At 38.8% G+C, this 71,446-nt stretch overlaps 4 protein-coding genes and 1 non-coding gene across 5 annotated transcripts; 1 reads left to right on the forward strand and 4 right to left on the reverse strand.

Moving 5' to 3' along the window:
* Positions 1-1,072: 1,072 nt before the first annotated feature.
* LOC119793123 lies at positions 1,073-20,423 on the reverse strand. The gene is made up of 6 exons (XM_038300105.1): positions 20,359-20,423; positions 19,782-20,234; positions 11,695-11,864; positions 11,181-11,514; positions 5,787-11,096; positions 1,073-1,101 (listed from the first exon to the last, which is right to left on the reverse strand). Exons 2-6 carry the CDS (start codon positions 20,203-20,205, stop codon positions 1,073-1,075), a joined length of 6,267 nt encoding a protein of 2,088 aa, XP_038156033.1. The 5' UTR covers positions 20,206-20,234; positions 20,359-20,423.
* Positions 20,424-20,699: 276 nt separating this feature from the next.
* Positions 20,700-28,201, reverse strand: sgcb (sarcoglycan, beta (dystrophin-associated glycoprotein)). Its single transcript, XM_038300137.1, has 6 exons — positions 28,141-28,201; positions 27,320-27,529; positions 25,091-25,276; positions 24,804-24,995; positions 24,142-24,273; positions 20,700-23,512 (listed from the first exon to the last, which is right to left on the reverse strand). The coding sequence occupies exons 1-6, from the start codon at positions 28,153-28,155 to the stop codon at positions 23,315-23,317; spliced, it is 933 nt and encodes a 310-aa protein (XP_038156065.1). The 5' UTR covers positions 28,156-28,201; the 3' UTR covers positions 20,700-23,314.
* A 1,612-nt stretch (positions 28,202-29,813) lies between these two features.
* spata18 (spermatogenesis associated 18) lies at positions 29,814-38,613 on the forward strand. Its single transcript, XM_038300114.1, has 12 exons — positions 29,814-30,152; positions 31,453-31,558; positions 31,645-31,760; positions 31,858-31,976; positions 32,077-32,172; positions 32,248-32,382; positions 34,723-34,954; positions 35,123-35,278; positions 36,303-36,478; positions 36,698-36,821; positions 36,910-36,978; positions 37,217-38,613. Exons 1-12 carry the CDS (start codon positions 30,066-30,068, stop codon positions 37,271-37,273), a joined length of 1,473 nt encoding a protein of 490 aa, XP_038156042.1. The 5' UTR covers positions 29,814-30,065; the 3' UTR covers positions 37,274-38,613.
* A 147-nt stretch (positions 38,614-38,760) lies between these two features.
* trnar-ccu lies at positions 38,761-38,833 on the reverse strand. Its single transcript has one exon. It is a non-coding gene; the product is annotated as a tRNA-Arg (tRNA).
* Positions 38,834-53,487: 14,654 nt separating this feature from the next.
* Positions 53,488-67,196, reverse strand: usp46 (ubiquitin specific peptidase 46). Its single transcript, XM_038300139.1, has 9 exons — positions 66,846-67,196; positions 63,156-63,236; positions 59,612-59,825; positions 57,902-58,131; positions 57,447-57,523; positions 57,285-57,368; positions 56,679-56,876; positions 56,484-56,562; positions 53,488-56,379 (listed from the first exon to the last, which is right to left on the reverse strand). The coding sequence occupies exons 1-9, from the start codon at positions 66,879-66,881 to the stop codon at positions 56,278-56,280; spliced, it is 1,101 nt and encodes a 366-aa protein (XP_038156067.1). The 5' UTR covers positions 66,882-67,196; the 3' UTR covers positions 53,488-56,277.
* Positions 67,197-71,446: the final 4,250 nt, after the last annotated feature.

Here is a 71,446-nt window from a genome sequence, read left to right on the forward strand (position 1 = left end):
ATGTGTTCTGTGCTTATTTTGACAAACAGTCATGTTAGTCTATTTTTCCTATGAAAAAAACAAAACAGAATTGTGTCCACCACAACCTGGAACACACCTGTAACCTCATGGTGGACCAGGAGTTCCCTCCTGCATTTATCCCATCCTACTAATAATTATGTATAGTAATGACAGCAAACCAGTGTGAGGAAATCTTTATTATTTTGAAGTGCATACAATATTGGTTTTGTAACTTCTGTAATTGAGGTCATGATGTACATGGAAAGGTTTTCACAGAAGCTTCAATTTTTTGGCGAAAACTGGATTTAACTGTTTTGTTGTATGCTACACACTATGTAAAGATGAAAATGTCTTTAGTATAATCCAATGAAAATGCAGGAGGATGAACAGCTTGTCCCGACTGTAAATATGTTTGCAAACAATCTGAGTGTCTGTTTTCACTATAACCAATGTCTATACACATAAATAAAAAGGTTTATTAACTTACTGGCTTATGCATGGATTCTTCCAGTATATTGTATATAAAAAACATGACCGACACATTAATCACAATCCTACTATTTTTTGCAAATAATCAGGCTTTACTTTATAACATCAAGATGAGTTTGAGTATTAAGGATCTGTTCTCTTTGAAGCATCTCTTGGTGAACATGAAGAGTTAAAGGTAATTTGAACACTTTAAAGGACTGAAAAAAAACATTTGGAACCATAAACATGGAGGATTTAGATGAAAATATGAATAAAAAATTACTTTCATAGCTTATATGTATAAAGCACTTTAAAATGTACTGTGAAAAATAAATTGCTGAAGTGCATGTTTGATAATCTATTAACAATATACAAGTAGGAAATAAAATCACAACTGGCTCAGTTTTTTCTGATTTCAATTAGAACGGCTCATATTTTTTTCTTTTTCTACCTATCTTAGCCAAGGGTATCTAGGCTTTCTCATTCATCTGGCTTAGGTGTGGCTGGATCAGGAAGCAAGATGTCTGTTGATGACTCCCCAATGCTGTGGCTTTGATAGCGGGGAACTCCATACAACAACAACAAATCTAGGTCTTTTTTTGTCTCACTTGCAGAAGGAGAATTTATTTGAGACTGTTGAGAAAAGACGTCAGTATATTTTTCAGAATGGCTTTGACTATAAGGGCCACCATCCTGTGTGTCAAATAAGGGACCTGAGTCTTTATCTAAAGCTTCCCAGTGTCTCCTCTCATGTGACATGGCTTTTAAGGCACTGAGGCCTTTCCTCCCCTTTGCCCCTAATGAAACTGTCAATGTCTCATTTGTCTTTTGAGGTGAATTTCCAAGAATATTACTAGACAACGGAGCTGACATGTCTCGTTCGGTCTTGGATCTAGATTGTCTCAGTTTCATCTGTATGATGTCTTCAAAGCTTGTATTTGAAGCAGCTTTTGGAGTAAGAGATCCGTCGATGTCATTTGACCCATCTTGTGAAAGATTGGATCTAAGATCATAGATTTGACTCTCGCCACTTGTGAAGGAACTTTTTGGTACTGATGATTTGAAAATGGAACGTTTATAGCTAATAATTGATTCCTCTGTTGGCCCTACAGTTGTCGATACCTGTCTGTTTTGCACCATGTTTTGTTTTGTCAGGTTTTCATTCTGGCTGAAGAAAGGTGGGGTATTGCCTAGCTCTGGAGATGGTGCCTTAATATCCAAACGCCTCTTGATGCGTGGAATCCCACTACCCAAGTCAGTAATGCTGTGGACTTTTGTCTCGTCCTCGCCGCTTGAAGAGGATTCAGAAGTCTCTTTCGGTGGTGTAGTTAAATCCTTGTTCTCATTAAAACTGTGTTTCTCATTTATTCTCTGTAGAATTACATCTGAGAAGGTAAACCTGTCATTTGTCTCCTTCAGAGGAGGAGAAGGATTAACTTGATAGGTTTCCTGTACTGGCGATGCGCCTCTATGCATTATTTCCTGGATCCGACCAACCCTTTTCTTTATTCTTTGTCTTCTTCCTGAGCCACTTTCACTACTGGTAGAGATAGGGGAGTCAGGTGGGGGTGGGGACTTCGGATCAGATGCTTCTGTTGATGTAATTTCGAGATGCTTTCGGAAGCGGGAAACACCAAGATTCATTGTGGCCCATCTTAACTGAAGCTCTGGGTCTATCTCTACTGTTGCTCTGCTGTTGTCACTTGTTGGCATGTTCTTGCGGTCATCTGAAATAACAGTATATTTTTCTAATGTAATTTTTCTGTCTGGTTTTGGACTATAAGACATGTTTTTCCAAGGAAGTGTCTGTGGCCTTATTGTCTTCTTCTCTGAGACTGCCGATATAAAAGATATATCATTTCCAAATTTGGCCTTATTGTTTGTTTTATCCTCATCACTTTCACTACTGGATGACTGTGACTCAGATTTGTTTAGACCCAAAGATGAGCTACGGTTGGGTCCCATAGGTAACAATAAGGATGGAGCTTTACTATCTACATGCCTGTTGAAGGATTGATTGACTCCTTCATGTCTTCGGTCTCTGTCAGCTTTTAGTGAAGGGTCTGCAGTCAAACCAACACTTTTAATACTGCCAGAGGATGATAGAGGAGGAACATAAGCTTTGACATCAAGATGTTTTTTTATTCTTGATGTTTGGCTAAGATCAAGGACAGGCCATGTATTTTCTGGTTTAGAGCTAACTGTTAGAGGTACTTCAGGTGGAGGTTTTGAGGTAAGCAATTCCTCCTGCTTTTGTTTAATCACATGCCCCTTTGTTTCACTCTCACTGTCACTACTAGAGGATGAACCAGAATTAGGAGATGGTGCTTTAATGTCAAGACGCCTCTTGATGCGAGGAAGATTGAAAATGTTGATAGCTGGCCACTGTCCATCTGGATCAAACCCTTTTGTAGTTGTGTCTTGAAAAGAGAGATGGGGAGGATGGAATAATACTGGCTTCCTGATTTCTTTTGTTTCATTTGCACTGTAACTTGCAGATGATGAATCTAATTGTGCTGTAGGTGCTTTGATATCTAAACGCTTTTTAAATCGTGTTACTCTCCAAAGATCAAGGGAAGGCCATTGGTTTTCCAGCTTTTGGCTTGGTGTTTGGCTTGTTTGAAGTGGATTTCTTGAAATATGAATCTCCTCTTGTTTCTGTTTTATATGGTCCTCTTTGTCATCACCACTGTCACTACTAGAAGATGAATCTGAATCTGTAGATGGTCGCTTAATATCTGAGGTTCTTTTGTGTTCTGTTGTTTTTCCAAGATCAGGCGGAGGTCCAAGCTTTTCTGGTTTAGAGTGTACTGTTGGAGAAGCTTGAATTGAAAGCACATTTTCTCTCTTTTGTTTTGTCTCATGGCTTCTTAAATCATCTTCACTATCACTGTTGGATGATGCATCTGAATAGGCTAAAGCAGGTTTGATATCCAGCTGCCTTTTTATCGTGATTTTCCCAGGATCCATTACAGGCCCCCGGTTTGCTGGCTGTTGAATTGCTGAAGTTATGCTAACTGGAACTTTTGATATAGGAAACTCTTTTTGACTCTTTTTTGTCATATGGCCTTTTGTTTCATTTTTACTGTCACTGGCAGATGAATCTAGATCTGCTGCAGGTGCTTTGATATCCAGACGTTTTTTAAATCGTGTTACTTTCCAAAGATCAAGGGAAGGCCATTGGTTTCCTTGATGTTGACTAGGCATTTGGTTTGTTTTTAGTAGATTCTGTGAAAAATGCAACTCTTCTTGTTTTGGCTGTGCCATATGGTGTTTTGTTTCACTATCACTACTAGAAGAGGAATCTGAATCTGTTGAGGTTGCTTTGATATCTACAGGTTTGTTGAATTCTGTATTTTTTTCCAGATCTGGGGGAGGCCAACGATTTTCTGGTTTAGGTATTATAGTTGGGGAAACTTTAGTTGGAAGGTTTGACATTACCAGTTCTTGCTTTTGTTTCATCATGTGGCTTCTTGTTTCATCCTCACTGTCACTAGACGATGATTCTGATTGTGTTTTGGGCGTTTTGATATCCAGACGTGGTCTTATCTGTGTTGCTTTCCCAAAATCCAGTACAGGCCACTGGTTTCCTGGTTTTTGACTTGCTGTGGTTATGTTAACTGGAACCTTTGATATAAGAGATTCTTCTTGGTTTTGTTTTGTCATATAGTCTATTGTTTCCTTATGACTGCCATTAGCAAAGGATACATCTGAATCTGCTGTAGGTGCTTTGATATCCAGACGCTTTTTAAATCGCGTTACACTCCAAAGATCAAGTGAAGGCCATTGGTTTCCTTGATGTTGACTAGGCTTTTGGCTTGTTTTAAATGTATTTCTTGATGAATGTAACTTCTCCTGGTTTTCTTTGACCGTATGGGCTTGCCTGTCATCATCGCTGTCACTACTAGAAGATGAATCTGTTGCATGCTTTGACATCACCAATTCCCCTTGCTTTTGTTTCATTACTTGTCCTCTTGTTTCATTCTCACTGTAAATACTAGATGATGAATCTGGATCTGGTGTGGGGACTTTGATATTCAGGTGTCTTTTTGTTGGAGTTATTTTCCTAAGATCCAGTGCAGGCCACTGGTTTTCTGGATTTTGACTTGCTGTAGTTCTATTGGCCAAGACATTTACTATTGGTAACTCCTCTTGCTTCTGCTCTGTCAGATGTTTTTTTGTTTCACTATCACTAGAAGAAGATGTATCAGAGTCTGTGGATTGTCCCTTGACATCTAGAGGTTTCTTGAACTGTGTTTTTACAAGATCAGATGGAGGCCAACGGTTTTCGGGTTTAGGTCTTACTGTTGGGGAAACTTTAGTTGGAAACTTGTACATCAACATCTCTTCTTGCTTTTGTTTCAACACATAGCCTCTTGTTTCATTCTCACTGTCATTACTAGAGGATGAATCTGAATGTGCCCTGGGTGCTTTGATATCCAGGCGTCTTTTTATTTTTGCTACTTTCCCAAAATCAAGTGCAGGCCATTGGTTTACTGGATTTTGACTTGCTCCAGTTATGTTCAATGGAACTTTCAATATGGCTAGTTCCTCATGCCTCTGTTTCCTTATATGCTCTTGGCTTTCATTGTCGCTGTCACTAGAAGAAGATGAATCACCCTCCGATGATGGCTCCATGATATCTTGAGGTTTCTTGAATTCTTCAATTAGTTCAAGATCCGGTGGTGGCCAACGCTTTTCTGGCTTAGGTCTTACTTGTGGGGAAACTTTAGTTGACATAATCAACTCTTTTTGCTTAATATCAATCATGTGTCCTCTTGTTTCATCCTCACTGTCACTACTAGATGATGAATCTGAATGTGCTCTTGGTGCTTTGAAATCCAGGCGCCTTTTTATCTTTGTTACTTTCCCAAAATCAAGTGCCGGCCAATGATTTGCTTGCTTTTGACTTGCTGTGGATCTGTTGGCCAAAACATTTAATATTGGTAACTCCTCTTGCTTCTGCTTTATCATTTGGTATTTTGTTTCATCATCACTGTCACTGGCAGAAGATGAATCAGAGTCTGTTAATGGTGACTTAGTATCTAGAGGTTTCTTGAATTCTGTTTCTGTGAGATCAGGTGGTGGCCAACGGTTTTCTGGCTTAGGTCGCATTGTTGGGGAAACTTTAGTTGGAAGCTTTGACATAACCGGTTCCTCTTGCTTTTGTGTCATCACATATCGTCTTGTTTCATCTTCGCTGTCACTACTTGATGACGAATCTGATTCTGCTCTAGATGCTTTGATATCCAGGCGCGTTTTTATCTTTGTTACTTTCCCAAAATCAAGAGCCGGCCACTGGTTTTCTGGATTCTGACTTGCTGTAGATCTGTTGGCTGAAACATTTACTATATTAGGCTCCACTTGCTTCTGCTTTGTCATATGGTATTGTGTTTCATCATCACTGTCACTGGCAGAAGATGAATCTGAGTCTGTTAATGGTGCTTTAGTATCTAGAGGTTTCTTGAGTTCTTTTATTTCCAGATCAGGTGGAGGCCAACGGTTTTCTGGTTTAGGTCTCATTGTTGGAGAAACTTTAGTTGGAAGCTTGGACATAACCAGTTCCTCTTGCTTTTGTGTCATCACATAGGCTCTTGTTTCATCCTCGCTGTCACTACTTGATGATGAATCTGAATGTGCTCTTGGTGCTTTGATATGCAGGCGCCTTTTTATCTTTGTTACTTTCCCTAAATCAAGTGCTGGCCAGTGATTTGCTTGCTTTTGACTTTCTGTGGATCTGTTGGCCAAAACATTTAATATGGGTAACTCCTCTTGCTTCTGTTTTGTCATATGGTATTTTGTTTCATCATTACTGTCACTGGCAGAAGATGAATCAGAGTCTGTTAATGGTGCCTTAGTATTTAGAGGTTTCTTAAGTTCTGTTTTTGCGAGATCAGGTGGTGGCCAACGGTTTTCTGGTTTAGGTCTCATTGTTGAGGAAACTTTAGTTGGAATCTTTGACATAACCAGTTCCTCTTGCTTTTGTGTCTTTACATATCGTCTTGTTTCATCTTCACTGTCACTACTTGATGATGAATCTGAATGTGCTTTTGGTGCTTTGATATCCAGGCGCCTTTTTATCTTTGTTACTTTCCCAAAATCAAGTGCTGGCCAAAGATTTGCTTGCTTTTGACTTGCTGTAGATCTGTTGGCCAAAACATTTAATATGGGTAACTCCTCTTGCTTCTGTTTTGTCATATTGTATTTTGTTTCATCATCACTGTCACTGGCAGAAGATGAATCTGAGTCTGTTAATGGTGCCTTAGTATCTAGAGGTTTCTTGAGTTCTGTTTTTGCGAGATCAGGGTAAGGCCAACGGTTTTCAGGTTTAGGTCTCATTGTTGGGGAAACTTTAGTTGGAAGCTTTGACATAACCAGTTCCTCTTGCTTTTGTGTCATCACATATCGTCTTGTTTCATCTTCACTGTCACTACTCGATGATGAATCTGAATATGCTCTTGGTGCTTTGAAATCCAGGCGCCGTTTTATCTTTGTTACTTTCCCAAAATCAAGTGTCGGCCAATGATTTGCTTGCTTTTGACTTTCTGTGGATCTGTTGGCCAAAACATTTAATATGGGTAACTCCTCTTGCTTCTGTTTTGTCATATAGTGTTTTGTTTCATCATCACTGTCACTGGCAGAAGATGAATCAGAGTCTGTTGATGGTGCCTTAATATCTAGAGGTTTCTTGAGTTCTGTTTTTGTGAGATCAGGGTAAGGCAAGTGGTTTTCTGGTTTAGGTCTCATTGATGGGGAAACTTTCGTTGGAAGCTTTGACATAACCAGTTCATCTTGCTTTTGTGTCATCACATATTTTCTAGTTTCATCTTCACTGTCACTACTCGATGATGAATCTGAATGTGCTCTTGGTGCTTTGAAATCCAGGCGCCGTTTTATCTTTGTTACTCTCCCAAAATCAAGTGCCGGCCAATGATTTGCTTGCTTTTGACTTTCTGTGGATCTGTTGGCCAAAACATTTAATATTGGTAACTCCTCTTGCTTCTGTTTTGTCATATGGTGTTTTGTTTCATCATCACTGTCACTGGCAGAAGATGAATCTGAGTCTGTTAATGGTGCCTTAGTATGTAGAGGTTTCTTGAGTTCTGTTTTTGTGAGATCAGGTGGTGGCCAACGGTTTTCTGGCTTAGGTCTCCATGTTGGGGAAACTTTAGTTGGAAGCTTTGAGATAACCAGTTCCTCTTGCTTTTGTGTCATCACATATCGTCTTGTTTCATCTTCACTGTCACTACTTGATGACGAATCTGAATGTGCTCTTGTTGCTTTGATATCCAGGCGCCTTTTTATCTTTGTTACTTTCCCAAAATCAAGTGCCGGCCAATGATTTGCTTGCTTTTGACTTTCTGTGGATCTGTTGGCCAAAACATTTAATATGGGTAACTCCTCTTGCTTCTGTTTTGTCATATGGTGTTTTGTTTCATCATCACTGTCACTGGCAGAAGATGAATCTGAGTCTGTTAATGGTGCCTTAGTATCTAGAGGTTTCTTGAGTTCTGTTTTTGTGAGATCAGGTGGTGGCCAACGGTTTTCTGGTTTAGGTCTCATTGTTGGGGAAACTTTTGTTGGAAGCTTTGACATAACCAGTTCCTCTTGCTTTTGTGTCTTTACATATTGTCTTGTTTCATCTTCACTCTCACTACTCGATGATGAATCTGAATGTGCTCTTGGTGCTTTGATATCCAGGTGCCGTTTTATCTTTGTTACTTTCCCAAAATCAAGTGCCGGCCACTGGTTATCTGGATTCTGACTTGCTGTGGATCTGTTGGCTGAAACATTTACTATAGGTAACTCCTCTTGCTTCTGCTTTATCATGTGGTATTTTGTTTTATCATCACTGTCACTGGCAGAAGATGAATCAGAGTCTGTTAATGGTGCCTTGGTATCTAGAGGTTTCTTGAATTCTGTTCTGGCAAGATCAGGTGGTGGCCAACGGTTTTCTGGCTTAGGTCTCCATGTTGGAGAAACTTTAGTTGGAAGCTTTGACATAACCAGTTCCTCTTGCTTTTGTGTCATCACATATTGTCTTGTTTCATCTTCACTGTCACTACTTGATGACGAATCTGAATGTGCTCTTGGTGCTTTGATATCCAGGCGCCTTTTTATCTTTGTTACTTTCCCAAAATCAAGTGCCGGCCAATGATTTGCTTGCTTTTGACTTTCTGTGGATCTGTTGGCCAAAACATTTAATATGGGTAACTCCTCTTGCTTCTGTTTTGTCATATGGTGTTTTGTTTCATCATCACTGTCACTGGCAGAAGATGAATCTGAGTCTGTTAATGGTGCCTTAGTATCTAGAGGTTTCTTGAGTTCTGTTTTTGTGAGATCAGGTGGTGGCCAACGGTTTTCTGGTTTAGGTCTCATTGTTGGGGAAACTTTTGTTGGAAGCTTTGACATAACCAGTTCCTCTTGCTTTTGTGTCTTTACATATTGTCTTGTTTCATCTTCACTGTCACTACTCGATGATGAATCTGAATGTGCTCTTCGTGCTTTGATATCCAGGTGCCGTTTTATCTTTGTTACTTTCCCAAAATCAAGTGCCGGCCACTGGTTATCTGGATTCTGACTTGCTGTGGATCTGTTGGCTGAAACATTTACTATAGGTAACTCCTCTTGCTTCTGCTTTATCATGTGGTATTTTGTTTTATCATCACTGTCACTGGCAGAAGATGAATCAGAGTCTGTTAATGGTGCCTTGGTATCTAGAGGTTTCTTGAATTTAGGTCTCAATGTTGGGGAATCTTTAGCTGGAAGCTTTGACATAACCATTTCATGTTGTTTCATCACATAGCCTCTTGTTTCGTCCTCGCTGTCACTACTTGATGATGACTCTGATTCTGCTCTAGGTGCTTTGATATCCAGGCGCCTTTTTATCCGTATTACTTTTCCAAAATCCAGTTTAGGCCAATGCTTTGCTTGCTTTTGGCTTGCTTTGGATCTGTGTGCCAAAACATTTAATATAGGTAATTCATTTTCCTTCTGTTTTGCCATTTGGTATTTCCTTTTATCATCACTGTCACTGGCAGAAGATGAATTGGAGTCTGTTGATGGTGTCATGATATCTAGAGGTTTCTGGAATGATGTTTTTCTAAGATCAGGTGGAGGCCAATGGCTTTCTCGTTCAGAACTTACTTTAGGAGAAACTTCAACTGGAAGCTCTGACATCGCCTCTTGCTTTTGTTTTATCATGTGTCCTCTTATTTTGTACTCACTGTCACTACTAGAAGATGAACCAGAACTTTTTAATAGTGCTTTGATATCAAGACGCCTCTTGAGAGAAGGAATGTGCTCAAGATCTACAGCAGGCCAAGTTCCATCTGAATTATAAACTTGTGTTGTAGATGTTTGGAATGAATGTTGTTGAGTATTGGTTCTGCTTTTAACATTGACATAAGAGATATTTTCCCCGCTTTCACTGTCTGAAGAAGATGAATGAGTTGCAGGTTTTGATTTTAGTGCAAATTTTCTTCTCTTCTTGTCTGTTCTTTGTTTGATTTTAGTCTGTGTTGCATCCTTGTTACTGTAGCTGGAATCAGATGAGAGAGAATTATCTTGTGTTTCCTCTGGTCTTTTTGAATCATAGCTGTTCTTGACTTGATGCACATTTGAAGAAAAAGAAACGGGTACACTGCCTATATTACTGGATGGACTTTGAGCAACATCGCTGAATTCAAATTGTTCCTCATCACCCTGAGAGTCTTCAGAGCTTGCTTGGTGTGTCTTATTTGTTTGAGGGGAAGATGATCTGTTGAGTTGGGTTTTTGTTTTTGTGGTTTTAGAAAAATCTGCTCTCTTCAGTGACTCTTCTACCAGCTGAAGAGACTTTGGCTTTGTGTGGTCTCTGGTCCTTTGGTCTGCTTCTGATGCATTTTGAGAGGAATTTGAGGATGATGAGGATGAACTGCTTCTTCTCTCCTCTAGCTCATCTGGATCTGGAATGTGTTCAAACTTCATGTTGCGGAGGCGTTCTGCAGCCATTTCTGCTGAGCTGCTGTCATCACTTTGTTTGTCCTTGCGATACTTATGCATGTCAACCCCTTCTTGATACTCAGACAACTCACTGCTTCTAAAGCTCTCCTGATTTCCATGTGCAACAGTATCATAATATTGCACGTTGCTTTCCTCTGTAAATTCTACACTGCTAAATGTGACTCTTCTTTCCCTGTGATGTTCTGCCTCTCGCTCCTCTGCATTGGAAAACGCATGGTTTTCGTACTGTCCCCGTTGAACTGAAGTGGCTGTATGAGTTTCACGGCGAGCTTCCTTTTTCGAGACCCTTCTCCAAAGCCTATCAATACAAGGTCTGGCCAGGACTCCGAGAATAAACGCTAACAGAAATGTGAATAAAATTGATAGACACACTCCCAGAGCTAAGTCTCCCGGTGTAAAGGTTTGAGCTGTTTTGCTGCTAGTGTTTTGGGCCCTGGGTAAACTTCTTACTTTTCTGGCCTCCCTTGTTTCACTGATTTGGAGATTAAAAACAGACAGAACTTGGTCTTCTTCAGAAACACACACATAAAGTCCTGCATCTCCCTCTGAAAACTCTCTGATATGAAGACGAGCTTCATGCTGGTCCACAGATGCTAGACCACTTGGAGTCCACCATGCTGACTCTAAAGAAAATACAAAACAGTAGTGTTAGAACAAATGGCCATTGTTAAGTATCTAGCTCCTGATATTAATATTTATTGTGTGACCTTGTTCTGAGCAGAAGAGTAAGATCTCAGCTCCACTGTAGACTGTCAGATCTTGGTGAAGATTTGGTTTGTTTTCACTACTTAAACATTTTAGGTCCTCCTCATTCAGCTGTAGAAGATCTTTGCCCGAGACGGTGGAAGGAAAAGCACATATGATGTTCCAGGCCTGCAGGCCTCTGGTACTGTCATAGGTCATCTGCCTTTTTAGATTTCGAGCGTTGCAATCACAGCGCCACCTGTTTCCACTCAACTTAACATCTGCTCCAATATTGCGCAGAGTGAGGTATGTCAATTGCTGCATGTTTGTCAACATGTTGAAGCTCAGGTCAAGGACCTTTGGGGGGGATTAAATATAGGTAATTAGCTTTTATTTATTTATCACTTATCACAGCAGGTTTTAACTAGAAGCATTTCTGCAGAAAATGTCACATGCACAAAGCAAAAATAAACAGCGAGTCAATATTTGGTTTAAAAGCAACATTTATTCTATTATAGAAAATAAAAACAGGCTTACCTTGAGTTGATCCAAATTGTGGAACAGTTTTGGATGGAGATGTGTAATAAAGTTGTGCTGTAAATGAAGCTCTTGGAGTTGATGAAGGTCACTGAGGATTCCCGGTTTAAGGTTTGAAATCCTGTTGAAGGACAGCTGTACAATCTGCAAAGATTTGATAGTGTCCAGCCCTATAAAAAAAAAAGAAAATAAACTAAATAATTAAAATTCACCATCATGATGGAGTGATTTAAAAAAAAAAAGGAAAAAATGTACATGAATATAATTTTGCCCCCTTTATGAGCATCAAATTTTCTTATGTTGGAACCAAAAACTTGAATGCGTTTTAAACAGCATTTTTTTTTACAGCAACTGAAAAAAATTGTGCATAATTTTAGTGAAACCAAAAAAATAAATTTGTTATATTTTACAAATAAAATGTAAAAAGTTATGTGTATTAAAGCCACTCTACTCATCTCATTTTGAATCTCACATCAGAATTTCAGACATTTTATTCAGCTGTTGCCACATTTAAGGCAGCGACAGACATGAACTGTTTTGTCTTCAAGTTCACATTCGAGTCTAATAATGACCATAACATACTACCATAACATTTTAGTCAAGGAATAGTAATGTGTTAGAATTAGAGAAGCAGGCAAGGGGCTTTATGGTTCTGTTTGAGCTAAGGGGTCCACAGCCCATTTGGGATTTCTGTCTCGAAAACTTTGTGCATTCCATAAACCTGTCCTGTAAGAAAGACCAAGAAAGACCGAAAGAACAATGAAAGCCAAAGGAAATCCTGTTTGATGTTTGCCACAAACCAGGTAGAAGAAACAGGAAGTATAGGTCTGAAACCCAGTTCAGAGAAAACTATAAATTTCCTTTTTGTCCTGCATGCAAAACATCATGCCAACACTATTGCTACCAGGAAACATGGTGGTGGCTGCATTATGGGTTGGACTTCCTGAAGAGGGAAATAAATTCTGGTCAGAGTTTATGGAAACAAATGGATATAGCCAAATACAGTAAAGTCCAGGAAGAACACTTGCTATAGGTTATAAAAGACCAGATATTGAGAAGAACAACAGCCCTAAATGAACAACAAAAGCTGGGATCATTAAGATCAAAATGTCCCCACATGTTAAAAAGTCAAAACTTAAATGCAATTTCGAAGCTGTGGCAAGACTGGAAACTGATGCTCTCACATGTTCTCCATCTGGTCTGACTGAGCTCAGGCTTCTCTTCCTGATATGCAAAAATGGTGGAGCCATAACCCAAATGATTGGAGTTCTTAAAATGATTCACACAGGAGGGCTGAAAAGAAACCCATCTTACACATTCCTTTTTTATGTCAAAATGAAAGCTGTCTTTGGTCTTTTCTTTCAACTAACTAGAACTGGCACTCCAGGACTCTCAGAACAGCTCTTGCAAATTAAATTTGATGAGCCATCTGCAACCGTTGTCACAAAAAAAGCTAAAGAAATACTTTTCTATGAAAAAAGAACAGATTCAGGCTACCACCAGGAGGTATGTTATATGACAATATCATAATTATTTTACTGCACACTCACACCTTTTTCAAGCCACTGGAATGTCAATATAAATTGTGAAAGCAGTGTTATCTTGGGAGGTTCACTAATTTGTGCATGGAGCAGAGTTCTAAAGATAATGGATATGACCAGAATGGGTTTGTTATTTGTGTGGAATGCAAAGGCAGACAGACGAATCCGAAGAGCTGGAGAAAGTAAACACACCTTGAACCCAGAGTATAGGCTTCCTTTTTAGGAAGTTTTTTATAATGATGTTTGCTATTCAATGTCTGATTAATGTGACCAGTTTTAGTGACTCAAAGACACATTTATGCCAGTTGTTCCAGAAGGCAAATAAAGGTGCAACTACAGAACTTATCAGATGGATTTTCGTCAGCCACTCCTAAATAGGGATTTATTTCTGGGAACTTTTTCATTCTGTTTGCCTGTTTCAATTTCCCAAAAACATTTAGCTTAACAAAGTATTACTTTATCAGACAATAATTTTGTTAATAATTGTATCACTCATAGTCCAGTTCTGTCAGTTTATCTACCTCTGTATCTACCACAAAACTGCTACGATGTGTTCACTCCAGATAAGAACCAGTACACTGTAGCTGACATGTCAGGTACAGTTTAGCCCAAAAATGAAATGAGAAAATCTCTCTAAAAAGACAATACAACAAAAGAAAAGTGAGAATTAGTTTTGAAACATAATAAATGATCCTTTTCGTTATTATCAAAATTATTGTTTCTCTTTTAAATAGTGAAAAAATGCAAAGGGGCATTAGAACATATTTTTATTGTTGTTTATATAATTTTTGTCTGGTAATAACGTAGTTTCAGATTTAGAACAGGAATCTTATAACGTCAGTATTACTTCAGTAGGAAGGGGCATACTGATAAGATTAAAAGCTTTAAATCTAAATCTGCCAGGAGTTTGATTGATTTTGGGTTTACCTGTCAACTTCCGAACTTTACTGGTTTGGTTTGGAGTTGTACCATCTTTAACTGTTGGGATTTTTATTAAAGTTCAAAGGTGATAATATCAGTAAACAACTCTGTTCTTTAAGGTTGTTGCACCTTTCAATAACAAAAATGAAACTAACTTGACAAAAGGTGTGATATCTGCATTTCTGTCTGCAGATAAATCATATTTCTATGTTTTACCTCTTTATGCGGGTCGTGTATATGAGTTAGTTATTAATCGTTAATTAATGTGCTATAAAATAAAACGTAAAAGGCCTCTCATAATCGACTTGTGTCTTAATCTTTATTTATAATCTTTGAAATGACAACCAATCAACTATTATTTAACAATCCTGTTTTTCAGCTGCCTTGGAAAAGTGTTTAGTCCATATTAGCTCTCATTGTGTCATCTAATAAATGTCTAAAACTTCAACTCATAAGGAACTTTTTAGGATACTGCATAAAACTAATTGTGCTGATTCCAGTTCTTTAATACTTTTGTCCCTTCAATGATTGTTATTATAGAGATCTATTCATGGATCAATTGGTTCTTCTTGAACAGGATACTAAAGGTGCTGATAAAATGTGTAGCAAGTCTTTATTAATTAATTTCATATTAGCAAAAATTCTTTAATAAATTTCTAATATCAGGGGCAAGTAGGAAAAAAATCTGTTTTCTAGTTTCTGTCTTGCTTTTTTCTTTTCGGATCATGGCTTAGGTTTTCTAGAAGATTGCTGCTGAAATAATCAGCTTTTCTTTTTCCTGGTAAAGCCTATCTGATTTTTTTGTTGTTGTTGTTTTGTTGTAACGCTATTATTTCAAATATTCAGTGATTTTATGCACTCTAACAAGTTTATGACCTTCAGCATCAATCCATCAAACACAACGGCTGCAGTGAAGAACATCTGACTGAAGCACTCACTTCAAATCAAAGTCCGAGCACAGTTTAAGTCAATCCAACATGTTTCATTTTCTTTTTTAATTCATAATGAATTGGACTTCTGGTTTACATGTTTACAATATGTCATAAAAGATTAATTCAGATTTCCTGGGATCCCAAAATTCTAGTCTCTACTGCACAGTGAGCCATTAAAAGAGTCCATATATATATATATATATATATATATATATATATATATATATATATATATGTATATGTGTGTGAATATTGTGTGAATATTGTGGCACCAAGGCCAAATAAAACTGAACAGATGGCTCTTAAAGTTCTCTCATATAACTGCCGTGGCCTGCGCTTGGGCCATAGTGCAGAGGACAAAGCTCGCCGGGTTGTTGTAGACCAACTTCTGAGTCAATGTGATGTGCTGTGTCTACAAGAGACTTTTCTGACAAAGCAGGATTTAGAAGGACTGAACTCTATAAATGAGCGTTTCCACGGGGCTGGGGAGTCCAGTGTTGATATTGGGGATAGAATAATACGAGGACGGATTGCCGGTGGTGTGGCAACATTATGGGATAAGAGACTAGATCCTTGTGTTAAAATAATCCGACTGGAAGTGGACTGGTGCATAGCAATACACCTGACACAACATGACAGGGAATGTGTTATCCTGAATGTGTACACCCCATATGAGTGCATTGCTAATGAAACTGAGTATCTTAACAAGCTTGCTTTTATTAACTCTTTTATACAAGATAACAAATTTTTTAATGTGTTTGTTATTGGTGACATGAACTCTGATATCACTGACAGAAAATCTATCTTTGGTACTCATTTAAAGCAGTTTTGTGAGGATAGTGGGTTAATTCTCTCAACGAAAGTTCTGCTGCCTACAGATAGTTTTACATATATTAGTGAGGCATGGCATACAACCTCATGGTTGGATCACTGTGTAACCACAGCAGATGCACATGCCTCATTGACCGACATGAAAATCCTGTATGAATTCTCTACTGCCGATCATATTCCATTTGGGATGCAGATAAATTTACAGTGGTTACCAATGACAGAAAAGTACTCTGAAAGCAACAAATTACACTTAGACTGGAGCTCACTGTCAAAGGAGGATCTGCTATCTTATTCGATGTGCACAGATAACTCACTCAGGAATATCTACTTGCCCAGAGAAGCAGTTAGCTGTAGAGATGCTAATTGTAAAAATTCTGAGCACATAAGATCCATTTGTTCTGTGTATAATGAAATAGTTAATGTTTTGATTGCATCAACTAAACACTTTCATAAACAAATAAAAAAGAAAAATAAGATCAGGCCAGGTTGGAATACCCATGTGGTTGAATTTTTTAATAGAGCTAGAGAGGCTTCTAAGGAATGGATTGAGGCAGGTAGACCAAGATCAGGGCCTGTCTTTGAACATAAAAAGTATACCAATGCCCAATATAAGTATGCTGTGCGTTATATTGGTAAAAATGAAAGAGCAATGAGGTCTGACTCAATGGCCAGAAAACTCTTCTGTAACAATACCCAAGGCTTCTGGAAAGAAGTTAGAGGTATGACATCCTACAAAACATCCCTCCCATGTTCGGTTGATGGCATATCAGACACTGCTAACATTGTGGAGCTGTGGCGCCAACATTACAGCAGATTATTTAATTGCATCCATAGTGAACCATGCACTGCAAACAATGTTGACCATATAGATGAAATCCTGCCTTATGAGGTTCATAAAGCTATTTCCAAATTATCTAACAATAAAGCCACTGGGCTGGATGGAGTCTCAGCTGAACATTTAAAGTATGCAAATGCAAGGCTAGCTCCTCTACTTTCCATTTGTTTCACATCGTTTTTTATTCATGGGCTTTTACCTGACTCTATTTTAAGTGTCCTGTTAGTACCCGTCATTAAAGACAAAACTGGAAACATTGGCAATTCTGATAATTACCGTCCGATAGCGCTGGCCAGCATAGTTTCAAAAATTATTGAATCAATCCTGCTGGACAGGATTTTAGAGGTTATCAAGTCTACAGATAACCAGTTTGGTTTTAAGGCTAGGCTGGGCACAGATATGTGTATATATGCTCTAAAAGAGATTACTTATAAATATAATAAGCAGAACTCTTCAGTGTTTATGTGTTTCCTGGATGCATCAAAAGCATTTGATAGGGTAAACCACAGAAAACTATTCACAAAACTGACACAAAAAGGAGTACCAGAGTATATTGTTCGTATTTTGAAGTACTGGTATACTCAGCAAACACTGCAGATTAAATGGGGGGAATGTGTCTCTGCTCCATTCAAAGTTAGTAATGGGGTGAGGCAGGGCGGGATTTTGTCCCCAGTTCTCTTTAACTTGTATCTGGATGAACTGTCACACAAGTTGAGAGCTTGTCACACTGGTTGTGTGGCTGGTGACTCGGTACTTAATCACCTGATGTATGCAGATGATTTAGTAATATTTAGCCCTAGTACTGCTGGGTTACAGCAACTACTAAACATCTGCTCTGAGTATGGTCTGGAACACGACATAAAGTACAATCCATCTAAAAGTGTGATCATGATCTGTAGGAGTAAGGAAGATAAATCTACTGAGTTTCCAGATTTTTTGCTGTCAAATACTGTGCTGGGCGTAACAAATAAAACCAAGTATCTTGGGCACATCATCACAGAAAATCTGTCAGACGATGAAGATATTTGCAGACAGCGTAGATTGTTGTATGCTCAAGCTAATACCCTTGCACGTAAATTCGGTTCATGTACTGATAAAGTCAAAGTGGAACTGTTTAATGCATATTGTACCTCTCTGTACACTGCTCACCTGTGGACTACCTATAGAAAAGTCAACCTGCAAAGGCTGCAGGTGGCCTATAATGATGCTATGCGGTTACTTTTGAAACGTCCAAGATGGTCCAGTGCAAGTGAGATGTTTGTCACAGCAAGAGTTAATACCCTACAAGCTGTTCTACGAAAGTTAATGTATAAGTTTATTTGTAGGTTAAATGCATCTGAAAACGATATTATTTTGTCACTCACTGATACCACACGTAGTGCAATCCGATATCAGTCTAAGCTGTGGAGACACTGGTATTCCTGTCTTCTTAAAGATCCTATTTAATCGATAATGGTACTTGTATTGTGTTTTTATCATTAACAATTTTTTATTTTATTTTTATGTATGTATTTATTGGACCATGAGTCCGGAATAAAGTTTATCTATCTATCTATCTATCTATCTATCTATCTATCTATCTATCTATCTATCTATCTATCTATCTATCTATCTATCTATCTATCTATCTATCTATCTATCTATCTATCTATCTATCTATCTATCTATCTATCTATCTATCTATCTATCTATCTATCTATCTATCTATCTATCTATCTATCTATCTATCTATCTATCTATCTATATATACATATATATATATATATATACATACACACACACAGTACAGAGCAACAGTTTGGACAAACCTTCTCATTCCAAAAATTGTCTCTTTTTTCATTACTATGTAAAATTTAAATTCACACCGAAGGCATTAAAACTATTAATCACCACGTGTAGAATTACATACTTAACAAGAAAGTGTGAAACAACTGAGAATATGTCGTACATTCTAGGTCCTTCAAAGTAGCCACCTTGTTGTTTTTATTACTGCTTCACATACTCTTGGCATTCTCTTGATGAGCTTCTAGAGGTCGTCACCTGCAATTGTTTTCACTTGAAAGGTGTCCCCCTGTCAGGTTTAATAAGTGGGATTTCTTGCCTTATAGTCCCAAAAAATTGGCAAAACTTTAAAAGTGCAGTCGTAAAAACCATCAAGCACTACAAAGAAACTGGCTCATATGAGGACCGTCCCAGGGAAAGAAGACCAAGAGTCACCTCTGCTGCGGAGAATAAGTTAATCCGAGTCACCAGCCTCAGAAATCGCAGGTTAACCGAAGCTCAGATAAGAGACCAGGTCAATGCCACACAGAGTTCTAGCAGCTGACATATCTCTAGAACACCTGTTAAGAGGAGACTGTGTGAATCAGGCCTTCATGGTAAAATAGCTGCTAGGAAACAACTGCCAAGGACAGGCAACAACCAGAAGAGACTTGCTTGGTCTAAGGAACACAAGGAATGGACATTAGACCAGTGGAAATCTGTGCTTTGGTCTGATGAGTCCAAATTTGAGATCTTTGGTTCCAACCATTGTGTCTTTGTGCAACGCAGAAAAGGTGAACTGATGGACTCTACATGCCTGGTTCCCACCGTGAAGCATGGAGGAGGAGGTGTGATGGTGTGGGGGTGCTTTGCTGGTGACACTGTTCTGGTCTTCCACTGTTTTTATTCATTATTCTATCTATCTATCTATCTATCTATCTATCTATCTATCTATCTATCTATCTATCTATCTATCTATCTATCTATCTATCTATCTATCTATCTATCTATCCACTTATTACTATTGATTGAATTCCATCCTAATAATCAAATAAATACTTCGAAGAGTGACTGAATAAAAAGTTCAGCTTTCAAAGGAATGGATTTAGATTCTAAGATTAAACCCTTGATGCAATAAAAAAGTCTCATAATGCAGTCATATATGAAATCAGCAATACTTTCAGGTTAAAAAGTTAACTTTTCTCAGGATTTAAAGTATTGCTTACAATAGGCTTTATGGTATGTGATTATATTACACCAACTCACCCTCTGGCAGCTGCTCTAGCAGATTCCTCTCAGCTGACAGCAGCTGCAGGGCGGGGGCCCAGGTCTGACATCCCGATCCGCTCCCAGTTTCCGACTGAAACCTGCGATGTCGACCCCTAACATGTGTTTCTATGCAGAGAGACAAATATGGGATGCTGTTGTTTCCCAGCCACAGGCTCCTGAGGCTGGGATGAGGTTGATCAAAAGTCGCAGAGCTGAGGAGGTTGTGAGACAAGTCCAGCTCGGTGATCGAGTCCTGGATGAACTGGGGCACCGATGACAGGCCAGAGGAGGAGCAGTTCAGCAGCGAGGCTCTTTGACAGGTGCAGGATTTAGGACAGGGAGGTGAAGAAGAGGAGCACCAGAGATCCAAGGAAGCCAGAAGCAGCACAACTGCTAAAAAGGACGGGCGGTGTACCGCCATCACCACCCAGCCTTTAAACACCCAATAAACTGAAAATTAAAAAACAAAAACCGTCTCATGAAGTGACTTCATCCCGTTCCGTATCATCACTGAACTTTAAAGATCATTACTCTTTAAATTTACCCTGTGATGAGCAGGATTAAAGAAACCTACCTGTGTATAAGCTCTCACATGAACCTTGTGACTCAAACCATACTGTCCGCAATGTTCTGATCAAAGTCTGAAGATGAATGTTGCTGTTTCAAGCTTAACAAGCCCCAACCCAAAGATGTCACAGTGATTTATTCAATCATTTACACGTCTGGTTAATGTCTTACTGTCATTGTTTTCCTGTCGAAGCATACCAGATAAGCAATCCTGAAAGTTTATGACTAAGAGAACCATGCCCTGGGTGCATATTCTGTCAGATGATAGTGCTGGATAACAATCACAGGTATTTTTTTATGATTTTAAAGGACTATGTGAACATATGAGACACAGGGAAGAAACGATAAGAAGTTTCACATAGCAACAAGTTTCTTTATTCAAAAAACAAGCCAGTGAAATGTTAGGGGATTTTCTTTCAACGTGATAGGCTGCAATGTTGGCACAAGTAGGTAAAAGGAAAAGTTTCTTAACTAAAGGCATTACATCTGAGAACTGCTCCAGTTTCTGCATCAATCCAAGCAAAACAAAACAAAAAAAATCAAACAACAATCCTTTTATAATATATTGCACAAAACTCAAACAACTCTATACAGATTCCACTTTCATCACTTAGCTTGTCAAGAGGTTAGCATTTATATTTCCGTGCAAAAGTATTCCTGCCTACAGGACCTTCCACATGTTGTCAGGTTCAAACAAACTTCAACATATTTTACTGGGATTTTATTTAATACACCTAGCTAGAGAAACAGAGGCACATTGTTACAAAGTGGAAACAGAAAAACAATAAATGATGTTGATTTTACAAATAAAAATCCATTGCAAGCAGTCGGCTTCAGATCCCACTGAAAATTTTACTCATGCAATTGGCAAGTGTGACGTTTATGGAATAAATCCTGCAGATTCCCATAAGCAGAGAGTTAATCATTTGAAAAGAAGGTGCTCTGATCAGATGACAGCTGAAATGGAGCTTCTGGCCTGCATGTGAAACGCAGCGTGGAGCAGAAAACTAACACTAGACATCGCTGTAAAAGCACCTTCCCTTACTGTGACCCATGATGGTGGCAGTATTATGCAGCTGGGATTAATACAGCAGCCTAAGGTTACCGGTAGTTACAAACTGGCCAGGTCAAGATCCACAATTGCAATCATATCAAACAAGATCAAAAAAGAACGTCTAGAAGTTCCGGTTTATTAAAGTCAAATAGGGTAACGACTGATCTTTACTTTAAAATTGGGACATTCTTTTCATATATTCCCCAAAATTGGATGCAAACTACAGTACTGGTACTTCAACCTACAAGGAATCAGAATTTTCATCTTGATAAAAATATTTATTTTATGCAGTTTAATTAAATCCACTTGCAAAAACTTCCAATAGCCCACCTCACAACTTCAAGAGCAACTTCTTAAAAGAGGCATGGATGAAGAGATGCAGATTTTGGATGTAGAGAACAAGCAAAGTTTGTAAGATCCTGGGTGTCCTTAATTTCAAAGAAACATTACAAAAAGAAAAGGTTTTTACGCAGTCATTACCTCGTATTGTGCTCCTATGAAATAACTACGGTAATTTTCGGACTATAAGCCGCGACTTTTCCCCCATTTTTCGACCTTTGCGGCTTATATAACAATGCGGCTTATCTATGGACTTTTACAGCTAACGGCCACTAGGGTAATACCTAAATCTATGGATTTTACCAACCACCATATTGACGTCACATTTACTTCAACACACAAGTACAATAGCCGCGCGCGGGAATGTGAAGGTCCTCCTGAAGCAGACTTCTACCGCGAGTGGTACGTGACCGAACGACAGCGAGAAAGACGGACATTATGAGCGCAAGACAGTTTGTGTTAAACATAAAAAACCTGCGGCTTATAATCCGGTGCGGCTTGTATATGTACAAATCATGCAATTTAGCTTCTGTGGCTTATATTCCGGTGCGGCAAATAGTCAGAAAATTACGGTAATAATATCGCGCTTGCTCTACTGAAGCTCCAAGGAACTCATAGCGGAGCAAAACAGGAGGAACTGCAGCGGCTGTAGGCGTTGCTTAGAGGAGGTGGCCTGGAATGGAGCACAGCGGGGCATTGCGGATGATGTGGGGTAAAATGGATGGTGTATTACTGAAAAATCTGCAGGAAGCTACAAAAGAGTTTAAATCTACAAATTGTTTCACTCTCTGACATTATACAATCAGAGCTACAATGTCTTACTTTAGATCAAAACATATCCAAGTGATAGAATAACCAAGGTAAAGTCTAGAACTATAACCAATAGATTCTTCCTCCAACCTGACTGAGATTTAGCTGTCATCCAAAAAAGAACAGGCACAAAAATGTTTGATCTAAATATATGCAAAGCTGCTAGAAACATACCACATAAAGACCTGCAGCTATAACTGGTTCAAAGTATTACTAATAGTAAGGTGTTACATTATAATATGTAAAATCCTAATAAAATACACAGAAGTTTGCAGTTGGACTTTGATTAAAAACTTCCTCTTAGGAATACTTTTGTAGGAGAAGTTTTCCGTAGCATAACGTTATTGCACACCCTTTCAAATTTGGCATTGTTTGCATTACAAACATTTTGCAGTACAGGTAAAATATAAATTACAGTTCATCCCTTTAAATCCATCTTCAGGTGCATCATAAAAGTTACTGGAGAGCATCGCAGAGAGGAACAAATATCGTTCTTATTTACTAAAGGTCAGCTCAAGTTCTGCAGATTTTTATGCATTTTATTTTACGATTATTATGTAGTGACTTAATTAAAAACACAACCCTTTTGTGAATCAACCTGAGTTGACAGACGCAGAAAAAAAAAATACTGGAGTTTCTGACCATGTTTCTATGAATTTAAGTCAGAGGTTAAACAGGTTCAACTGAGGTCAGATCAAATGCAGAGAACTGTAAGAGGTTTGTTTGATTTGAACGACTGCAGGTAGATGGAACGGTGATGCTAATGAGCTTTTCCACACGGATTGTCTGAGATCTGGCAGCCCATGTTTGGAAACTTCACCAGTACGCGGAACAAAGTCCCATCTTCGCACATGCAGAGCTTGTACCTCTCCAGGCCATCGTTGAACCTCAGGTCTGTGGAGCTGGGGATGCGTGTAGCATTGAACATGACCGACCCGTTGAGAATGATACTGTTCTCCTGCAAAGAAAAACAGTATTAGGGGTCAATTTTTCACAGACTCTACTTTAAGAGGCATTTACATGCGCTTATTAAGGCCATACGTATCAATTAAAGGCTTTGAATTTGCTTTTTAAACTAATTTTGAAAACATTTTGTAACCGTAGACAGATTTTAGTCTATTTTCTGGAACCTTTTTTATAGTTTGTACAGTTGATTTCAATTAATAGATGCTTCAAAATGCTAATGTTACCAAAAATGCATAAAACTGGTGATAAAATGTGGAAATCAGGCGGATGTCAGGCTAATGGACTTCAACTATACTATATACATGGCGATTAAGCTTAAAAAGGGTCTATGGCCAAAGGAACCAACAACTTAAGTGATCTTCAACATTTCTGATAAGAGGTTAGGTTTGCTAGAAGCTTAATGGGGGTAGATGTCTTTATTTGGGCTTATCTGCATAATTATTATGTTCACTCTCAACAAAATCAAGGTTGAGTAGTTTTTCTTTTAAATAAAATAAAGACATCTGCTGTAAAATCCTCCCACTCTGAAAAAAAGCCCAAAATGGATGCAACGGTCATGGCAATGAAGAGTATATTTAAACCTCCTATACGTATATCCATATTATCATGATTCATACTTACAGCCCGGAGCTCGATGTCCCCGCCCATTTTAAACTCTACAGTGCGGCCCATGATGTTCACTCCCTCGTTACCGCGAATGATGGCCTTGCCGTCTCCCCTGATGTTCAGATCAGATGATGCGCTGCTGGTGATCTGGAAATAAAAAAATCTGAATATCTGACTGACTGACATGTTGTTTGCTAATGTTAAAGTGAGAATGAACGAGCTCTGCATGTGAAACAAAAAATTTAAAAATCTGGATGAAAATTACATAAACTTTTTTTGCTCATTTAATACTTCTTCATGCATTCATTGTTTTCACCATTTACTGCATTAAAACACACAATTTTTGCAAGAAACTTAATTAATCCTATCAGCAACTGCATTACTTAACATGTTTAATATTTTGAGCTTCTCTTTCGATAATAACAATAAAAGGTTATAGTAAATGTTGTAAGACACCATGTTTCCTCGCTTTCTTTCCTGCTTGAAGCTCAAATCTAATTTATTTTACGTCGATGACCCTGCGATGGCGATGATTCTTTCTGAGAACAATGTTTCTCTTTATTGTGATGGAAAGCAATAACAACAGCACGTCTTGCGCAGGTTCTAATCCCCCCCATATAATTAATGAATCACTTCATTTACAGTGCCACTATAACAGGGGATGGCAGCCTACACACCCTTTCAGTAGACGCCTTTTTAACACTCAGGACTTTGACTCCTTTGGGAAGATGAAACTCATGGTTTTCAAAGTCTGTGCTGAAGAAGGTTGTCTGCGTCCGAGGGTCTGTGAAGGATATGCCGACGTCACTGGTCACAGAGGTTTTGTCCTTTTCCACGCTAAGCTTAGTGTTGCCTTGCTGGAAAACCACCTGTTAACAACACATCGATGGGAAAGAAGAAGAAGCTCTAGCAGGGTTTTATTTTAGATTATAGGTGTAATTTCATTTTTTTCTCATTTTCTTACCGGATTATTGTTGCCCACAATAACCAGGTCCTGGTCTTTACGGCCTCCCACTGTGCTCTTGTGCAAAGGATGGACGATTCCCATGTCGGCTTTCTGTTTGAAGCGTAGCAGGCCGCTCTGATGGAACTCCATGCTGTCGCAGCCATTGGGCCCGATCCGGATAACCGTCCATATTACCAGTGTGATCTGAGGGCCAGCAGAGTTGCATCAGACTTCCTATATATTTACATTATCTACGCCAATGTTGGGCAGACAGATATAGAGCCCAACTATTTTATCCCACTAATTTACTGCCTTTTATTGCAATTTTATCAGCGATGTAGATTAAGATCAAGCAAACTGAAAGGAAAAGATGCAAGCTTTCAAGCAATAAAGATAAAATTAGATCTGGAAACATGTATGATACACCTTGATTAAAATAAAACATCATCATAAAATGGAAAAAAATCACACCACATCTACGAATGTGCAAATATGTCCAGCTTGAATGCTAAACCATTAAAGGTGAGCATTATTTAGAGAAACAGCTAAGAGAGATTCACCAAGATAACTCTGGAAAGGCTGCAGAGATCTACATTTCAGCTAGAAGAATCTGTGGAAAGGAAATCTATCAGTCAAACAAAAGCTGTAGTTTAGGGAAAATATCAGAAAGAAGAAAGTCTTGTTTACTACAAGTTATGATGAGAACATGAGAAACATCTAAAAAAAAAGGGGCTCCGATTGAGGAAAACTAGCACCATACATTATTCTCAACTCACCGTTCCCTTTGTTGAACAGGGTGGTGGCAGCATCATGCTTTGGGAATGCATTTCTTAAACAGGGAATAAGGAGCCTGATCAGAATTAATAGAAACGTTGATAGAGCTAAATACAGGGGAAAACTAAAAGAAAATCTGCTTGATGTGACAAAGCAGAGTATCAACTCTAAACATACATCCAAAGCAGAAACAGTTCAATACTGAAAGCATATATAATTGTTGAAATGATTCAAACTAAGCCACCCTGAAATTTAGTTGTGAGAATTTGAACTTGAACTTTTGTTTCCAGATTATCTCCATATAATCTTATTTTGAATATTTGGAAATGGATTTTGAAACACGTGCCTTTATTAACTCTGAGATATTTAAGCCAGAATTGCTGTTTAAGCCAGAATGATTTGACATTTAAACATGATTTCCCTATGATTTTGAAATGGTCAAAGAGTTTTTAAAGGCGCTGCTGTCATGGTTTTGGTTTTGTTCAAGTTTTGAGTTTTCATTGGTGATATTTCGATTCCTGTGTTCTAGGTATTTTTGATTGTATTTGAGTTCTTAGATATTTTCTGTTTGCCCTTTTTTTGCGAAATCTGATTTTTTTGCGTTACCGTTCATATTTCCAAATATATGCAACTTGTATGTGATCTCCTGTGTGAACTGCAGTCATGCAACGCAAGTGTCCCGCATGCGCAGTAAAGGACGCAATGACGTCACAGGCCAGCGTACTCTTTTTTTTCCCAGAAGTAAACATGGATGGTAGTGCCAGAGCGCATCTAGCGATCTTTTCCAACCATAAAAACTCTTTTCAATATGGTTAAACATAAATACTGCCCTCTGCATTACGTCCGCCATAGTTGTTGTTTTTCTTGCTGCTTTTTGTGTGTAGCAAGACACAGAATAGTGACCTTTGTCAAGTATTAATGGCGTTCAGGTTGGATTAATGCGACCTGAACGTTCATACATAGGTCGCATTTGAAAAGATCAGATTTGTATCGGATTCAGGACCACATAGCCAAGTGGCCTGGGTTGGATTGGAAAAAAATCGGATCTGTGTTGTTCAGACTGCCATGAAAAGATCAGATCCAGGTCGCATATGGGCCAAAAAATTGGATTTAGTTCACTTCAGGCTGCAGTGGGAACATAGTCTATGTGTCAGTCTCCTTTTCCCTAGCTCCCTTCTTGCCTTCACACCTGCTCCCAATCTGCTAATTAGCCTGGTCTTTGTTTCTCTCTCCCATATAATCTCCTCTTTTTCAGTCACTCTTTGCTGGTTTGTCGTCATTACTTTGTCCCCTTCTTGTTTTGAGTATTCCTAGGTTTCAGTTTTTTTGTGGATTTATGTTTTGGATTTTTGCTTTTTTTGAACTTTTGGTTAATTAAAACCTTCAAGTAACATCCTTAAGTTTTAGTGTCTGCATTTAAGTCCTGTCAAACCTCCTCCTCTGTGACAGTTGCAATCAGACTAAGATACTTACAATGAGATTAATTAAGGCGAGAAGGAAGAGGAGCACGATGATGCAGACAGCCATGTTTCCTTTGCGCCCTCTCAGCCCTGTCTTATGAAGACGTTCTTCTTCTATGGGTACATAGCCTGCTTTGAAGTTACTGTTGTGTTCCTTGTTGATGTTGCGCCTCTCTATGGCCTTCTCGCGCATGGACTTCTTCACTGGGCCATTGGAGCTCTCCTATAAGGAAAAAAAAAACAATATATGTCATTTTACCTTAATAACCACACTGATAAATCAGTAATTCATTGTAATTACAAATGTGTGAAGATAACCCTTGTTAGAAAACCTATGTTACCTACTTTATTCATCCTTTATACAATCAGGATATTGAAATTAGCTTTCCTGAGGGTTAAAGGTTAGCTTAATATAAAGTTTAGTGGCAATAATCGTAAAATTTCTCAGCTCTCTGCATCGGAATGGCTCTTATTCTGAGCGACAGCCAGTCTGTGGTCATTACTAAAAATAAACTACACATCGATTAAAGGTTTGCACAATTTCCTTCATAAACATTCAGATTTTCTCTTTTTTTGTTGTTTGTTATGAAAAACAATTTTGTTTTTCAACAGTAGAATAATATAATTTGGCGTCATAATAAAAACATCGACGCGGAGGCCAGCATTAATTTAGCTGCAGAGATATTTTCATCAACAGCAGGAGCAACACACGGCATGCTTCAATAAATTACTTTAAACTGAACAATATATCACTAAGAACGGGTTCACGTTACTCTTTTAGCAGAAAACATGGAGAAAATGTGTCAGAATAATAGCGGACAGAACATAACGGACCTCCTCAGACGCCATGTTGACCCTCCCTCCTCTGCTTAGAGAGGGAGCGGACCATTCCTCAATGACGAGGGGGGGGGGGCACCGAAGCGGTTCTACTTCAAAGCGACAGATAATCGCTCGGAAATATTTCATTTCCTTATAAAGAACCTAATTGGCTAAGATACTATGAGTATTTTTAATAACCTCATTCGTGGGTTACTGAAGCATTTTGCGTTGAGAATAAAAGATGGTTTGTTCCGAATAAGCAGCCAATAGCAGAATGGTCTTAAAATAGGAGACCCCATCCGTTTATATTTCTGAGGGTAAACTGGAAACTTTCTGGATTTCACTGTTCAAAACGGGAGGAGAAATGTGGATTTTTTTTTTTCTTCAATTGATTAATAAATATTAGACAGTAATGTAATGTAAGTCTCTTTTTTTCAAATATGATATATATTTTTCTTATACCTGCACAGGTATAATGATTCCTTGGGTTAAGTAATAACAACAATATTTATATTAATAACATCTTTTAGATTACTTGTATATACATGAGCACCAGCGGTTCTAACATGAATGGAGCCATGGGCAAGTCCCTCCTTATGGCCCCAACAGAGCATCCATCTGAAAAAAAAAAACGTTGCTGCAACCTACAATTTGTATAGTAATCATTTACTGTATTGTAAATATTGTAAATGGCTCAATGAGAAAATTTTGAGGTACTGAACAGTACTAGTATCTAATTATATTTATCTAGGTTTTTTGCTTGAGTATATTTGGTAAAGACATGCTTTTTTAGGAGTTGTTTAATTGTAGGCCTACTGTACTTCTTACTTTCACTTGAGTAATATTCTGGTGAAGTATTTCTACTCCTACTTGAGTAACATTTCTGGTATGCTTTGTCAACTTTATAAATGGAGCTATTGAGAGATCATGTGAGTATATAGTAAATGTTCAATGTTGACCATGAAAGTTATTTACCCTGCTTTAAGGCTTGATTTTACAATTTTTTGTTGGAAAATATTGCTTTGAAATAAGATGTGATGAACCAACAAGTAACCTTATTGACAAATACTTTTTTGCTCTTACATTAGTCATTTCTTGGATTACTTTTTTTTTTTTTTTTTTTTTTTTACTGGGTAAAGAAATGTTGAAATAGTGTTCAAATAGTACTTAGTATAAGTAAAAAATGTTTGGGTACCCTATCCACCTTTTTTTGTGTCACAGAACCCTATTAGCTGCAGGGATGCTGTAGCTGTTCTTCCTAGAGTCCAACAAAAAGGTACATTGCATAAAAATAAAATACATTATTTGTAAACACTCCAACCTAAATAAAATAAAATAAAATAAAAGACTAGATGTGACCTCCAGAGAGGAATCACAAAATAAATCAAAAGGTGCTTCCTCATAAAAATAACCAATGACATTTAGGTGCTATAAATAAATTACTCAGCAAGTAACATAAAATTCAGTTAGTTAGTTAGTTACCGGTAGTGTTGGTCAAAAGCGTACTCGTTGCAGTAAAAGAGGGGTTATGGATTATAGAAATAGATAAGATTATAATCGGATTGTTTGGGGTCTCTATAGTCACGTAGATCTACAACACCTAGATATGTTTAACTCCTTGTTTCAAGTTTCTTTGGGTTTACTCTGCAGCTGTTTGGTTTCGTTTTACAATTTCGCGTCACGGAGACACAGAACCCAGAGAGTTGCTGAAAATGAGGTTGATTTTCGCGCCTGGAGTGGTTGAGTAGCAGCTCTATGTGTTTGGCTCTGTTCCCGGCTCCTGGCCTTGTTGCCACAGGCGCTGCTCTGTGGGGAGGAGAAAGCTGCAGGAATTTTTACTACTGCGGATCAAGCTTCTTGTTACTGCCCTCATCTTCATCTTCATCCTTTCCCTCCAAACCTTAGAGGCTCCAAGGATTACTGGATTAATTCAGACCGACATGGCAGCGACTTTAAGGAGATTGACCAATACGTCCTCATTCACAGTTTTACAGGAGAAGCTTGAGAACTGGCACAGAGACTACCATGTAAGTTCATCAATAAGTCATCTTTGACCTAAATCTATCTATGAATTGTGCTTTTTTTTTTTTTACTATGTTAACGAATTATAATTTAATGTAAGAAGAAGGCGACCGTCCGTAAAATTATTGTATTTTTTTTAAACGTCACAGTAAGAGGTTACTGATTTTTCTGTCGAGTTTTGGTTGCTGCGGACGCTAATCGCCATGGCAACGGTTGGACCGTTCCAAAGATATTTTCATGTCAAGATGCTTCCTCTCCCATGTTTTCAGTAGAAAGCCGATAAAAAGCAAAACGTTCATTAATCTTCATCAATGAAAATTGATTTGTCATAAAATGTACATTAACAAGGTAAATGTAGGCTTTTGTCTCTGCATCATTTTCTCTGTTAATTAGCAGCTTAAATAAATCTATTTAACATGCTCAACTACAATAAAATATGAAAATTACTAAAGCTTTTTACAAGCAGCCCTTGGGTAGTGGGTAAAACAAATTAGTGCTCATGTCAACATTTTCAATATTTGGTAAATTGATTACGGCATGTTGAAAGTAATGCTACACTTTGGCAACCAATCTAAGTAACAAGTAGCAATTAAATTTAATTAAATTCAGAGTTTATTTATATTGGCCAATACACAGTAAATAAAAGGCACTTTATAAGGCAGATGTTCCAATTTACATATGGGCATATATAATCTAATCATCTTACATGATTTCAGTCTTAAAACCTTAAAAGGCTAGAATTTGTTTGGTCATTTTTCTTAACCAGCACATGTTCAAAAGACTGTGGAAAATGTAAGCTACATGGGTGGTAAAACATAGGATGAATCTACTAAAAAGTCTTTACATAGTGACTCTAGCTTGTTTTTTTGTTATTTTTTTGTTTTGTTTTTTTAATGCTACCGTCAAGAAAATCACAGCAGCCAGTTGTGGTATTAAAAGCTCTGTTAAAGCATTAAATAAAACTTGATATTGTGGAGGTATTACACATAACCGTCCTGTGATTGTTGTATAAAATAAACATCCATTAAGCATCTGTAAAATAAAAAAAAGCTGTGTTAATGCCAAGTGGTAGTTTTTATAGCCTTTGTCAAATCAGATTATGTAAACACTTTTATTTTGTTAAATTTTGATTCTTTATTGCATTCTTGTCCAATTGTAAAAATCATCTTATATTTTTCAGACATGTTGATTTTTTTTTGCATGCCAGGAGAGTTCAGAATGAGGAGCACGTGCTACATTGCATGATAACAAACCATCTAGCATATTTATTCATTCACGTATTGAAAATCTTTTGTTTTTATGCAGGTTTTTTCCTGCGAACAGAATCTGAACAGATGTTGTGAGTTGATCGAGCTCACTGCCAAGATCCAAGGCCAGCTGTTTGCTATCCTAAACCTTGCTGCAGCTGAAGGTAGGGTTCTCATTCGCTATTTCGGGAGCAGATTTCTTTTAAAAACCAAACTTGATCTTTTAAAAATGACTTGATACTTTTTTCAGGTGGTCAGTATGCTGGAGTTGACACTCTTAAAACACGTCTCCTTCCTTGGCTTGGAAACAGTTTCTCCATTTCAAGGCCCTCTGTCACTGAAGACACCAGCATGCAGCTCATCCAGGTCCCCAGTCATAATTTACGCTGCTTTCATCCAGTTTAATAATACAATCATCCCTCTGTTCATTGTGGTGATGTGGTTGCATATTTTGATGTACCAGGATTCAGCAGAGAAGGACAGACAGCTCAGGGAGCTCTCTTGCTCCCATGAGAGCGACATGAAGAAGATGGAGGTTCAGCTGATCTCCAATCGCCTCCAGCTGGACTCGGTCACTGCAGAGTGAGTCATAATATCAGAAATAATACATTAAGGAGGTGTTTTTACTGTGATGAAACACTTTAGTACCAATGATTTCTTGTTTATTTATATTTATTACCAGGCTCGTGGATGTTCAGAAGGAGCTGGAAGAAACAAAGAGGAAGTCAGCGACCACCCTACTCGCCACCGAGGATGAAATCTTACAGCTCAAATCAGAGTGAGGGATGCAGTTCAAAAGCATCAAATTATACCTGTTAGAAATTCTTTTTCACAAAGTTGATCTTTTTTTTAGTTTACGTTCTGCAAATGAGAGGTTGGAAATCTATAAGAGGAAGCTGGAGGCTCTTGATGACTATGAGCGACAAATTCGCTTGTTGAAGGATGAAGTGTCCTATCTGAACACAGAGAAGGCCATGCTGCAAGAGAGGTACAGCTAATGCAAAACACTGGATGGGCTAATTCTGATGTTCCATCGGGTCCTACTTATACGCTTACACCGATACTCATTGAGATTTTCACATTTTGTCTTGTTGAAAACCTAAAATTATTTTTATTTTATTGGGACTTTAGTTTATACACTAACATAAAGTAGTGCACAACTGTTACTTTGCGATCTATCTGACAAGTAAAAAATAAAAAAGGGAGCTGGCAGTTATATTTATCCCTCCAGGTTCAGTAGCTCAATCAAAACTACAAGTCATCTGGAGTACATTTCTCCCTGAATTTACAATTAGGCTTGTTTGTCGACAACTAGGGCTGCAACTAGCGCTTATTTGATTAATATTAGTTGATTAATCTGTTGACTATTTCTTCAATTAATCGATTAATAGTCGGATAGAAAAACAACCCTAAAGAAGCTGGTGAATCTTCTCAGTCGTCCAGGTCATAGTCATTCCAAAAAAAGAAAATTAAAAACAATCAACTGGACTTTGCTTCCAAGTTTGAAGATGTTGTGCTTCCCTTCTGTTTTTATACCTACAAAAACAGAAGGGAAGCACAACATCAAAGAAGAGAAACACATCAAATATGCTCTTCAAACCTGTGGATACCAAAACTGGGCATTTGTCAAATCAGCAAGGAAATCCAAAAGACACGCAGCAGAACATAACAGTGAGAATATTAAATGAAAAAACATCCCCATCCCATATGTTGCATGAGTCTCTGAAAAACTCGAGAAGATTTTCTCCAAACACAATATACCAGGAAATTTCTAACAAAACAAGACCCTTAGACTTAGACTGGTGCATCCCAAGGACAAAACCCACAGACCAAATATGAGTGGAGTGGTGTATGCAGTTCAATGCAGTGAGGAATACTCTGATCTTTATATTGGAGAAACCAAGCAACCTCTCCACAAACGCATGGCCCAACACAGAAGAGCGACCTCGTCTGGACAAGACTTTGCATTACATTTATACCTTATGGACAAAGACATTCTTTTGAGGACCAGAATGTTCACATTTTGGCCGAAGAAAATAGGTGGTTTGAGAGGGGCGTGAAGGAAGCCATCTATGTTAAGAAAGAAAAAACAACCTTAAACAGACGGGGTGGACTCAGGTTCCAGCTCTCAAAAACCTACAATGGAGCATTAAGTAGGTCCCTTCCCACTATTATTGCAGCCCCAGCCCCTGCACAGGACAGCGGTGGAGCTCGCCTATTCAGCCAGGCCAACAATTTCCCTTAACAAACTGATGGATATGGGGCATTGCAATCTAACAAAAGAAGCCAAACGACCCCCATTCCGAAAGGGTGGAGCCCTTCATCCATTCCAATTTGCATGTTGCAAAACAAGGTTTTGTTGGGCTACTGTATAAAACTTCGAACTCAACTCTATTCCTGGCATTGAAAAAGTTTCCTGCATGGGAAGCAAAATGTCTTTAAACTCAGATGCAAAGTCCAGTGGTTTGTTTTTAATTTTCTGTTTTGAAACAGAAGATTTTACATAAAATTTAAACCAGGTGAAGCTAAAAAAATTCCAGAGAAGTTCTTGAAAAACACACTGACAAATAAGATGTTTTTTTTTTTTAAATCTGAAATGCAAAATGTTACATATATATAAAAACTAACTAGTTATGTTAATAAAATAAAAGTTGAAACTATTAATGATTGACAGACGGAAAGGGTTGAAAACATGAGTCAGTTTTCAGACATTTATAAATTCACTGAATCTGCCTGATCAGGCTGAGATTTGTCCTTCTTCTCAGTAAAGTTCAAATTGAGTCCGACTGAACGAAGACAGTATAAATATTAGCTTTTAGGTTTATAATTGGTTTCAAATCTTCTGCATCTTGTAAAAGCTTCCCTATAGGACTGCCCTGTATTTAACACATACATGTTTGCTCCAAGGCTCAGTAGCTACAATGGGCCTGCTGAAGAAACGCACAATGCTACTACCATTGTATTTCTTGTGCAACCGCAGATTTCAGGGTGTCGTGCACTGCTAGCTTTTCCTCCAGACATAATGCATGTGGGAAAAAAAGGTTATATTCGCTCCAATCATTAACGATTTTCTGCAAATATTGTCTTCTTGCCAAAGCACCAGAATTATTCTTTATTTACAAGTTGAGAAAACAAATTTAATTTATCATACTTTGTATTTGTTAAAATCACATATAATTTTTGTTCTGCTTCACAGTTATTTGCTGCTTTATGTTTATCGATCACATAAAATCCCAATATAATAAATTCAGTTTGTGGTTAGAAGTTCTGTGAATACATTTTGCAAAACGGTGTGGGTGTAGTTGGTGTTTATGCTTCCACCTCTCAGGTTGGTCAGAAGTCGCTCTCCGAGCCCTTTGCCCAGGCTCAGCCGCTCATCCAGCCCGCCGAGGAACGGGTCGCCCACCAGAGCCCAGCTTACCAACTCCTCCCGCTACGCACGCCTCGTCTCACGTTTCAGTGATCTGTATGCCGTGGAGCGTCTGGAAGCACAGAGCCTCCTACGACGCTACATTGCAGACTTTGAGATGATCCAGAGAATCATCTTTATAGCTGCCATGGTGCATATAAGCTTAACATGATGACAGAAAAATACAGCAGCTTAAACTCTCTTACATTTTATCCAAATGCAGCACAACATGGCAAACTTGTCCATGTTGCTTTTCATATGTTGCTGTCTTTTTACACTGCGGCAGTGGCTGTACGGCTGTTTGTTTTCTTTGTTTTAGGAGTCCTTCCAAAGAGCAAAACTGGACTACCGTAAGTTCAAGCTGCGAGTGAGAAAGACGCTGTCCTCCCACATTGGTCCTGAAAGTCTGGAGGACGCTGCTGTGGATTACATCGTGAAAAACCTGGACCTCTATGATGTTCAAAGCAGTGTCAATGTAAGACAAACTAATCTCCTACTAGCAGCTTTTAATGACAGAGAGCTGAAGCGTGAGCTTTGGCAAATTAAGTGTCCGTGTTTTAATCTGTTTGTTTTCAGATCGCCCTAACTTTAAATGTTTTTGCGATAAAATAACAAACCTCTGTTTATGTTATTGGGATTAGATGTGATAGACAAACACAAACTAGTGCATAACAGTGAGGCGGTATTTGTTCTTCTCAGTATAGCTTAGGATCAGGCAGGTTAGACAGAAAACATCACTAAAGAATGAGTCATTAACAAAAATTCTCAATTAGATAGAAGTCTAGACTTTGACTAGGCCATTCTAACTCATACAATACACTAAGATCTAAATCAATTTCCCCCCAGTAGGTTTTATTCCCATATTGGTTTGTGTTCAGCTCCATCCGTCTTTCCATCAACTCTGAGTGGTATCTCTGCTTCAGGCGACCACACAGCATAATACCATCACCACCCTGTTTCACTAATAGGATGTTTGCAATGCTAGTTTTTAGCCACACTAATTTTTTCATGTTGGTTGAAAAAGAAAACATGTTTTGTTTTAGTTTGACCAGAGCACCTTCTTGTCTGTTTTACCTGATCCATTTGAGTTTAATTTTTTAAACCGGATTCCCTATTTCCTTCTTCTTTGCACGTTTTCAAGTTTTTGAGAATTTATCCGATTAGACAAATAGTCAGCAGAGCCCCACAGCAGGATGGTGCCGACGGGTATCAGGAGTGTTGGTACCATCTCATGCGTTCAAAGTTTTACACTTAACACTCAATAATGTTGTGTAATAAAAGAGCTGAATTAAAATTAGCCTATTTACACAAACGCTAACTCTGGGAATTGTGTTGCCTCTGAAAGCAATTGGTTTCAATGTAAGATATTTATGGGAATCAGAGAAAAGGGGGCTAAATACAAATGCATGTCACAGTAATCAGATTTGATAAGTAAATCACTTTGAACACCAAAGAGACGTGTAAATACTTCAGGCACTTGTTGTTTTTTTCCCCTTTAGGATGTGATCAATGCTATGAACCTGAACCTTCAGATCTCCTTCCCTCCTGAGGTGGACTTAAGTCTCATTAGTGATTTAATCAGAGAGACATGCAGGGTTGCTTTTGCCATGCAGACACTGGACCCACCTCTTGATTTGGCCTTTGCAAGTGATGGTGAACTATACAACGATACCAAGTTAGTACAACGAAAGCTTCTGGGAAAAAATCCCAGTTTTTGTTTGTTTGTTTATTTTTCCTTCTACACTTCTACACACTCTGCCATAGGTACAGCTGAGCAGGGAATGAATGCAGTGCATCTTTCTGCAGCTCATTGCTGTTGCATGAGGCTCCATCCAGCAGATGTCACCCTAAGCTCTAATATGATGCAGACTCACATCTCTCTTCTCTTTTCCAGATACCGCCGCAGCTTTGACTCTGAGTTCACAGCTCCTCTGGTAAGCTACCATGTGTGGCCTGCCTTGGTGGAAGGAAACACGGTAGTTGTTAAAGGCGAGGCTGTGACCAGAAGAGCGGCACTGGTAAATATTCCATAGAGCTTAAATGATTCAAATGGCTGTGCAGAGATTTACATGGTAAAGTTTGGGGTTTGGATCTGTTTTTTTCTAGTGGAACAGAAGCAGGAGGAGAAGTGTCAGCCCTTTACGCTCCCGATCTCTCAGCCCATCTCACAGTCTTGTAAGTCTTTATGACATCTGAGGGTCCCACTAATCACCCAATATTATGGTGGAACTTTTAAATTTAGATGACAAAATTTTTTATATGGTTTTCAATTACTGACATACATGCTCACAAACGGCCCAAACGGTATGTTGTGAAAAATTTCAGTTTAACTGAGTTGAATCTGTATAAACATACATCTCTATAGAAATGCAGACTTAATCAACTCAGTTATATGTAATTTTTTCTTTTACAGAGATTTAACAGCAAGAAAAGCCTATCTCCTGATCGCCTTACAACAAGGCACCTGTGAGCTCTCGCCTCCTTGGTCAGCAATGCACTGATTTCCCCCACTGCTTCCTGCATATAAAATAAACTCTTGGGGATTTGGATATTTGAAATCTACGGTGTGTTTTATCCATCCATTCATCAATTCTCTTCTGGGGTCGGGTCGTGGGGATAGCAGCTTCAGTAGGAAGGCCCAGACGTCCCTCTTCCCAGGGGAAATCCGAAGCGTTCCCAGGCTAGCCGAGAAACATAGTTCCTCCAGCGTGTCCTGGGCCTCCTCCCAGTGGGACGTGCCCAGAACACCTCACCAGGGAGCTCAGCTTTCTCTTCACCACAATGGACTGGTACAGCACCCCCTTCACAGCAGACCCTTACCTTTCCGCCTGTTAATCTCCCACTCCATTTTCCCCTCATTCGTGAACAAGACCCCAAGATACTTAAACTCCTCCACTAGGAGCAGTACATCCTCCCAAACCCAGAGAAAGCACTCTAGTCTTTTACAGCTCAAACCATGGTAATGGATTTGGAGGCACTGATCCTCATCTTGGCTGCTTCACACTCGGCTCCAGTGAGAGCTGTAGATCACGTCCTGATGAAGCCAGTAGAACCACATCAACTTCAAATAGCAGAGACATGATCCTAAGGCTACCGAAACGGATCCCCTAAACACCTTGGCTGCGTCTAGAAATCTGTCCATAGAAATTATGAACAGAATCTGTGACAATAGACAACCTTGGTGGAATCTCGCCAGAAACGAGTCTGATTTACTGCCAGCAATGCAGACCAGGCTCTCACACTGATCATACAGAGACCTACCAGCCCTTATGAAAGGTCCTGGTACTCCATAATCTCGGAGTACCCCCCCACGGGACCCCCCCAAAGGAAACGGTTGAATGCCTTCTCCATAAAATCCATAAAAGCACATGTAGACTGGCTGTTATGTGTTTTATATGATCTTATATTAGATTATTAATCAAAGATTGTTTATATTTTACAATGTGCAGAAATAGCCAAGCAGCTACTCTTACTATATTTGCTGAGGTGTAGATTCTTACTAACAGTGTTCTGTTGGGCTCATCAAATTTATTATCTTTATTTTGAGATATTTGAAATCATATTCAAAATGTTAATTTCTTTATATGTACGACCAAAGCCAGCAGCAACAGTCTTTCTCAAGAAGCTGGTGAAGGACGTTCCTATATGGTGCTAAAGATGTCAGTTCTAACCTCACAATCTTTGGTGCTTCAGGATCTGGTGTCTACTGTTAAAAGTACATTCTTATATGTTTGTTGAATTTTATTGTGCGCTTAATTTAGTTGTTTTGTACATAGAATAAAATTGAACTTTATTGTCATTACACTGTCACCAGTACAAAGCGAAGAAATTAATTCTCTGCATTTCACAGATCCCTTTTTGAGGGAGCAGTGGGCAGCCGATGTGCAGTATGCATGTTAAGGGTCTTGCTCAGGGAGCCAGAGTAGTGCTGTAAATGTCCCCTATATAAAACAGCTCCACCCCAGATGGGACTTGAACCCACAATCCCTGGCTTAGGAGGCCAGTGCCTTATCCATTAGGCCACTGGGGCTACATACCAGAAACCTTTTCCCTGTTTAATCTATGGTGAATATTGTTCTGTCATACAGGGCATGCCTAAGCCTTGAAAAGAAATTGACATTTTCTCTATACTTCAAAAAATTTTTTATGATAAATATGAAAGTAATAGATACTTAATTTGAGTTGTAACTTGAACTATTTTATCGTCTATTTTTTAATCTTGCTTTGGGTCGAGGTTTGCTCTATGAAAAAAATGCTTTAAAAAGGCACCTTTTATAATTTATTTCATTTTTTAATTAATCAAAGGAACGTACTCAAAGAAGGATTTAAATTAAAAAGATGCACAACAATAGGAGGCAAAAAAACAAACTGATTTGTAGTCAGTTTTCTTATATAATTTTTTATGTCATCAGTGCCATGTTGATTTTACGAGACCAAAACTGTGATGTAGCAGTTCTTCAGTTCTTAATACGTAACTTAACAACAATCTATGGTGTTTGATTGATTTTATAGAGTAGAATAGATTGTAGAAGATGAATAGGACGTTTTATAACACAGGATCATGTTATTAGCAAATATTCAACATTTTTCTTTAAAAAAAACCCAAACTGAAAGCAAAGCATTGACAGCTACATATGGACATTGTTAGTACTTAATTGTCGAAAAAATAGGATTCACATACTAGCGAAGTAGATAAAGAGAATACTAAAGTTCTTCATGGTTGTGGTACATCTTTTCACTTGTGTGGGCTATCCCAGCAGCAGCCTTGACTAGTTCAGCATTCATAATATTTAATTAGGTCTGTTATCCAAATCTGCTGGCTATGCCATAACCATTAGCAAAATAGCATGTGAGGACTTTCAAAATGTCCTCACTTCGGTCCTCAATTTGATGGTGAAATTGGAAAAATGGTCCTCACTCTGAGGTCTATGGTACAAACACACAAACAGCTCCCACCAGGGATACTCTAAAGACATTTTCAGCTTATATCTAATGTATTAAATCAGTGTTTTAAGAGGAAAGTAGTCAAGCACGACTGAATAATCTGATTTATTGTTGTTGATTGCAGTCAGATTTGTACAGAGACTGAAGGAAAACATGCAGGGTTTGTTGCTGCAGTCACTTTAGAGCAACTAAAGGAATATCTGAGGGTGTCAGAAACTCCTAATTAAATCGAGCAATATGTTTCTTCTGAAGGTGAAATTCAGATTTAGGTGCCTCATAATAGAAGAAGGGGACATTCTCAGTTAATTGACCTGTCTCACTAATAAGAGCTCCAAGACTAAAACACAGAGGAGAAAATATGAATCAGTTCATATCCACCACTTCCCCCATGCTTTCTCATCACTTTCCCACACAATGAGTGATTTGCTGGATTTGCAGAAAAGGTCTTGGAGGTCTTCCTCCTGGGAAACAAATGCTAACATGATGGCAAAGGGAAGAAGCCTGCAGATTTTCTTGGGGATCCCACCGTGAGCCTGTGGGGTTGTTGACTCAGGAGCGCTGTGGTCAAGGAGCAACCGCACAGTGTGGATGGATGGAGATGACAGAGTATATGGCTCTCTGTCAAACAGAAAACATAGTGTGGACACCTCATGTCTGTTGTCAGGGAAAGCATACCAAGCCATCTAGATTCAACAGTAAAAGGGGCCTTTTGTGTGACCACCAGGGGCGGAGCTAGATGGGGGGCCAGGGGTGGCCTTGGAGGGGACCACCCTGTGGCCACACCTACCATTTATTTCCCTCTAATACAGATGGTGGCAACAGCAATACTCTCAAGTGGAATATTAAGAACATTGAAATTTTTCATATATTAACAATTACTTGACAACAAAAACACTGGTTAATGATGCACATTAATATACTATTAAAGGTGATAAATACAGAATTCAAGCAGAAATAGATTTTGTGTTTTTTGGGGTAAAGAGAAAAGTCATCTAGGTGTCTTCAGTGAAATCATAGATAAGTAATTGTTTAAATAAGAACTTATTAAATAAGCAATTTATGTAGATATTAGTGCTTGTAAATATCAATTTTATGCAGAATGATTTCTGAAAAAAGTAGGTAAGTAATGATAATGGAAAAGATGTTTGCCCAAAACTCAAACCTGAAAGAATTTTATCCACTATACCTTTTATCTAGAAAGCACGGAATGTTTGAATATATTTGTCTATTTGTTAGCAAAGGCTAGGGGAAAGTATAGTTTGTCTTTATTTAGAAAATATGGATGTTTTGCTCGTTATTTTCCCTGTTGGAACAGTGTAGATTGACCGTGAGGTCTTGGTGCCTACAGTGTACATTGGTTATTGCCTGGCCACCCTGATAAAAAATTTCTTGCCACGCCTCTGGTGACTCAGAGGCAACAGGTCGCTCTGTGGCTGCAGCTCATTCTTACTAAAATAAGACAGAATTCAAGTTCCCAGGTTGGTGGCAGAGGGCTGGTTCAAAGCTGCTGGAGCATGTCAGGTTTCCTCCGGCGGTTCTCAGGGCATCCTTGGCTGGCTGAGTTTCTGAAGCAGCAGCCTGATGTGTGTCCATCTCTCTCCCAGCAACAGACCAGCAGGAAGAAGACTCTCAAGGCTCTGTGATTACATTATTCTGGGTGACCACACAGGCTACTATGTGTTAATTAGACAGAAACGACATGGAGTTGAAGAAAACGGTCCCCATATTAGTTAGGAGGGGATCAAGCTTTGCTTAAACGCCCTCAGCTTTTAGCAAAGGGGTCAGTGAGTAGGTAGGAGACGCTGTCTGTCTGTGACCCTAAAAGTCCATTTTCCACATCTGGAATAAAACAGGATGAAGCTTTTGCAGTGGATGGCTCCACAATTTATTGCAGGAGGGACAAAGTCATGGTTAACCGCAAGTTCACCACATGGACATCCAAACTCCACCCTACTTGGTTTCATTTTCCTCCTCTGTGTGGCTCCCAAGGGCGTTTTCCCCGACACTGACTATGAGGTCATAGCCCCGCTTCTGCTGCAGGCATCAGCCTGATGAACACTAAAGAGTAAACAGGCGTGACTGTTGATCTTCCTCTCGGTTCCAGCAAACATATCCATAGAATGAGCGCTGCCAGAGGCACTACGGGTTAATGCTTCCTTCCTCTCTCTGTAACGACTATTAAATCAAATAAAGAAAAACGACTTTAGATTTGGACTGTCTTTTTCCCAGACCAGACATTTGTCCATATTCCATCCTGCTCTGACATCCATCTGTTCTCGTCTCAAGTATATAAGACTATCTGGAAGTGAAACTGTACAAAAATATTCAGAACTCTTGAACTTTTCCACATTTTTCATGTCATCTTTTTTATTTTGATTATTTTTAACACAAAATAATGCATTTACATTCACTTTAGTCTATTTTTACACCATAAATAAAACACACACATGCAAACTGATTCCACTAATGAAAATATAAATACAGCTGTGATATGAAGGTCTTTGTAGGCGACAACCCTGAGCAACCAGTACCTTCTTGAACAGAGAGTCAGATCAAAGCTGCTATCAAGAGCTTTTTTATTGAACGGCTGCATTGATGAGCTTATAAATCATTTGCAGGAAGCAGTTAATGTGAAGATGGATGAAGATTCTTACAGCCTTATGCTTGAAGGAAATCAGCCAAAACATGCAATGAACAGGTGTACAGGTTGGAGGTTCACCTTCTATCATTGGTTTGGTCAAAGTCCAAACATAAATCTATTTTAGATCTGTGGCAAGACCTGAACATTTATAATGAACATGCTTTTCACTCAACTGGACTAAGCTTGAGGCATCATGCAAAGAAGAATTGCATAGAAAGGCAGATCCACGTGCAAAGCTAGTAAAGACACAACATGTAAGACTTGCCTCAGTTTTTGCAGTAAAAACTTGCTCTCAAAATTTGAACCTAAGTGGCTTAATACAACTGCTCACCAATAGTTGTTCATTTTTATATCTAAAATTATGTTTGCATTATTTTCTTTCGAACTGTGTATTAAAGCTATAGTGGAGGATTTTCACAATTTAAAAAAAAAAGACCCACCATCTCCACTAAAAAAAAACTGGCATGCACAACCTTGTACCCACTCCTCAAAGGAAACGCCTATAAATGTGTACAAGAGCGTGCACAAGCCCATTTCTCCTCGTGCACGCTCTGTTTAAAAGTTGCTGTGTAGCTTTGCCTCGTCTGTTCCTGTTTGGCTGTGACGTCATCCTGGAAAGAAACATCAGCTGTGCTGCTTCCATCAACACCCTTGTTTATAGATGTTGGAGATCGGCCTGTTTTCCAGTGTGGTCCTGTTTCTCTGACCGTGACTGAGTGGATGTGCTCTCTTCGTCCTCTGGCATGGGAGCTGCCTTGGAGCTCGTCTGCCTGGCTGTGTGTTTCCTGGACGGGGCCGCCTTTTATAGTTGCTTTTTCTATGTCTGCTTCTGTCTCCTTGAACCCCAGTCGGCCTCGGCAGATGGCCGCTCACACTGAGCCTGGTTCTGCTGGAGGTTTCTTCCTGTTAAAAGGAAGTTTTTCCTCTCCACTGTCGCTACAAGCATGCTTAGTGTGAGGGATTGTATTTGAGTCAATGAGTCAATGCAATCGACTGGTTTTCCTTAGATAGAAAACTTTGTATCAATCTGACTGTATGATCTGGTTGAACTGTAAAGTGCCTTGAGATGACATGTGTTGTGAATTTGGCGCTATATAAATAAACTGAATTGAATTGAATTGAACTGTTTGCTTCGCTAATACAAGCTCACTTTCCAAAAGAAGATTTGCAATTTTTCCACTATCAGTCTCACCACCTGTAAGTGAAAAATGAGTGTGAGCACGTAGGACGGCCTTACGTAAGCATATCACCAGAATGACTGACAATTAGAAGGACCACTTATTTTGATGATCCACCCGGAAAAAGAATATCCTCCACAATACCTTTATAAAATAAAACATATTAAAGGCTGTGACAAAATGTAAAAACAAAAAACAAATCTGTAGTTGCACTGTTGGATTGACAAGTTTATAATTCCCTCTAATTTGTGGTTAAAGATGGATACGTTCTCATGCCTGAGAACTTTGTTCTAATAATAACATGTTTCTTATCATGCTTTAAATGACATTTAAATGATTAAACAGTAAACATATAATGGTGTTAATTGAGGTTTGTTATGGCCCCACAGAGTCAATTTCACTTGCTGCTGTGACCTTTTCTCTCATTAGAGGATAAAGTAGATTAACTGGAGGTTAGTAGTTTGATCTTTAAGTTTTTGGGATGGAAAATCTCATAGCTGCTAGGTAAAGATGTCAACGACGTGCTGTGCTGTAACTAGGGGATCTGGTTCCTGTCATCCACTGAATGTTGGAGAGCTTCTAATAAAAAGACATCTGGGTGCTGTGATTAATGTGAACACCAGTCGTCTGTTTCCAGAGTGGAGCGCCTCTGCAAGCAGGTGTGACTTTTGAAGTTTACTGCTCCTCTGGGGCTTTTTATTCTTCGATTTGATCTTTTGACAAAAACGTGTGACTAAACCTGACGGCAATCTGAGCTGTGCCAAGTCTTAATGTTGGACACCCCCACCCTGGATGGAGGTGGAAGAAACGAAAGGTGCACTGGACTGGAGTGGTACATTAGCACATGGAAACAGTCTGGAGCCTGGTTTAGCCATCTGGATAGATTAAAGCTAAACTTACCTGGATCCTTAAATCTGTCTGTCACTATTTCAGTCTTTCATGCAAAGATTAAATTGAAGTCTGGTTCTGCAGACTAGATAGGAGTCTTTCTAAAAGAAAAAAAACATAAACAAAACTGAGATTCTATTTCTAATGGATGACAAGAGATTATTCCTTAGATTAAAACATGTGGCATAAATATGGTAAACACTGTCTGAGGTTTAATAAGCATATTTTAGTGTGCTTTTTTAGATTTCCGCCACCAGAGGGCAGTTTGGCTCCATAGATATTGCACAGAAAAATATGAATACTGATTTAAAAAATGCAAATGTTTTGTAAAGTGTTTTCCATTTCAAACACAGTCCTCCAAACATGAAAAATACCAATTCATTTGAAATGTACGGCAAATCAAAAAAACACAAATGTCTTTATGAAGTTTCAAATTATATCAATCACTAATCTTTTAAAAATACACTGTTTTTTTGAGACTCCTTCACAACATCAACTTTTTTTCTCAGTTAGCCAGCATGTTTCTGATATTTTGTCCCTTATATATCTCATCTCTTAACATCCATCTCATTTTGATAAATTCTTGCCTATTTTGCGTACCAGAATGGAGAAGCAAATAGCTTAGGAACTGTAAGCCGAAATTACATGTGCAATACATTATTTGAAAGCTAACACCCTCTAGTTTTTGAATATGTAAATGAAAATTGGGTGAGTGAAACACAGACCAAGCTGCATCAGTTCAAACATGACTCAAAGTTGTTGTTTTTTTATTCTCGAAAAGGATAGGTCTTTTTTGAGCAGCAGTAATAAAGACATGCTTAAGAAAAGGCAGGTGTCATTGTATTACATTTGTCCTACATCATGTCAACAACAAATGCAGAAAACTACAGACCTTTAGCTACAACAGTTCCAGAGCTGTGGGGCTTTGAACTTTTGGTGTCACCAGCATCTCCAAACCTCTCCAAATGAGCCAAATTGTGCCAAATGCTTTTAAAATGCTTTGCTTTACTATTTGACCCATAGAATAACACTGAAGCCCCAATGCCTTTTTCTGAGCTGTATTATTTTTTTTTCAGCCTTAGGCATTGTAATTAAACAAAATCAGCATCCAAACTCCAAAAAAAATACGACCGTTGTTATACGGTCGTATTTTAAAAGACCGTATTTAAAAAGGTTAATTCATTCATCTTCATCTTCTCATCTTAGAGAAAAGCCTTCTGCAGTTTTTAGTGGGCAGCCCCTTCAAAAAGGGAGCTGAAAGGAGGAAAACATTTGAAGTGGAACACAGGGTGTGGTTCCAGAACAGGAGGGTGTTAGCAGAAAACAGGGAGCTGCCACTGAACACCGAATAAGCTGATCCTGTTTTCATAGACAAATGTACAACATTAAGGAATATTTTTATCCAGCACTTTGGAGAATAGACCTTATTATCATTATTGATTAGGATTGATCAGAGGACGAGCAAATCAAGATACTTTGGGCTATTCAAAGGGATAAAGATAGTTTCTAGATTCAGATCCAATAGTTTACCCACAGTCATATTTTAAATTTAGGCGAACGCATCTTTCCATATCAAGCTTTTAGAGTCGTTGTTTTATTACATTTTCTTCAGTAGTCCACACAAATGGGAACCTGTCTAGACAGACTGCAAGAAATAAGGGGAAACGGTTCTCTGAGGTTATGCACAACTATCATGATAAAATGCCAAGTTTTGGTTAAATGACTTTTTGATTCTTCCTCTTTTAGTGCAATCATGCAACTAAGAAATGCTATAAAAAAAAGAAAAAAATTGCTTTGGGTAGTTAAGTTTAACATCTAGATCTTCTTTCTTTTCATGGAGTGAAGGTTTATTGTTAATGACATGGCAGAGACAGGTGCTCTGCAGTGAAGGCCTGAAGTAAGTCACACATTGGTTTTCTAGGGCATAGCACCACAAGATTATAGCAGCAACACCAATGTCTCTAATGGGTGGTGGATGGATGCATATTTATGAAACTCATAAAATGATTAAAATTGATATTTTATTTTATTTTTTTGTCTCGCCTGAAATGTTATTCTTAGGCTGGTAGGATTGGAAACATTATGATAGACTGGGAGGGCCGCGTTGGGGCTTCAGTCCCATAAACTCTGGGGTCTAGCCCAGGGTGGGTACTGCCCTCCCTGGTCTCCTCTGTATGAACCCTGTGCTCTTTCAGGCGGGTCTGTAGCCTATCACACCTTCTATTGAACACATTGGTGAAAAGGCCTTATAAACCTTATATAGATCAGCAAACGCATGGTGTTCATCACAGTGGTTTGGATCCAGGTGTTCAGAGACACACACTAAGCTGCAGCTGCAACTATGTAAAGGTCTAAATAGCAAAGTGTAATTTTCATTGGTTTTCGCTTTTGATGTTTGTATGCATGTCTTTACTGTGCATGGGATACTCCCTCCTGTTTTGTGGTTGTCATGTTGCTGTTTTCTTTTCCCTCTCATTTCTTGCAGGTCTGGAGGTTATTTTTTATTTTCTCTGTTGTTTCTTCCTCTCTTCCCTCTTCTTTTCACTTTTATATATATCCTCTTAATCCTTATCCCCTCTGTTTCTCACCTTCATTTCTATCTCAGTGTCCATTGCACATCATTTTTCCCAAAGCCTTTTCTAATAAAGTTTCATATATGATCACAAAGTGGAAACTTATGGCAACAGCTGTGATGGTCCACCTCTAAGAGCATTATCTGTTGGGCTATGTTCAAGCACTGGGACATCAATTCTCAAAGCTACATTGGCAAACAGGAAATTTTGACCACAAAAAAAACCCCCCAAAACATGTTTTAAATTAGAAAACAGTTAAATATAAGCACTTTCACTTGTGACATGTTTAAATAAATCCTAACTTAGCAGATGGCGATCCATGAGGATTTGCTGGAAGTGATCCTCTGAATTTCTTTCTGCAAAGCAACTTATTTTTAGGACACTTTCCAATCATGGCAGAACTTAAAAACAAAGCCCCTCCTAAAATAGCCCAAAGTAATGACTCAAGATTAAGCTTCATGGAAATATTTGGACAAATGCAATGAACACAGACTTTTAGATGGGCTCTTCAGTTATTCAGAGCTTAAATGTGAAAAAGAGTAGTGTAAGTTAGCAAGATTTATCATTAAACAGTATAAGCATGCATGAAAAGGACAGATGATTCAAAGAAACATTGCAAGGACAACTGTATTTCATTTGATTACTAACATGTATTACTAATTATTAAGTGTGAAGACCAAACCCAATTGCTTTAGTGGATGTGTTATAAATTACTTTGTGTACAAAAATGTTGGTAGGCAAAATTGTTTTCTATTGCTGCTCATACCCAGACACTCTGAATAGAAATTGCAACTGAAAAATTAGGGTCAAAGAGTGAAGCTTGAGCTTTTATTAACAGTTGAATTAACTTCTTATCTTTGTATTCCCAGTGATTCAAGGTCCCATGAGTCATTAAAACAGAGCTGCCAGCATCATATAATCATTTATTCAGTTTCTGGGAAGATGATGATGGTCTAGCAGAGTGTTCTGACCAGCAGTTAGACTGTTGTTTCTTCTAACAACTCTGTGTCTGTGGGATTTTTTCAATGTCACTCCCTGTAGGAGCTGACATTTTTCTAAGAAGTCTCTGGGAGGTTTCCATGGAAGCTGAATGAGAGATCGGTAAACTGTCCTAGACCACCCCCGAGGATTCACTGCAGCTCTATTTCTTATTCTTGAAGCAAATTACAGGAAAAGAGAAACAATATTCGTCACTCTGCCTGGTTGCACCTCATAGTGTACCAGATATCTAAAACAACCTCAGTGAGGTACAGAGAAAGGCCGTAAGCATCAGGTTCTGATTATTCAGAGGAGAGTTTGCTGTAATTACTGATAGATATTGGCCAAATAGAAAGTCTTATCCATTAAGAGACTGTCCACTCCTTCTTAAACCAGTTAAGAAGAGTTTGACATTTTGTCTGGTTCAGAATTGGTTTAAGAAAAGAAAGTTAGCCCATGTTTTGAATCTGTGATTAGTGTGTTGTTCTTGAAGCCTTCACACCAGCTGCATTTGTCATCTTGTCATCATTCGTCCCCATAAGGCATGTTGGTCCTCATAAGGTTAGTAAATATACCAAAGACGATCCTAAATAGGTATCATAAACAAGTACACACACACTGCCTTGAGGGAAAATACTGGATCTCTCTGAAAACTATCAGGGAGGCAAAGCAATTAAGGTTTGTTATTTGTTGGTCCACCTCATTAAGCTTTAACAGAACAATAGTTTGAGGGATGTTCATTATTTTTTTACTTTAGTTTTGTCATCAGCTGGTAGTAATCAAACTTAACTTTTGGAATTGCAATTTGAGATGGGAAATGGTTCATCCGGTTGACTAAAACAAAAGACTAATTCTAATCTGTCAATCAGAGCTTCCTGTAATCTATGTGTTAATGTGACTCATAAAATGCTTTTCCAGAATTTACCAGCTGATAGTAATAATTAGGGGAGTGTGCAGGTAATGTGGCGAGTTAATGATGCTCATGATTGCAGTGATTATGTTGAATTAAAACCCTTTGTGAATCACCAGTGTCCTTTGAACGCCTGCTGAGTAGAAAGGATGACGCACACGCAACATACAAGAATAATGATTAAAGTTCTCCAAATATTGAAATGAATTCCTTTTAGATATGTGTGTACTCCACTAAAACACACACTTTGGAGATTTTACAAATTCTTTTAGGAAACTCAGCATTGAATTTTAATATTTCCACAGCAGGAAACGATGTTTAAGAAAAGTGAATGTTGTTTGAAGGGAGGATGACAAACCCCTGTAATACTGGGTTACCATATTTCTGGATGCTAACATGTGTACTGGCTCGCTCCTTTATGTACCATCCTCTGCGCCTACAGAAATATTTACAACCTTTGGTCTTTTTCATGTTTTCAGATTATAACCACAACGGTTATTTGTTTTGACAAGCCATGGTAAATTAGAGGAAAACATTATACAAAGTCTTACAATTGCTTATCAATTATTCATCCAGCATTAATTAAGGCACTATGCTCCTAAATATAATGCAATGCCTGTATAAATACTGTGTGTAGAAAATATTTATGCACATCAACCGATAAAAACAAAGCGGGGTGCAGTGGTTAGCACACACCATCCATGTATGGAGGTCTTAATCCTTTACACGGGCAACCCGGGTTCAAACCCAGCCCCTGGTCCTTTCCTGAATGTCTCTCCCCCTCTCTCATACCCCCTTTACTGTTAGCCTGCTGTCCATAAAATGGGCCACTACTGCCAAAAAAAAAATAAAATTAAAAAATCTAAGCGGCTTTTCAAACAGACCACACAGATGTTTCTCCTTGGCTTGTCCTAAATAGTTTATCCTGAGCTATTTTCTACATTAATGCTGCTACAGTATATGTTTAGGCTGCTGGAGGACATTGAGACCACTTTTCCTCATTCTGCTTCATTCTATTTCTACTTTCTCATTCTGCAGTATTTACAGTTTTTCTCATTTATTTACACACAAATGATGGTACTTGAGACACAATGACCACAAAACGTATCCCATTCACCAACCCCCTGAACCAATTCTGCTGAACTACAAGCATGATTCTTGCTTTACACATAAAGTGCAGTTCTGAAACAATTTTTTTTTTAAACACTACGCACTATTCTCTGAGCTTTGCACATGTTTCATGCAGAAATGCAGAGAAGTAACACACAGCCATTCAAATATGCACATTGACTCATCACAAGGGCAAACACCCATTGAACAGTTTTACATTTGCAATCAGAGCTTTAGCATAAAAGGGCAACAGGTGAACTCTTCAGTGGAGCAGTGGATGCAAACATTAGAAACAGAGGCAGAGCCAGAGGAGTGAGGGGAGGAGGAGGACAGGGTGGGGAAGGCAAAAGATAGTAATCCCTGATGAGATCCAAGCCATTGTGGTTGATCATGTGGTCAACCGTGGTCTAACAATGAGGGAGGCTGGGCAAAGAGTACAGCCAAATCTGAGCAGGTACATTGTAGCATCCATCATCTGAACTTTCCAAAATGAGAATAGGTAAGAAATCTACTCTCACTATAAAATTGCAGTACTGCATATCAATACAGTACTCAATGAGTACAATATTGCAGTACTGCCTGTGGACTATTCTGTGGGACTTTAAAAATATTGTAAAGTATGTTTCAAGTATTTAGAAAATGGGACCTACTTTGTATTTACAGTATTTTCCAATTTGTTTGGCAGAACTGAAAGATAATCAACACAAGGTGGTCCGGAACGTGTTTTGTCTCCTGAACAGGAAACTGAAATAATAAACATGGTCCTAGAAAACAACACCATCACATTACAGAAAATACAAAGAAAAAAAAATTGAAAAAAAAAAAAGATATATTTCAAAATATTGACATGGTAAGTTTATTAATACTGGACCATGTCTTGCACAGAAATCATCTCAGGATGAAGCAGGTCTACAGGCTGCCATTTGAACACAATTAAGGGTCAAAGAATTGTGATATAACTATGTGCAAGTTAGTCCCACAACTGATCCATACTCTTAACACTGTATAGAGTAAATTATACATATTTCGATATTCTAATCATAATGATTGTGCTTCACAATAGTGGCCACTGTATGTCTATTTCTGATATTGTTGTGTGTTTCAGTTAGTCCTTGAGCTAGAGGTGGCTGCAGTGGAGCACCAGTTCATCTTCATTGATGAGGTTGGGTTCGACTTCACAATTCATTCCACCAGATCAGGTAGACGGCCCAGAGCAGCTCAGGTCAGAGGCGTAGCCAGAACATTTTTATAAGGGTGGCCAGGCAATAACCAATGTACACTGAGGAGCGCCCGAAAGTAGATAGGCACCAAACCCTCACAGTCAATCTACAATGTTCCAACAGGAAAATTAATGAGCAAAACATCCATATTCTCTAAATAAAGACAAACCATACTTTCCCACAGCCTTTGCTAACAAATAGACGAGTATATTCAAACATCCGCACTTTCTAGATAAACGGTATCATGGATGAAATTCTTACAGGTTTGAGTTTTGGGCGAACATCTTTTCCATTGTCATTACTTACCTACTTTTATCAGAAATCATTTTGCATAAAACTGATATTTAACAGCACCAATGGCTACGTAAATTGATTATTTAATACGTTTTTATTAAAATAATTATTTACCTATGATTTCACTGAAGACTCCTAGATGACGTTTCTCTTTACTCCACAAAACACAAAATCAATTTCTGCTTGAATTCTGACTTATCACCTTTAATGTTATCTTTGATGTGCATCATTAACCAGTCTTTTTGTTGTCAGGTAATTGTTAATATATGAAAAAATTTAATATTCCGAATATTCCAATTGAGAGTATTACTGTTGCCACCACCTGTATTAGAGAGAAATAAATAGTAGGTGTGGCCACAGGGGTGGCCAATGATTAGCTAAGGGTGGCCATGGCCACCCCTGGCCCACCATGTAGCTCCGCCCCTGGCTCAGGTACATTGTCATTTGGGACAGCATAAGTTTTCAAAGGGCTGCTCTGGTTTGTAACTGGTTCACTGCCCACCCAGGCTTTTTAGTTCTTCATCTCCTTCCATATTCTCCATTCCTCCATCCTATTGAGGAATTTTTTTCTGCCTGGAGATGGAAAGTGTATGACCAAAATCCACCAATGCGTACGTCTCCTTTCCAAGCTATGGAGGACACGTGTGGAGATATAGCAGCTCATTCTTTTCATGACTGGAATCACCATGCTAGGCGAAATTTCCCCTGCTGCTTGGCTTGGGAAAACATTGCCTGTGATGTGGCTGAGGAGACGTGGCTGGACCAAAACAAAAGAGGATGCAGCATAGTAGTTTTTTTTTTTTTTTACTCCGTTTTGTATGTAATGTAAGGCAACTTTGTCTTGGATGGGATCTACACTGTGTACATTGTTTTTGTGGAACAAATATATTCGTTGTTGTGTATTTGTGTGTTCTGAAAATAAAATTTTACAACACATATGCATGTACTGTCTGTAGTATAACTGAACAAAAAAAGGCCTAAGCCAATATAATGAATGGAGAAGTGTTTTCATTGAGCACAGTGTTCAAATGGTTATGTCTATTAATATGATGGTTTGTGTGTCATATGAAAACAAAATACTATTTTCAGAAGAAATAACATTGTTTTGAATGTTAAGTTTCATTTTGCAGGAGAATTGAGGCGTTTTTTCCCATTGTGTTCGAGTAGAATTCTGGGAGTAGGAGAAATTCTTTCAGAAAATGTGTGAATTGAAAAACTAATTGAAACAACAGTTTGCACAAAAAAGTACAGCTGTGCTGCTGCTATTAACACCTTGTTTATAGATGTTGTAGCTTGGCCTGTTTTTCAGTGTATTCCTGTTTCTCTGACTAACAGTATGTGCTCTCTTCATCCTCTGACATGGGAGCTGGCTTAAAGCTTATCTGCCTGGCTGTGCGTTTCCTGCACGGTGCCGCCTGTGGAGCTGGTTTACAGTTGCCTGTTGCATCTCTGCTTCTGTCTCCTTGAACCCCAGTCGGCCTCGGCAGATGGCCGTTCGCTCTGAGCCTGGTTCTGCTGGAGGTTTCTTCCTGTTAAAAGGGTTTTTTTTCTCCCCTCTCTATTGCCATTGCGTGCACGCTTGGTGTGAGCATATCCTGAACGTCAGTGACTCGATGCCATCAACTGGTTTTCCTTGACAAAAACTTTGTGCCTTAAGAGGAAATGTTGTGAATTTATTCTATATAAAGAAAAACTGAACGTAACCATGCAGGCCTACTTAATATCCCATTTCTGCATGATGTACAAAATATTTTGTGAATGGGAGACCTGAATCCTTTTGAACCATGTCCCAATCGTGCCATTTCTGTTTCAAACCATTGATCTGAGGAAATCTAAACCATGGAATTAGCTACATTCTCATTAAAATGAACGCAAGACACAGGCTGCAGTTTTTAGACTTTATCTTTCCAATGATAAACTGAATAATTAATGAAAAGCAAAACCCAGGTTAGTTCATGATAATTTTATTGAACACAAGAAAAAAAAAAGTCATTGTGAGGGTGTTACACTGTGGTTCATCTCATCAAAGCATAGAGCTCATCCCTAATAAAGTGCACTTTGCAATTAACTGCCACATAGACTCCTAGTCGTCTACTAGTCGTCCCCTCACAGAGGCCCAGTCACGTCCAACATGGTGCAGGACTAGTAGGACGCCAAGACACACACACAGGAAATAACAGAGCCTCCCAGTGAGGAAGAGTGCATAAGTTAATGGAAGCTCAGCATGTTTAGTCTGTTCATCCTCATATCTGCTCCTGCTACAGTTTTCTAGTCTAAACCCAGCAGCAAATGTGAACATCTGCAAATTTCTTTGACAATGTAGTGATTACAAAGCAGCACGCGTACTTTCCATTACCAGCCAGCCTTTGGTGGAGGTCTCTGTCATTTTTGCGTTTGTTTAAAAAAATATTTCTTATTCATTGAGCTACTTTTCTACGTTATTATAAACCACACAAGTGGGCCTTACAAAGTACTTAATGCTCCACTGAAGACAGCTGCTGTCAGTATTAAATCCAGTTTGGCACGTGTTCGTCCAGTTAAAGAGAACCAGCATCAGAGGGGAGCACCGAGCTCGCCTAGCATCCAGATCCGCCTCTCCTGCACTCAAACACTAAACTAAGAAATTATTTATCCTACCTCTAATTATGATGTACAGAATAGTGATTCTCCATTATGTGCAGCAAACAAGGAATGTCAAAAACAAAAATGCTTGATCTTATATTAATATAAAGGAAAAATAAGCTCCAAGTAAAGGAAAATCTACAGTACAGAGGATTCAAACGGAGGATCCTTCATTTTCAGGACTCCAGTGTGCTACATATGAAAAAAAAATAAATAACAAAGTTGAACTACTTGAGCTGGTGTTTGATGTAAGAACAAGGAAGAAAAAAAAAAAGTTTATAAAATCTGTGTGCAGTTCCAGAAAGATATGTAGTTCATTTCCCGGTGGGGTGGGAGTTAAAAAGAAAGATTTAGAGGATCTCAAAAGTGCACAGCGCCCAGTAAAATGACAGATTTTAAACCATGAAAAACTTCACATTTTCATATTTCAACTGAAAAGGAACCAATCTAGTATTTAATGACCTTTTGACATGTGATTCAATTTCATATTAAATCTATTTGTCTATTGGATCAGAATAAGCTAAACTTAAGGTGCAGCTTAAAGGTTCCTCCTGATTTTGTTCATTTTCATCCTTAAGGTATAATTCTAGGTTGCTGAAATGTGGGGGTACAGAAAGTGCGCAAAGGTGCAGAGAATAGAACAAAGACAAAGTGGGACAGCAGTGACGGCAAAAACTGGACTTTTCTCAAACTTGATAAAGAAATGTAAAATTTAAATTAAAAAGCTGGTCAGTAATGGTACTCAAAGGCTGAAAGCGACACTGAAGGATTTGTCGATGCATCACAAGGTGAGAAGAGTTAAAATAAATTCAGTCGGGTACAAAACCTGGCATTTTGATTTCTGAGATCCACCGTACTCTAAGAACTACAGACACATGGCACTAGAGGACGATTAGCGGAGAAACAAATCAGCTACTGATCCAGAAAAGAAAAGATGCAAATGCTCCATTTCAGAGGGAAATTCCACATCAGCTACCAACACCACATATTGCACTAGTTTCATATCAGTCAAGAGGTCATATCGTTGCGGAAGGTGTTTCCTGGATTAATCTTTTTAAACTTTACGTTGGGTTTTACAGGGAGTTTAGATAAAAACATTTTTACACACACACACACCTTTAGGTAAGCATGAAATAGAATAAATCCCAATAAATATATAATAATAATAATTTCAATAAATAGTTGGTACCTTTAACAAAAACAAACATCCTTTTGGTGTTAAAATTCTTTTGAGATGCACCAATCGGTTATCCAGAGGTTAGAATCGGACAATGTCCTCTTTATCAGGTCAGATCAGTAAAAAATGCATCAAAACTAAAAACTCCCACCATTTTTTAACTATAAAACGCATCAACCAACAGCACTCCCTCTGATCCACTCCTTAGTTTCATATAAAAGATAGCGACGTGTGCTTCGATGCATAAACGGCGATAATTTGGCAATTCTTTCATCTTCTGCAGCACAAATTTCCTGTTTAATGTGTTCCAAGTCCGGTGTTATAAAACCAGACTAAACACAGAAAAGCGGGTCAGAGCTAATCTGAAAAGCCTGATCGGTGCATCTCTCTAAGAATAATGTGTAGTGTTAAAGAGTTTGTGGCTCAGATAGTGTTCAAAGTTGGAATAGTTTCTAGCTTAGGTAGTTTTGGATGAAAGCTGGGATATTGCTTCAGCTCCTTTTGAGGAGAATGAATTGTCTGCAGGTTCATCCATGTCTCATGCAGCTAAAAGAGAACAAAAGGAGAAAAATAGCCCTAATAAGAGGAATTATGACTGGGTGGCACATTATGGACTTTACATAAATATATCCGATATGGTTCAGCTTCTGACTGCTGTCTGCGTGTCTCCCAGCAGCAACACCAAGCGTCTGCTTCACTTCTATCATGCTGTTGAGCATTTTTGCTTTTGCTTTTTAAAGTGCAGTCCAGATGCAGGTGACTACAAGACAAAAGTCTGTTAACTCAGAGAGAAAAGCAGAGATAAAAAGAAAAGGAATCAAACCCAGAGGAGGACTGGCACACATGTCAGGGAGGATGGAGAGAAAGGTCTGGGTTTCTTATGCTAGAAAGTAAATAAAAAACAACGGTCTTCTTCATGTGGCTCATCTAGCACCGGTGTCACTCCCTCGACTGGTAGAAAAGGATGTATCCAGATTCGGAGTTTTTAGAAATGTCTGAGGTGAGCCCATAAAACTCCTCGATGGCCTGGGCGTCGATTTTCTGCACAAAAGCAACAAAGACAGGGTTTAGAGATGAGAATAAGAAGCACAAAAACAAGTTTAGCAGAAAACAGCAGGTAGCCGAAAGGCGGCTGAGTCACGCACCTCCACTATGTCATCGTCAAACAGAAGCCAAAAGCCGTGGCTCTTTACAATGGTGATGTAATGACCTCTGTTTGGGCCGCTGAGGTGAGAGAACAATGATCGCATCGTTAGAAAACTTCTACCTAACCGCGAATGTGGAAATAACATCGTCTGCTGCTTTATTTTGTCGTTCACTCATCAAACCAGCAGCCTTACCTTCCGCAGTGAACCACCACAGCCACCAGATCATACATGCGGTCCAGGTTCACTGCATCCCCAGATGTGTTGAACAGGCGCAGCTCTAGTGGAAAAACCACCCGATAGGAGAGCTTGGTGTAGCGGTGAAGCTGCTCCATGTACTTGAATCTCTTCAGGTGTAGAGCCAGGATCATAGGGATCTTTTTCACACGCATCCTGTAGAGCAGGGAGAAACAATTAACAACCAGCAGGGTCTGAATAAAGAAAATCATCAACCAGTAAAGGTCCGGAGACATTTTTAATCATACTCTGTTACTTTAAACAGAATTTAACACTGGAAAAAAAGTTAACTGATTTTTTAATTTTATTTCAGTTTAGTATGGGGAAAAAAGTAAGAATTCTGAATTTTTTCCACATACTGAACTGAAATAAAATTTAAAAATCAGTTAACTTTTTTTTTTTTTTTCCAGTTGCCCTAATCCTCTTCCGATATATATATATATATATATATATATATATATATATATATATATATATATATATATATATATATAAATAAAAAAAGAACATTTTTTCCATTTTAAAATCTAAAGTGTTTTTTCAGGAGTGAGACACTTCACTGACCGCTTCTGTGCTTCCTGTTTGCTGCAGCATGTTTCACAGTAGTATTTATATTCACTGCACAAAGTCTCTGTGTTACTGAAGTCCCTGAAACAGAGAGGATGTCACTGGTTAGCGTCTCCAGCGCTAAACGCTGTGCTTCAGCGCATGCTAAAGCCGACGTACCTGAGACAGTGAGTTATGGATGTGTTCTGCTCCACATCCACAGAAAGATCCAGAAAATCCTCGTCTTTGCTGCTCACCTGTAAAGACAGCCATGAAACTTAAATGTCATTTTCCTCTAACTGAGTCAGGGAGGATAAGCCGTCTGTTGTTGTGACACAACAACCGCTCGCCCACACGCTCACATGTAAACCCACGCTGGCAGCCTTTGAAATGCTCATTTTACTGAGGAGCCTTTGTCTGCACACAGAGCAGTGCCTTGGGTGTTTACAAGGGTTGCTCAGGGTTACCCGGCCCTTTACTCGCCTTCAGAACTGAGTGAACAAAGCTTATAGTGGTCCTGACGTATGCTGCGGGAGGATGAGTCTCCATAGTGTCTCCTATGGATTACTATTATTATTCAGGCTAACAAAAAAAAAATTAAAATAAACAAATCAACCTGGTCTGCTCTCACATACCGTTTCACAATTCAAGCAGCGCGTCTCGTTGGTCAGCGTGCCTTGGAAGATATCGTGAACCCACGTGGGCTCCGTCTTGTTCTCCATCTCGGCCTCGGCCGGGCTGTTGTTCTTCAGGCGTCCGTTCTGCTTTTCCTGCTTCTTCTCCTCCTGCAGGATGTCGGCTACCGTGTTCAGCAGATAGTTGAGGAATTCGTGGGCATCTTGTTGCATGTAGTTATCGAACAGATCTGCAGGGAGAAGAGGACAGGAAGGAAACAAAGATGGCTTTTAGCTGCGGAGAAATGGAGAGGTCACAATGTGAATGGTTTGACCTTGAAATGAGGAGATTTCTCATGTGTTTTAACATCATGCTGCCAATTACAGCTTGTAAGTCCAGGGAGCCCCAAACAGTTTCTGTTAAACCTGTGAGGCATTCAGGACTCTATCATAATAGGGTTCTAATTATTATTACTACTATCATTTTTATCATTACTATTAATAATAGTTCAATTTAAGTTAAAGATACTTTATGAATCCCAAAATAAATAATATGATTATGAAGGTTATAAATATCATTCTTACTAAGTCTAAGTCCCATTTAGAAGAAGAATGGGAGAAATCCTTCAACAGACTGAAACCAAAGTTAAGTGAAGTTTTATGAAAATGAGTAAACCCATTCAGGGGAAAAAACGCAAAATTAAAAGCATGAGGAAAAAAAATGGTACAAATATTTTTAGGATGCATTTATACTAATCGAAGAATAAGGTATGAGAAAAATAAATGTCCAAATCGGACATCAGTGCCTATTTTACACATTCCTTGGCTTCCATTAGGAACAGAGGAAATTTTTACCTAAAAAGAAAAAATAAATAAATAAAGTTTTAAGCCCAAGTGGCCTTGATTAGTGACTGGCGGGTCAAAGTCAATACATGGCACAGAGGAGTGAACTGGAAAAGCTTGCAGCACTACTCTTCAGCATGGATGTCGCTCTAACTTAAAGGACTGAAAACTATTTCTTTATTAATTCAAGGCTGCAAATTCAAAAAGCAAACCGTACACAAAGTAAACAAGGACAAAAGAACACCAAGGTTTACTAAACACCGAGTAAATAGACGCTTTCCTTGGATTATTCAATGAAATATAATCAATTTATTAGAATTTTCATAAAACTGAGAATCCATTTCTGTTCAAATGTTCTTTTTAGTGAGACATCCATAGGCAGGGATTAACTCGCCCTGACTTTGTTTCTGCCCTCTGAAACTGTAGACGTTGTAAACAGTCAGCTAACTTTGCTGATAATACATACAGCACCTGCACACACTCCTGCTTTCATGCATAATGTGAGAGGTGAAAATGAGAAGTGGAGGAGATGAGGGGAGCAGGAAAAAAAAAAAAAATCCAGAGAAGAGGCAGCTGACCAGAGCTGGCTGCAGACAGAGATCACATTGTTCCTTCACATCGAGTTTGGACAGCAGAGAACAATCAGGCTTTCTCTCAGCTCTGCTATGAACGACCTTACCACCAACATGCAACCGCCCTTCACTCTAAATATTCAGATTACAATAAAGACGACGCTGCTGCAAACACACAACACAAATCTGAACCTTTCAAGTATTAAATAAAAGCAGGAAGACAGAAAATTGGAAAACATCTGCTTTGTGACCCCAAACCCCAGCATATTGCTGCATACATCGTTAGCAGACTTCTAGCTGGACGCAGCTCTCTTACCGTTCTCCTTCCGTAGCCTGGAGATGAACTTCTTAGGCGGGATGACGCCCACCTTCTTCTTCTGCGTGGCGATGGAGTGGAAGAGGTCGGCCAGGCATGTGAGCAGGTTCTCCTTCTTCTTCTGCTGGGCCTTGTAGGCCAACACGTTCTCCCGGAACGGCCGGCAGAAGTACAGGGCCTGGAGCACCGAGTTACAGTAACACGTGTTTCCAAACTGGGGAGGGAAGAGTGTGGAGGAGACGGAGGGGTTGCATTAGAACTAAAAGCTCAAACATCAATCAGAAAAATCAGCAAATCAGATGGAGGATCTGTTTGTAGTGGCATGTATTCATATCCATACAATCACAAATAAACCCTGAAAGTAGAGCCTAATCAATTAAAGGGAAGAACTGTTTATTTCCCCCCTAAGAAAATACAAATATCTGGTTGTTAATTTGTATCTAAATTCCTTTTAACACTGATCTCTATACACTGGATTGCTGGTAGGCCGAAAAAACTAAATTCACCCGCCGCCATTGTAGTACTCCCCACTCTCAAAGAGTTGCACCATAAAATGCCTGTAATGTAATGTGATTACCATAGCAATGTAATCAATCCATATATATATATATATATTACATGTACATAATCAAAGTAGCACCTTTGGCACATCAGATGGTGTGTGCGTGTGTAATATTCTTAATATCTGACTACTGTATTATTGTGCTACATTAGCACACCAATTTTGATGCCATGGATTTGTATAATATGTTATAATACATAATTTATAGACTTCATGGACTTTATACTGAATATGTGATGTGCCTATTTTTACCATAATCTACAGTAATCTACTGATGCTATGAATTTATGTCAAAGTGATGAATCGGTCTTTATTTTAAATGTCTTAAATTCACCTGAAAATGAGAACATCATCATTGCTCAATGCTGTAGCGCACATGTTTTTTTACATTCTGACCGCTCTAAGTAAGGAGTACCAACATGGCGGCTGGTGACTTCATAGCACTGTGTACTACTAGCGGCCTATTGTCAATCCAGTGAATAAATAGAGATTGGTGCATTTTACCCAAAAACCCTAAAATCAAGCTCCATTTATCAAAAGGTTTCACATCATTATTAAAGAGTGGCAAGAAGAAAGTTATCGTTTTGTTCCATTAATGCTTCGATAGTGAGGGTGGGATGGGAGGAAGCAAATAGAGAACAGGAGCTGAAACCAAGACAGTCTGAGGACTTCAACATCTGTTAATGATGCAAAGCATCCTTGACCGGAGCCACACAGGGACAAAAACAAAGGAGTTATAAAAAGATATCCATAAGAATCAAGGGCTGCACAGCCATTAAAGGGGTCATGGAATGCAAAACCGAGTTTACATTGTCATAGATGACTAACGATAGTTCAGTGGGTGAGATGGACGTACAGAGAAGTTCAAACCCCAAGGATTATTTTTGTCTATCAGAAGATCCCTGCAAAGTTTGATGCTCAGCTGTTCATTTGCTTGAAGCATTTTACCGAAGACAGCTTTGAAATCTTGGACAGTTCAAAGCAGAATTTGCTAAACTTCTTTTAACGAAAGACTGTTCCGACTGCAGGGTTAGTCGTTCAGTGTGATCAGCGTCTCACGATTTATGTTCGGCCCAACGCGCTCATGCCACCTACCTGCTCACACTGTACGACTAAAAACTACGTCGGACTCAGCTCTGCAGTTAGATGGAGCTGCTGTGACTCGTCTATCAAGAAGCAAAACTAATAAAGGGGAATATAAAGCTCACTAGAGTGAAACGCGCTGCATCGGCAATTTGTGCAATTTTGTGCTGAAAGCCCTAAAAAGAAAAGGCAACACATATTTGGAAAAAAAAACGTGGCTACTACGGTCTGACAATTTTACATACAGAACTGCATTTCACTCGTATCCCCGCCATGCTGCTGTGTTTACAGAATAATCCTTGTTTGCGCATGTGCCCTGAGCGATTTGCCTACGATTGTCGGGAGAAAATCAAACATGTTTGATTTTCTCCCGACCTCACGATTCCTGATCGGGAGGTTGTCGTGAGAGGCTGATCGCCTCTTGTAACCCCCTGTACACTACCTGACTCGCTCTGTCCCCCGCTGGCTTGTTGCTATGATGCGTGTTTGATCGGCTGCTTCGCTCGTTGTAAACCAACCAATCAGAGCACAGCTCATCTAAATATTCATGAGCACACCATAAAAGGAAGAAAACCTGTCGTTTCATTCTGAGGCTTTTAACCAGGCTTGCATTAGGGCTCATAGAACAGCAAATATGCCATTTTCAGCCCAACCAATGTTACGCACCCTATTCAGAGACCTTAAGGACCACATACCATATAGAATCATTCTATAACACTTTTAAAGGGAAAACAGCCAATATGTCATAAAGGGGCTTTTGTCAGAGAAGGAACAACTAACGTTTTAATCTAGACATCTGAACATTTCTCAGAGGTCAAACAAAGGGTAATAATATAAGAGGCTGGGGAAGACGTTCACCTTCCAGCAGGACAATCCCAAGCAAACAAAGCACATTCATTGGTAGAAAAGGCCCATTCAAAGTCCAGACCTAAATCCAATCAACCTGTGGTAACAACCTAAACTTGACGTTGATAGAATCAGTGCATCTGATCTGATTTGGCTGAAAGAAGAAGAAAAGACAAAAAAATCTCTGGAAATAGATGAGAAAATCTGCTGAAGACCCTCCCAAACATCCAGCAGCTGTATTCACAGTAAAAGGTCGGCTTAAGGCTGATTTATGCTCAGAAACCAGGCTGTCTGTGTGTGTTGCAGTGAACGCAAATGGGCCCCGCAGCTTCCACAGACACTCTGCTGCACCTCTCCATAATTGTAGGTGACTGCAGACAGGAGGCCTCTGATTGGTCAAATCTACATCGCTCTACACCATCCATATTTCCTGTTTGTTATCTTACTGGCTTGTTTTGTTTATATGACCGCCATTGTGGAAAACGACTCGTGAAGATGGACCAGCTAGAAGAGCGAGGTGAACGAGAATGCTGGGACTTTTTTTCCACCTGGATCCCTGCTCTTTTTTGCCCTTATGTCCCTCCATTGTGGCACAAACTTGCCCCCACTTCCTCACCGCCTCGGCCGTATCAATTTCTTTAGTGGGATATTTGATACAAATGTGCGCCAGATTTTTTTCAGGTATGGAGTTTATATTTCTTCTTCTTTATATAAATGCACCATTTTCTTTTGGTTTCATCAATTAAATGCCCAACAAAAAAACAAAAAACAAAAAAACAACCAACCAACAAAATATGAAGACAATGAAGGAATAAGAATGTATTTATAAGGCAGAGCAGTTGACCAAACCAGCAGGGAAACATGTGTTTGCGCCACATTAAAGGCGCAGGACATCCCGTGATCAACAAACAGCTCCGTCACCTTTAATGCCAGCTGTCCAAAAGCAGACATGACTCACAGCTTTCCCCATCTCGCTCTTTGTTTTGAAACACGACTCCAGTGTTATCTGACAGTGAATGTTGTAAATGCATGAGAGGATTTAGTGGAACTCACATTGACCAAGCCGAAGTAGTGCTCATTGATCGGGAATTGCTCTGGGCCGATGTCTTTCTCCAAAGCGGAGGCATTGGTGCCCTAAGGGAACAAAACATGAGACATGCTGTCAGGATACATATATCATCTCATTTACACCATGCATGGCCATTCACACCACTACCAAAATAAAGCAGTGTGATGATGAACATCTATAATACAGAGTAAAAAGTAAAACAGCTGCACCTCCAAATCTGAACAAATCCATCAGAAAGTCAGAAAAACAACATATTTTAATGCAGGAAAGAAATCCGGCCTAAACAGGCAGAGAGCCATGTCAAAAGTCAGGAGGATTTAGCTCCTGGTTGCAGAGACGGAGCACTTATCTCCTGTCACAGCCTTTTTTTGTTGTGGGAGCTCAAAGCTTTTGCAAATGAACCACGGCTTTGTTGAGAGCACACAGCAGACAATTTAGTTTGGGGAAGCCTTTGACTTTTAATGGCCTTCATTTCTTTCTGTCAAAGCAGGTTCTGAATGCTCCTTTGTCCGATTAACCGCCTCCAGTCAAAGAGGCTATGGCGCATACGCAAGTCTGTGAACAGCATGTTCCTATAATAACAGGAAGGTCTAATGATGCCTACCTTAACTGCACCAACCATTCCAGCGAATATTGACATAACATTTATGGAAAACTGAGAAGATGCTAATGCAAGCTCTAATGTGGGAAATTAAACTTTAACCTGGCAACTGATGTTAACATATTCACAGCCTGCAGCTTGAAAACTTCACTTTTACTTCTAACATGTTGGGCAAAACAACAACAGAAGGTTCTAGATTTAAACCAACCATCTCAAGGCATGCATTCATTAACTGTCTGCTTAAAGTCACACTTTGGATTAAGAAAACATCCAAAAAGGTATTGGAGCATATTTTATATGCAATTAAACACATGTCTCAATCCTGTGTGAGGCATCAGCTTTGCAAGCCCACATCCTCCCCTCTTTCCTGGTACAAGAACCAATCCATTAACCCCAATTATCATGCAGAACATGCACACTGTGGTTTCCCACCACAGCGAAATCTGGAACTTCAGTGGACGATCACTCAGGGTGGACCGGGGTGCATTTTTGTTCACTCACAGTGTTACATTGCACACACATGTTAGAGGCTTTTCACTCAAGTCTGGGTGAAAAACTTCATTGTGTTCATGAACAGAGCTACTGCATCTGGCATCATGAATTACTGGGTGTGTTTCTTAACAGTTAGCCAAGGGCTGACTCAGGCAGATACTATAAGGAGAAAGAATTGAAGGAAATTTACTATGTAATGGAGAGGGAAGTAAGACATTTACCTGTCAAGAGTAATCAGAAATTATTACATCACTGAAAATGTAAAATCAATTAACTATCAGAGATCCCTTCCTGTTTCAATGCTGCATAAAATTGATGGCACTGCAGAATAAATGCATAGGTAGGCATAAATCCGTTAATTATAAAAAGTGATTAGTTTTTCGGTCAATAGTTAAGCGTTTTCACCAACTTTGGAAATTAGTAGTGGGACATTTAGCTTTGGCCAAATTAGGTTCTGCTCACATCAAGACTATGAATTAAAGGATGAAAGGTCATAGCTACAACTTTAAGGGCAGATTATACTTCTGCAACCGCACACATCAAATGTCGCTCAGGTTTGGTCGTGAAACAGTTTTTGCTGGTATGCTTCTGTACCACTGGTCTGGAATTTCTAGGGACGCACAGCAGTTTCCTGCCAAAGCGATGATTGATTCTTATAAATGGATCTAGATAGACCTAGAGTTGCTAGACATCGAAGAGGAACAGGTTCTGTCTGAGGCATCGTACAAGTGATTGTACTTCGGAACCTCCTTGATTAACCTTTCATCATAGTTATCCATTGTTGTTATTACTCTCCGGTTTTTAAAAATGGCGCACCCAGGCACTAATTGAGAAGGACAACCACACAGACAGCCGGAAAGGCATACCAAGGAGCAATCACAGCTGTTTTTTGTCTGCACACTTCTGCTTGAGGTCTGCGACTGTTTGGGACTGTCCGACGCGTAGTCAGGATTTGTTTTAGGTGCGCGGCGATGGTTGCAGAGGCTATGCATCAGAAGCATAAATTGGCCTTTATCCATCAAATTGGTTAACAAAAACAAACGCTAATAGTGGTGCAGAATTATTAATTAATGAATGAAAAAAAAAATAGTATTTTTTTTGTCATAATTTTGAAGGGTCTAAAGCAGGTATGTCCAAAGGCGGTACTTGAGGGCTGCTGTCCTACAAGTTTTCCATGCTCCTCTGCTTCAGCTAAGCTGATTTTGATTATCGCAATTTAGCAAAATCCTGTCAATCAGCTATCAATGGAAATCAGCTGTATTGAAGCAGGGAAACCTCTATAACCCACAGGATAGCACCACTCCAGAGACAACTATGGACATGCCTGCTCTAAAGTTTATATTTACTTATAGTTAGGTGGAGATGTGTCCAGTCTAGTGCTGAAACAATCGAATTCAATGTGAATAATGGACCATTGAAATAATCATAACTGAATTTGCAAACAATTTATCATAAAATGGAGTAAAAAGACTCTAAAACATGTCATTAGCTGAAGAAGAAACTACTTAGAGCAGTAATTATGCCAAAATTGTAAAAAAAAAATATATATATATATATATACATTTTGCCTTAAAGATAAAAAAAAAAAAAAGCTTTATCCAGATCTTCCCAAGTGGCACCGTTTTAGTTTTACCTGGTTTCATTTCTATTTAAAAAAAAAAATCTTTAAGTAAACTTTTGATATCCGAGTATTTATAGAAAAAAATAAGAGATCAGTCTATCCCCTATAAGAATCTTCCTTTGATTAGATACCATACCCTTACAGTTGCATACTCATTTTAAGGAGGATATTTGTACTTTTAACACTAATTACAGTTTTACGAACTCATAGTAATCTCAAGTTGCCAAGTTGTCTAGTATAAGTTTTGGTTTCTCATCTGAGGTAAAAACATAATCTTTTATTTTAAAAGTTAAATAAAAGTTATTTTTGAAAAATCCAGCTAAAATATGGGAATATCAGGATTTCGATTAAAGGGAAACACCCCCCTGGATAATTAATATATTACCGTTGCCACTATCTGTATTAGAGGGAAATAAATGGTAGGGTGGCCAATGATTGGCTAAGGGTGCCCAAGGCCACCCCTGGCCACCCATCTAGCTCCGCCCCTGTAGCAGAGCATCAGCAGACCTCAGAGACTAATACTACTGGGTTTTGACATCAGTGACCTGTCTAAATAAAGCAAGGGCCAATGGCATTAAGGCAGGCATTAAGTCAGTTTGTTCCCACTCTTCTCTGTGGCCTGAACACAACATTAAACACAGATTAGTGCAGACTCCTGCTCTTTGCAGCAGCCCCACATTATGCAACCAGGAGCTGTCAGAGGCAGCGGAGCCGCTCCAGTCTCCTGTCAATCACAGCTGACAGCTTTACAAATGACCCGCTGCGCTGCAGGAAGACCCGCGGCCTGTGGAAACACTGACCCAGGTGTTAGAGGAGGAGATCCCCGCAGGGCTTCCTCCTGTGAGGAGTCCCAGTCAGGCTGCAGGTGGGAGGCAACCCGTCCACAAACATCTCCATCCAAGCAGGTTGAAAACTGTTTGCAGCAAATCAATCAATAACAACCACCGGGTGTTTACTCACCATATTACAAATGGAGGCGATGTTTCTGACAGTCATTTAGTTCACAGTGTCCCCCTCACCGCCATCTTTATAAATTAAATAGAGCTGGGCGACGCTGAGAAATGAAGTTCATTCGCAGCCGCGGCTGGAGGCCAAACCGCAACCCCGGGCGTCGGAGTGCACCATGCAGCCGGGGAAACACAGAGCCGAGGGCCGCGTTGCGCTCACCTTCCACACGGCCTCATCCTCGGACACATGTTGGAAGAAGCTCGGTTTAAAAGCGGACCGAGTCTGAATAATTAGAGAAGTTACAGGCAGCAGGTTGCTAGCACTGACCAGGAACTGTTACGCTGCGCGAGGAAGTGATGTAGTCCCGCCCACTACGGCAAAATCCCACAGCTCATTGGTCCAGAGTAGGCTTGATTGACAGGATGGTGTGACCACACACAGAGCGGCACGGCAAAGTTTAATTGAGTTGCAACCAATCGCCATCGAATATAATAAAAAGATTGATTTAGGGACATGTAGTTCAAACAGAAACGAAAAAAAAAAAATAAAATAATGAAAAAAAAAAAAAAAAAAAAAAAAAAAAAAAAAAAAAATATATATATATATATATATATATATATATATATATATATATATATATATATATATATATATATAACCGATACATCAGACCGTTTTCATTTGTTAGGAAATAATGAAAGAAAATATTGCAAACAATCTTATTAAGAGAAAATTATGTAGAAATAAGGAAGTATTTAGGTGAATTTGTTCCTTCAGTATATACCCATTTTTATGTAAAACTATACTAGATATATAAAAATATGACATATTAACCGATATCCGAATACAAATGGTTATTATTTAATTTTTTTAAATCTAATTGTTAATTACTTATCATTTCTATGTATAAATGTTATCCATTTTAGAATAATGATTACAAAATTGGATTGTATTTTGGTGTATATTTAGAATTAAATGATTTATATGATTTTTATTTTATGCTTGATTCTATTTTAGTTATTTGTTTATAACTATGAGTCTTTTAATGTATTGTAAACTAGGAAAGCTACTACTGTTTTAAAAAAGGGCTCTATATGTAGAGAGATGACTAAAGCTGACATTTATCTACATGTTATTTTGTACAGTTTACTATTTACTTCACATATAAGTAACAATATAATGCACCAAAATGCAGCATAATCTTGCCAGAAGTATATAAAAAAATTGAATATCTTATTTAATGCAAATAATATTGCATGTAATTTATAAAAAAAAAACCCAGAATACTCATGTTTTAATTGTAATTTAACTAATCTAATCTGAACTTGATAATTTTTGTAATTCTAATAAAAATAAATATCTTTTGAGATTGCTTTTTTTTTCAAAATTAGGTAAAAGTCTGTTTTTTAATTAAGGATTCTCATGTCCTGCTCCCTTCATGCCTGAAGACGGGCCTTGTTCTCTTCAAATGTGTGTTAGTCACAGGGGATTCCTCTTCTGATGACTGTTCACAGACCTAATCACTAACCATCAGATTTGCAGGTATTCTGCCCTCTAACCAGCAATTAGCCGGCCAATAGGAAGAGGGAAGACATTATATGGTAAATGTCCTCTCCATGGTGCCCTGCAGGCGTCCTGAGCCCTCAGGACGTATTCATTCACAGCCAGCTCTGTTTGTGCTCTCACAACATTCCTCCTGCCAATTATCCTTTTAGCATTTAAATGTTAACCAAAAAAATAGGAAAACAACTAATAATTGTGACAGACAAACTTCAAAAGCAATAGGAAAAGAGAGAGGAATAAAGGTATTCACAGCAAAACAAATAATTGAATAATAGGGCTGCCAGTCTGAGCTGTGGAGGATGGGATGGGCTCTTTGTTGCTCTGATAAGCATGCTGTTATTGAGAAAGTTGCTTTTTGATGTGCTGTCATGTTTATTTATGAATACTTTAATGGGCAGGGAAGCAACGACAGGCACTGCAAGCTTGAGGGCTCATTCCCATGACTTACACTCTATTTCAGTCCACCCTGTATTTATAGGACTATGGGCACAGTGGATACAGATGCTCCGTTCATGACTCATACTTGAACTTTTATTATTTATGTTTCTCTCTGAGTTTTTTTTTTTTATTATCAGTCAATTTTGGCAAAATGCATTTCTATGCATCTAACAATAGTTTTGATTCATATAATGCTTCATAAAATATTCATACTCATTTGGTTTCGTACATTTAGCAACATTCACACTCTAAATGTCAACATATTTTATCAGTATTTTATGCGACAAAAAACACACTAGAGATCCCGAATTACAAAGGGCCTTTAGGGCTCTTCTCTTATGGATGTTGTTTCTTACCCACTTTGGTGTTTTCAGGTTATTGTCTTGGTAGGTTTGCATTGGTGTCATACAAACACTTTTCATTTTAAGAGGATGTATTGAACATTGCAATTGTGCTAAAAATGTTCACCAGCTTTTTTTTTTAAATATAAAAACCATTTATGTTAATTTTCACTTCACAGCTTTTGCTAAGTTGTGTTGGTCCTCTGTCACATAAGCTCGTATAAAATCAGCCTCTGGAGTTTTTTCCTGCCCATAGCAGGAAGGAAAAGACGTGTATTCTCCCCCGACAGGCCCTTTTCTCCCATCAAAGTGAACTCTGCTTGCCCTGTTATGGAGCTGGAGTGGAGCTCTATTCCTGTGGCTGAGCCAAATAAAAGAAAACAAAAATACCATCTAGAGCTCAGAAAATGTTTCCAGTAAACGCGGTTGGCTGCACAACTAAAAGCATTGGTGACCTTCCTGTGGTTCCGCCTCAACAAAGAGAGGCAAATGAATTATGCATCATTTCCGAGCCGCCAGGAAAATAATCCTTAAGATTTGAGTTAGTGATAGAAAGCAGCCTTGTTACTTCTGGCACAGTCATTTAGGAAGTGTTTACAACCATGACTTGAATTTACTTCCTTTTTTGGCGGGTGGGGTGGGTTGTCTCCCTACTCAGGTTAGCATACCAGTTATGCTTTTGGGGTCAAATAGTAATATCACTTTGCCATTTACAGGTCTTTGCAAAGGTTTTCAAACCTTGAACATCTATACCAGAGGTCTAGAGGTTTTCCAGGCTAAGGACCCCCAAACTGATGGTGAGATGGAGCGGGGACCCCCTAATTATACATAGTCTATGAAATTGTGTTATATTAAACTGGTCCTATAGTCACTCTATTACAGATGGGGAAATGTAATGAAAGTAATTTCACCCTGGGATTATCAAAAGTATTTCTGATTCTGATTCCTGGTTGATGGGACAGGTGTTGTGAATGAAACCTTACCCAGCTTGAAAATGCTCCTGTGTGCTGCTGAATGTGTTCGTTGATGACTGAAAGACATCTTCTGCCTCCATTTATCTCTTTACTACAGTCTGTTGAATTCATGTTAATGTGTATTTGAATAAATTTCAATTAGTGGAAAAAACTGCAAGGGGGAATATATATTTAAAAAAAAGTCTAATCAACCAAAACTTTCGCAACCCCATGCAGTACCTCTGTGAACCCCCTAGGGGTCACGGACCTCCTGTTGAAGACCTCCGATCTAGACACTTTGTTCCATTACAGCCAGAAACCTAGATCTATTTTACAAGATTTTAAGTGATAGACCAACACAAAATAGAGCACTTGTCCATCAGAAGAGAAGAATAATTAATCTATTTAATAGAAAAGTGTGTTTGTTTAAGGGATATCTACTCAAATATCCCTAAAACAAACAACTGCAAACTTTCAAAAACACGGCCTGAAATTACTGACAAAGAAAACAATAACCAGAGAAACAACCATGAGGATAACTGTAACTATTACAGAAAGGCCCACAAGGTAGTGGAAATCTGTCAACAAGACAACTAGTAGACATGCATTCAACAAATATGGCTTTACAGAAGAGTGGGAGGAAGAATGTACATGTTATGGAAACAGCAAACATGTGGAAAGATGGTGGAGCAGCATCAAGCTTCGGCATAAAGGCAAATGTTCAAAGTTAAAGTGAAGATAACCAATCCTGACTCTCTGCTACAGGGTGAAAAGTTCCTTCTCCCAGAAGGACAATGACCATAAACAAATAGCCAGAGTTCTGGAGTAGGTTAGGTTTTAAAATAGCTGCTTTATTTTGCAGGAAGAAATAGTAAAAAATTCAGAGTATTTTATTGACAAAGAAGGAGGAGACATTTTGCGAAGACTTGCAGATTTAACTGCAGTGAAAGTTGCTGTGCAAAAATGTTTGTCTAGGTAGCCTAAATACAGATGCTCGATGCGCTTTTCAGATACTAAATGATCAGATACTTTTACAAAAGCTCCCAACTGACCTGCAGTATTAAAAATAGAAGATGTAGACTTTATCCTCCAAAATTATTTGATTTATCAACATCTTATTTTTTCCATCTTTATCATGTATGTTTGTCTTTTTAGTCTGATAATTTCTAGTGTGTGTCTGCCTGCTTTTAACTTCTGTAGAGAACTTGGTTACATTAAGGTGTAGGAAATGGCCTGAATAACCAGGCCTCAATAACCAGGCACCCAAGTACATTTTATTTACATAGCATCTTTCTCCAACAATAGTAAAAAAAATTAA

This window comes from Cyprinodon tularosa, unplaced genomic scaffold (assembly GCF_016077235.1).
Source record: "Cyprinodon tularosa strain WSP-4 unplaced genomic scaffold, ASM1607723v1 ctg440, whole genome shotgun sequence".
In the NCBI taxonomy this organism is placed as follows: Eukaryota; Metazoa; Chordata; class Actinopteri; order Cyprinodontiformes; family Cyprinodontidae; genus Cyprinodon; species Cyprinodon tularosa.

What these genes read in the sequence shown, in the direction of transcription:
- LOC119793123 (XM_038300105.1), bottom strand. Translation starts at nt 20,205, where the DNA reads ATGGCGGTACACCGCCCGTCCTTTTTAGCAGTTGTGCTGCTTCTGGCT. An exon ending in ACAATTTGGATCAACTCAAG is followed by an intron (nt 11,515 to 11,694) that starts GTAAGCCTGTTT and finishes TCCCCCCCAAAG; the next exon opens with GTCCTTGACCTGAGCTTCAA. An exon ending in ACTCTTCTGCTCAGAACAAG is followed by an intron (nt 11,097 to 11,180) that starts GTCACACAATAA and finishes TATTTTCTTTAG; the next exon opens with AGTCAGCATGGTGGACTCCA.
- sgcb (XM_038300137.1), bottom strand. An exon ending in TCGCCTTAATTAATCTCATT is followed by an intron (nt 25,277 to 27,319) that starts GTAAGTATCTTA and finishes GCTGGCCCTCAG; the next exon opens with ATCACACTGGTAATATGGAC. An exon ending in TTGTGGGCAACAATAATCCG is followed by an intron (nt 24,996 to 25,090) that starts GTAAGAAAATGA and finishes TGTTGTTAACAG; the next exon opens with GTGGTTTTCCAGCAAGGCAA.
- spata18 (XM_038300114.1), top strand. Translation starts at nt 30,066, where the DNA reads ATGGCAGCGACTTTAAGGAGATTGACCAATACGTCCTCATTCACAGTT. An exon ending in ACTGGCACAGAGACTACCAT is followed by an intron (nt 30,153 to 31,452) that starts GTAAGTTCATCA and finishes GTTTTTATGCAG; the next exon opens with GTTTTTTCCTGCGAACAGAA. An exon ending in ATCTTACAGCTCAAATCAGA is followed by an intron (nt 32,173 to 32,247) that starts GTGAGGGATGCA and finishes TCTTTTTTTTAG; the next exon opens with TTTACGTTCTGCAAATGAGA.
- usp46 (XM_038300139.1), bottom strand. Translation starts at nt 66,881, where the DNA reads ATGACTGTCAGAAACATCGCCTCCATTTGTAATATG. An exon ending in TCGCCTCCATTTGTAATATG is followed by an intron (nt 63,237 to 66,845) that starts GTGAGTAAACAC and finishes TTGTTCCCTTAG; the next exon opens with GGCACCAATGCCTCCGCTTT. An exon ending in GCTGCTTGAATTGTGAAACG is followed by an intron (nt 57,524 to 57,901) that starts GTATGTGAGAGC and finishes CTGTCTTTACAG; the next exon opens with GTGAGCAGCAAAGACGAGGA.